The sequence below is a fragment of the Podarcis pityusensis genome (assembly GCF_964106645.2).
Source record: "Podarcis pityusensis genome assembly, chromosome: 7".
Lineage (NCBI taxonomy): Eukaryota > Metazoa > Chordata > Lepidosauria > Squamata > Lacertidae > Podarcis > Podarcis pityusensis.
The window spans coordinates 56,661,773-56,723,812 of NC_138031.1; the positions used below are offsets into that span (position 1 = coordinate 56,661,773).

Genomic DNA, 62,040 nt, shown 5'->3' on the forward strand with positions numbered 1-62,040 from the left:
AATATGATAGTTTCTCATTATGATGATAAGAATATTTAGCAGGTATGTAGTGTTCCTCTTACAAATAGGTCCTTCCAGAGGGCCAGAGAAGCCGAGGCAATTTCCAGCTTTTGAAGCCTCTAGTCATAATAAAAATAGAAAATGATAACACACAAATCCGAACTAAGATAGCAATCCTATGCACAAGAAGCTGGCCTAAAGTGCACCAGTGTAAATTAAGTCGGCATCAAGTTGCACCAGATCCAAACCCCATTCAGCAGCAAATTTGCTGCTGGCTGAACCAGCCTAAGCCTGGCAGAGGGAAAGCAAGCCATTAAAATGATGTTCTATTCTGGGTTGCCAGGTCATGTGACCAAGCTCAATGGACTTAGGCTCCAGCCCAAGGGAAGGCACTCTTGTGGGCTTCCTATAATGCTCGGATGCAGGCCTTAAAGGCAGCTTTTATGCAATAGCTTCTCTTCCAGACTGCATGATTATGTTCAGGAGGAGTCAATTTCCCTGAGAAATATGCAAAGGCTTGAGGGCAGGCCTGTGGGTGTCATCCGCAGATACAAAATGGCTCAAATAGTTACATTAGAGGCACCTGCCGCCATGATGAACTGAATCTGTGTTGATAGCATGGGACAGCACTGGTGCCTCTGATAAGTCTCATTTTAACTGATTGAAAGCATGTTGTACACTGGAATGGTTTGTGGACTTTCAAAAGGTCTGTCAAGGGAACTGAAAGACCAGAATAGTTCTTGACATACTGATGGTAATAATTGGAAAACCCTGAAAACCATTGCATGTCTTTCCACATTCTTGGTGCTTGCCAGTCTAATAGGGCCTAGACCTTGGACAGCTCCATCTGGATATCTTAGGAAGAAACTGTGTGTCCCAACAACTCTGCAGTGTTCAGGTCAAAAGCACATTTTTTTCTAGCTTGACACACAAATGATGTCCTTGGAGCCATGCTGAGATGATTAGGAATATATCACAATATCATTCAAGTAAATAACTACAAATCAGTCTAATATAACACATTCACAAAAGTGTGGAGAGATGCTTGGAGCAATGCAGAGTCCAGAAGGGCATAACAGTTTAGTCACAAGGTGAAATGCTATATGTCCATTCTTTGTTTTGAAGTCCTTCTTCCAATCACCCCCCTCTTTGATGGATACTGCGCTCCCACAGAAAATTGGTAGAAATTGTGACCACCATTCAAAGATTGGGACAGTGGATATCAATTCCAGTTGGTAATAGCACCTGAGGCTTGATAATAGCTACACAAGCACAATTCCCTACATTTTTATTTACAAATAGCATGTGTGTGGCAGCTGGATGGCTGAATAAAACCACAGCTGAGAAGTTTCTCAATGAAGTTCTAGAGTACAGGCTGAGACAAAGAATATAGGTACCCTGCAGGTATCTTGGCCCCTGCAGGTATCTTGGCAGGTATCTTAGCTCCAGTAAATTACAATCAATGTCAACATCAGTCAGATGAGTCAAAAGCCAAGCTGTGGGCTCACCAGAAGATTTTACCTCAGGGGAAGACCGCCATGAGTGTCTAGGCTTTGATTCTGGTTATCTAAGAGATTTTTCTTCTGGAGGCTTCTGTCTGCCAGTGTCGGTCAACATGGTTCCCTGAATGCTGTCTCTGATCCAGCCCTTTAGCTGATGTCTCTAAAGCTTCCAATTCTGTATCTGGATTGCTGTTGGATTTGTTGGTCATGACATAAATTCATCTGGCTATTGATGGAACTACTTTTGGTATAGTTCAGAGAGTTTTTGAACCAGTTCAGTGAACTTTGTTCAACTCCACTAGTTCATCCAAAGCAGTGGTTAGGAGTCACCGAAGTGGTTCCAGTAGGTATTTGGGATAGAAAGGAAAGAATATAAATACAGTGGTACCTCGGGTTACATACGCTTCAGGTTACAGATGCTTCAGGTTACAGACTCCACTAGCCCAGAAATATTTCCGTCGGGTTGAGAACTTTGCTTCAGAATGAGAACAAAAATCACGCAGCAGCGGGAGGCTCCATTAGCTAAAGTGGTGCTTCAGGTTAAGAACAGTTTCAGGTTAAGAACGGACCTCCGGAACTAATTAAGTTCTTAACCTGAGGTACCACTGCATGTTCTAGGTGTGTGAGCCTCTTAAATTTCATAGGACATGCTGAGTTACTCATGCTGTTTAGCAATGTGCAGTCATTCTTTCTAGTGTGCTAGTCTGCTAGCAACTTTAGCATCACTCAGAATTCCCCAGCTTTTGCCAAACAGAAACCTTTCAATTGTGCCCCAAAATTCACTTTAGGTGAAATGTAGGGGGCATGCTTAATCCAGTTAAACAGTTCGGCGACTATTGTTTTTACCTCAGTTAACAAACCACTAACCCCATGTTCAGTAATCATCAATACTTCTTTTGAAGCAATGCTGCAAAGTTCTGAAATATTATATGTGAAGGGACTTCTAGACCATATATTGGTGAAGAGACCTGAGTGTATTTGTGCCCCCCTTGCTCATTTTAAATGTGGGTCGTCATGCTAAGCATTTCTATATGTATGCATCACATCTTTCAATTCTTTAATAAAGTTTGACAATTTGTGACAGGACAGAAAAGGAATTCATTATATTTAGTAATAGAAAACCCATTTCTCATTTTTCCAGAGCCCAACAGCTGCAATGAAATTGCCTCAACCACTATATCACAATTCTCCACCTTTGTGCCTCTTAAGGTCACCCTCAAGGGTCTTCAATTTCCTTATGTTCATAGCTTGGCACCTGGTAATTTGCAGACCTAGGAAATAAGGAAGCTACATTTTCTTCTAAGAAGGATTTTTTTAAAAAAAAAACTTGGGAAGAAATAAATCTGTCAGGAGGGGAAAATATTAAAATTAAGAAGCATGACTAATAATCAGAAGGTGCCATGACCAATTTGGTTCAGCAATCGTCACGGGGAAAAGTTGGCACACTTAGACAGAAACTCTCTGTTGTGCCCAAGAAAATTGTCAGTGTGAAAGAAATGGAAGTTTTATTTGAATAATATGTATGGTTAAGGTCTTTTCTTTTCTTTTTTTGGTAATATAGCCTAATGGGAAGCAAAATTTCCCTTCCTTAAGAAGTTATTTAGCATGCTGTCTGTTTCCAACTTCAGTGGACATTCAGTAGATACACTCAAGGTATATTAGGACTATTGCAATATATAATAAATGATCACAATCCACATACTACTGCAATGTTAGGCAAAATTCTGGGCTTCAGTAGTAGACTTTCAAATACTGTTAATGAGTATTGTATATGCATTAGACACATGGAAGAGCCTGTGATGTCTGCCTGTGTGGCCCCAACCTCACTGCAATCCTGACTAACAGTGATAAAAGCAGTGCCCGTGTCGGAAGGGCAGCTCCTCATTGCTGCCCTACTGTACCGAATTTGCAAGACAGCTAGAATGCAGGGTTCTTTGTGGGAAGTGCCATAGGATGTCTGTCACAGAAAAATGGCAGTTGAGTAATACATGCCCATAGAAAAGAAGCAGCAAATATTGTGTGCGTTGGTACATGCTTTCTGTTGGGCAGGAGGCAACAGAAGCAAGATGGGGGTATATATGAAAGAAACAAGATAGATAGCTATGGCAGGGATGGGGAAACTGACCTGCCGGATGTTGCTGAACTCCAACTCTTGTTGGCTCCAGTCAACATGGGCAATGGTTAGGGATGATGGGAGCTATAGCACAACGTCACCCGGTGTGCCAAAGGTTCAGGCTATGAACCTGGACGGATATGGTCTATCTCCAGAATTTGAGGCAGTACCCTGGAAACCACAGAAGGGGAGAGGGCTGTTGCACTAAAATCTTGCCTGTGGCGTCTGGTTGGCACTGTGAGAAAGGATGCTGGACCAGATAGACCACTGGACTGCTCCAGGGGACTCTAATAATAATAATAATAATAAAAATAATATTAATCAGTGTTTTTTTTTCTTTAAAAAATGTTTAGGGGTACTCTCATTTTCCTACTTATATTGAAATACTGCCCCTCAATGAGGCCAAACTCAGATTCACAAAATGTTTAGGGGTATGTGTACCCCTGCATACCCCCCCAAGCACTACTACTACTACTACTACTACTACTACTACTACTAATTTAGTATTTATACCCCACCCATCTTGCTGTGTTTATCCAAGCCACTCTGGGTGGCTCCAAATAGAATTAAAAACATGATAAAAACATCAAACATTAAAAACTTCCCTAAACAGGGTTGCCTTCAGATGTCTTCTAAAAGTCAGATAGTAATTTATTCCCTTGACATCTGATGGGAGGGCATTCCACAGGGCAGGCGCCACTACCAAGAAGGCCCTCAACCTAGTTCCCTGCAACCTCACTTCACGCAGTGAGGGAACCGCCAGAAGGCCCTCGGAGCTGGACCTCAGTGTAGTTATGTAGTTTTTATTTATTATATTTATATGTTTACAGTATTTCTATACCACTTTTCAAGCAGACCTCACAAAATGGTTTACATAAGATTATTACAATGAAAGAATGGAGATGACAACTAGGTGTTGTTGGTTTTTTACAGTGGAATCGTGAATAGGTTTTCAGTGGACTATCTTATCCCTTGACAAAAGTATTTTGTCTTTTTTTTAATGTAATTTCAGAGTTTTTATTTTGTTACAAAAAGGCAAAAAATAAAATATATAACAATGAAGTTATTTAACAAGATTTCTAAAGCTGATTTTTTGTGTGTAAAATAAGGTATCTTGCAACTTGTTAAATATATTTATTCAGACATTGGATGTTGTATTTTTATGTATTTTTAAAAAAATATTAAAATTGGGGAGAAAAAGTCTAAGTTAGGTTCACTCTTTCAATAAAATATACCTGTCACTTAAAATCATATACAGGTGGCTTCATGTACCATACCTGTATGTGAAGTGGTTTTGTCTGTTCAATCTTCCACAGTGTAAAACTATAATCTGGCATCTGGATTAAACTCTATCCTGTCTTGGGGGGGCGGGGAAGGAAAAATTGTTACTGCTATTTTTCTCCTCTCAGGGCAAGATGGTCCTTCAGATGTCCCTGTGGAGAGTGTTTGGAGGAGAGGAGCTCACTGTGGGAGCTGGCTGGAGACAGTTCTTGCACCTTCTTTCTTCTCCTCTCTCCTCAGGGTGAGATGGTCTTCCAGATACCCTTATGGTGGCAGTTGGGATTATGCTCTTACCTCCTCCTAGGCTATAGGATGTGTGCAGACTGAATTTAGGGAAGCTAGAACTGGGGAACCAGATGGTAGTATAGTTTTTATGAGCAAGGAGGCTCAGAGTCAGCGGGGGGATGGAATAGTGCTTCATGCAGAGCAGAAGTCAATGTATTTGTGACTTCTATATGGGGAGAGAAAGGTAAGGGATGAATGGCTTTGACTATGAATGAAGAAGAAATTCTGCTTAGAGAAAGAGATTAAGATAATATAAAATGGCTCCAGAAGAGATTTCCAGATTCAAGTGGTGAACAGAGGGACTGGAAATATAATTGGATAGAATTCTGCAAATTATTTAGCAAGCTGTCTCTTCTACGGTACTCTCAATTCTTCCTTTTTCATCTGAATCAGAGTTTAGGAATGATCTCCACCCCATTTAATACTCTGGTGTGGTCTTCACTAACCTGGTGCCCTCCAGATACATTTGTCTACATGTCCTATCAGCCCCAACCAGCCTAGCTCAGTTGGTGGGGATGATGGGAGTTGTAGTTCAGCAACATCTGGCGAGTGCAACATCTAGGACATCTGCTGTAGTGGCATGCACAGCCACAAAAGGGTTAAGGCTGTAAATATACATCTGATCGCTAGATGTCGTCCTCCTCCAACATTTGTTCCTATTGTGCCTTTTTAACAAAAAAAGGGGCTATACTTGGCAGGCTGCTGTAATCCTTGCTCTGTCTCACTGGTCTCAAGAAGAGATCCTTTTATACAATGGTGGGGAATCTGCAATATTGGGGCATTTCATAAAGCAATTCCTTAATGGCTTCAGTGTTCTGATCTGTACAAAAAAGTTCATATAGATAAAAACAATTGATTCACTGCAGAGACACCTTTTCAAAAGAATTTTTTTGGGGGGCTTATGGGATTGAGGAGAATGCATAATCATGCACATGAAGCATTGGGTAGCAGTTGTTAGAAGGGCATCTGGGATAGCCTATGCTATTTGCCACCATTCTGGCTGGCAATTACTTCTTACCACAGGTGACCAATGGAGTAGCAATCTGCATCTCTTATATAATACGACCTCAAGTGGAATGGAACATACTCTGTGGGTAGACATAAATATTTTTGTCTATAAACATGTCATCCATACAAATACACAGGCCTCAACCGTGCTATCAGATCTTTGCCTGCTGCCCCCATCCATACTATCAAGGTCAACACCTGAAACCCACAGTATTGTTTTCCTCCCAGTGATGAGGATTATCTAGGTTGTTACCTTTCTCCAGCATCCAGTTATAGTTTAACATGCACACATAGGAGACAAGTTAGAACAGTTTTCACGGGCGTTTCACCCCAAACACAAAGCTAAATAATGTCAATTATACAACCAGAAAAGTTTTTAGTATGTATTAAGAAAGGAAAGCACTGAGATGGAGAAATCCATTGATTCTCTCTCTCTCTCTCTCTCTCTCTCTCTCTCTCTCTCTCTCTCTGTATGCTGCATCTGTGGGTTCCTGTGGGGTATATGTGTGGCGTATCTGTGTGAATGTCTGTGCATGTACCCCTCAGAGAACTGTCCAACCATCTATGTGGCCCTAATCACCCCAACCTAATCACTTCTATGGAGTTAATTGATTAACTGAAGCTATTTCACTTTCAGCTGATTTCAGTGTGTCTCCTGCATGCAAATCATTTAGAATGTTTTTTTCCCCCCAGTTAGCAAGTTAACAATTTTAGTGCTCAAAATTATATATACACATATATTCATTTTAGTTGATTCTCAGTAATTGATCATAGCTACTAGATTATTTAATAAATGTGATTATTGACTAACTTTCAGGTTGATAACTAATTAACTGAAATTTATTGATTACTTGTATTTTTCACTCCATAAGACGCACCAGACCACAAGACGCAACTAGTTTTTGGTGGAGGAAAATAAGAAAAAAAATATTCTGAATCTCAGAAGCCAGAACAGCAAAAGGGATCGCTGCGCAGTGAAAGCAGCAATCCCTCTTGGTGTTCTGGCTTCTGTGATAGCTGTGCAGCCTGCATTCGCTCCATAAGATGCAGAAACATTTCCCCTTACTTTTTAGGAGGGAAAAAGTGAGTGTTATAGAGCAAAAATTACGGTAATTAATTATTGTAAGCTGCCCAGAGAAGCTGGGGAAACCCAGCCAGATGGGCAGGGTATAAATAATGATGATAATGATGATGATGATGATGATAAATTATTTATTATTATTATTATTATTATTATTATTATTATTATTAATGTATTTGACTTCATGAGAATGATAATGATCTGAAATTAAATGGGCATTGAAATATAATAACTGCTGGGAAGAATTTGAGAACATTATGTGACAGGGAAGAACAATTTTCAGGAGGCTCACATCCGAAGACCCTTAATGGCAATGATAGATACTTTGATAGATAGATACTTGTGTGAAAGGATTCACACAAGGAATCCTTTCCAGTTTCCACTGAACTTTCTACTCCCTATAGCCCCATGCTGGACCACTAGGCATAGACAAATGTGTCATTTCAGTTTTCCAGTTTCTCAGTTTTCTACTCTTAAGCTCATTTTCCCACTTTTCCAAATCAGTTTGAGATTTCTGTGAAAGAGCAGCATCTGCAAGAGGTAGACAGTGGCAGCAGAGCAGTATGGTTGCTGAGGAACTGCCCTGCCTGTTCCTCTGTGGCTATCTGGGTCCACAGCTTGCACCACTTGCTTGCTGCTTGTCTGCACCACCTGCAAACTACACTACAAACCACACACCTGTCATCCTCCAAGGGGAGTACAGGACAAGCCAGTAGCTTAGTAGAGATTCTGCCTTTCTGCCTACTTTATACTCCCTAGATTTCTGGACCTGGTGGTGTCTATCTGATGGGCAAGTTTCATTGGTCACAACAGACAGGCATGATGGGCAGAGTGGATTAACATTCCAGAATAACAGGTGTGAAAGGATGCTGCCCAACCACATGTAACTGGCAGCTCGATTGTGGGCAGAGGCAGATTTAGGGGAGCGCAACTGGTTTGCCCACACTGGGCACCAAGCCGAGATAGTGCCACACGAACCACGAACAACTGAAGGTGAGAGGCAGGGGGCAGTGATTTTGGCATCACACAGGGTGTTGCTGAAATTTTAAAGCCCAAAGTGTACCACTGTTGTGGCGGTGGAGAGAGGAGCATTCTTTGGTGCCTGGAAGCATCATCCTGCTGAACACATTGGCAAGAGGAGGGCAAGAGCAATTGGGTAGTGCATCGGATCACTTCCAAGTGAATTGGTAAGATAAGGCAACGAGCAGTTCATTTCCTGATCCAGGTTGGTTTCGCCCACTGGGGAGGCAGGCTCCTCTCTGTCTCCCCCAGTTAGACTGGCTGCCTGGGTTGAGTTAGTCAATCCTGTTTCACTGAAGATCCTTGTGTGTTGATAGTAAATTGAGCTGGGACTCTTAACCGCATCTATGGTTTCGTGTCTTCCTTCATGGGTGTGGGGAGGAATGGAATGAGAATATAGACCCATCCCTGCAATGAAAGCAGAAACTGGATAGCCCCCTTTCAGTGCTGCAGTCTCAGTCCAGATCACAGCCCCCACAGATGCTTTTTTCTGAAGCAAGGCATGTGGTCGGCTCCAAACATGTCACTTCCTTATTATATTAACATAACCTATCACATGGTTCTCACACTGCCAGAGGCATGACAAACTGCCTGCAACTGTTCTTGGCCAAGAAATGGGCAGTAGAATTTGCACTAGCTAGAGTTTTTAGGTCTTCCTCTGGCACACCTGATAATACTATAATTTTTTTCTTTGAAATCGGGCTTGGTGAGTGGGAATTTTGCTGTTTTCAGACTCTTGGCAAATTGCTCAGTTCTGACTTGAGCAGAGAGGAGTCAAGCCATCACTACTGTTATATACAAACAGAACTTCATAATCCTCTATTATAGCTAGCAAATGCTAATCATAGAATGGTAGAATTGGAAGGGATCCTGAGCATCATTTAGTTCAACCCCCTGCAATGCAGAAATGTGCAGTTGTCCCATATGGGGATCAAACCTGCAACCTTGGCATTATCAGCACAATGCTGTAACAGCTGAGCTAATCAGCTCCTGAAAGGCTAACCTGGCAGAAGTCAGCATTTGTGTTTAACGCTGGGAGCAACCAGAACATGTGGTTTGGAGGAACCTCCTTTCCTTTGCATTCCTTTCCCTATTCTTGCTCTCCCTTGGCCTACCTGCATCCCTAAAAGCTCTCTGCCATTACATCACAGGGGCTGCCAACTGTGTGGGTTTGTGATGCTCAATCAATGGTCGGATCAGGGAATAATCCATTTAAGCTGGTGCAAGAGATGAACCTGTTACAATATTGTAGCCAGAGGAATATGATCTGAAATCTGTTGCATGGCTATTTGAATCATTGTGTGTGTGTGTGTGTGTGTGTGCGCGCGCGCGCGCGCACATAGAAGATTCATGGTGGAGCAACCACCAGACCCAAAGCTCTGCCATCTAGGTATGATGGGGCCAGGAAGTGTGTGTGGGGGGGGTGGATTTCCCTATTTTCCTGCTTCCTTGCTTTTCTTTCCTCCTTTCCCATTGACCACAACAGCAGAATATAAAGCGTGTTCTCCATCACGGAGAGCACGTGTTGCGGCTGGGGATTCCAAGACACCTTGCTGTTTCTGGGCAGATGGTTTGGCCAACTCGTAAGCAGGAGTGGGCTGTTACTGGGGAAAATTACATGTTGCCATTTAGTGATTGACAGCCCTATTTGTTAAATACAAGGCACGCAGCAACGGACGTCCTCTTTCGCTGCATGCTTCGGATCACCCACCCTCCCTTCCCTAATGTTAGGCTGTTTGCTTGACCTTGCTATTGCCTGTCATGGGGTCGTCTGCTTTGGGGCAGGGGCCCGGTAGGAATTTTGCCATTTGGCTGATTAGTGTGTGCTTCTTGGTTTTCGCCTACCGCGTAGCAAATCGTCACAACTTGTAAGGTTTGCGGTTAGGCGTTGGTCTGGAATTGGTTGCTGGGGGGGGTATGGATTCGGCTGTGCCTGCTCCCCCCAATGCTGCTGCTGGTGGAGGGGTATGGATTCGGCTGTGCCTGCCCCTCCAAAATGCTGCTGCTGCTGCTGAAGGGTTTTACCGTTAAAGGAACCCAGGGGCTCCCCCATGCTTTTGTCCGAAACCCCCTGGCAAGGGGCTAGGGCCACGCAAGCCCCTGGGAGCATGCTGGGGAGAGGTGAGGCATGGTTCCCAGTCCCATCTCTCTCCCCAGGTGACCTACCCTTCCTGACTTCGCGGGGGGTGCGAATGTCAGAGCTGTCCCCATACGGGGGCAGTTAGTGCTACCAATGCCTAAGCAACCACTCACATTGCTGTATTTGAATAAAGTTATTGCCAAAATTATGCCAAAAAATTTAAACAAAAATTAAGTGTCAATTGTGTTTTCCTTTGGGGTGTATTGGGGACCTCGACACGCAACTGCACCAGGTTCAACAGTGTCATTCCTGAGCCTGTTTGGGGATATGTTGGTCCATTTCACCTACTAACAGCCCTCTTGACATGACCCCTCTCTTAGTCTCCACCACCATTGGATATTTGTGCCCACAGAAGGTCTCTGGAGATACAAGCACTGTCCCATTGGTGGGTCTCCCTCTCTCAGCTGGTGGAATGGGGGGGATGGCCATGGCTCAGTGGTAGAGGATCTGCATTACCTGTATAAGGGACCTAGGTTCAATCTCTGGTATCTCCAGGGAGGGTTGAGGAGAGATGCCTTCCTAAAATCTTGGAGAGCTGCTGCCAGCAGTGTCAACAGTCCTGAACTAGATGGACCAGTGGTCAGATTCACTTTAAGGCAGCTTCCCAATGCTGTTTCTGAGATAGCAGTCTTAAACCACGAAAGGAAGATGACAAAAGTCCCTTCATTTGCTTCTCTCCCATCTAGAATTCAGCAATATATTCCACTCTTTCCCATATGAAACCACATAGGATTATTTCCTTAGAAACAGCATGGGTAAAAATTTTATTTTTGGAGGAAAAGTTTTCTTCCCTTCCTTTCTTTCCTTCTTAAAAAAAATCTGCCTAGGCAATAATAGGGTTGGTGTGGGTGGGATAAGATCTACTAGGAAAACGCTTTTTAACCTTTATTCTTAGCATAAATCACAAGGCTCATTTTTCACAGTCTCCTTTCTATAGAATTCAATTAAAGGTCAGATTTCTAATGGGGATCCTAATTATTAATGTATTACCACTTTTAAATTATTAATGAGTTGACATATTTGCATAATGGGTAAAGAAAATGCCCAAGAACAACTTTCGTATCATATGAGGAACCTTCAAAATGTTTAATCAACGTCTTTTTTAAAATGTTCTGAGGCAATCTGCCCTTAATCATTCAGTCAATTCTTGGAAAAATCCATGTAAAACATTTTACCCTTAAAATCTGCACCGTTATTAATCACTGGGGAAATATTAATCTTTGCGATGGAACGGCGTATGATTTTGCTTCTTGGTTTTTGATTGGGTACAGCTTTATGAATGGAGAAAATGCACTTCAAAGTTTGGACTTGGAGATTTATGAAAGGCATTTTTAATTCCTGTCATTTCCCAGATTTGTAAAAAAAAAAAAAAGTATCTTTGAAAAAATACATATTATAAACTTCCTTCCTGTTTAAATATGACGGTCACTTGCTATGGTTTTATTGATGGAAGCTTGTAATGCAAAACAAATCTGACTGGAACACACTTTTGACCAAATTCTAGCATTTATAAGGCCAGTTCCTACAAATAGCTTTAGAGACCATCAGTGTCCTCAAAGACTAGCCTCCGTTTCAACAGAGGCTTGCTGTTCTGCATGGGTGGCTGATACTCAAGAAACACAAGCTCAAAGCTTTCCTGAGCATGCAGAGTTAATCATGTGTTTCTTTGACATCATATTAGGGTTTTGATATGGCTTACTGGGGAGCAGGATTTAATCTGCTGAACTCTGACATACATCTGTTATGATGTTACCAAAGGCTATGTTATGTCAATTTTATGCTTTAAGTGCTGGGGGACTATGGGTTGTGCCTGGCTAAGTCTACTCAGAGAAGAACCATCAAAATAATTGGACTTAAGTAAGCCTTGCCCATTCATTTCAATAGGTCTGCTCCAAATATGACAGCCATGATGCAACCTTGTGACTAGAGTTGACTATAAGCACATTGCAGTCTTAGGCATGTCTAGGAAGAACTCTTGTCCTAGGGAAGTCAGTGGGACTTACTCCCAGGGAAGTGTGTATAAGATGACAGCCTCAATGTAGTTAATAGAGAATAAGAAAAGTGGGGAGACTTTGTATAATATTTTCTTTTGGGCTACCTAACTCCAAAAGAGATAAATAATCACACAACCTTCCATAGGCAGCCCTGTATCAGGAATTTTTTAATGTGTGATGTTATGTTGTGTTTTTGTACAGAGTGGCTGTTGCAATGGAGGCAGATGGGCAGGGTACAAATTATTATTATTATTATTATTATTATTATTATTATTATTAACTTTTCATACATACAGGCAAGCAGTGGGGTTGATAATGGTTAAAGTGGGAAATATGCACCTTAGTAATTTACTTATGAAGCTTACTTTTTAAAAGTGACTGGTCAGTAGGTTTGGGGAACAGAATTCTGCATTAGTAACTTTATGCCTGTTTTGCATAACCAAGCAACCGTGGCTCCAGTGTGTCATTTTATCAGCTTATTCTTACTTATTTCACACCAACAAACACAAAATGTGTGGCTCCCCCCTCTCCCCTGCATGCCACAGCCCATATCTTTTATCAGTCCATTCCAACCATTAGCTAGTGAGTAACACTCTGGCTGGAAGCCACTGGGAAGATCCTGTTTTGCGGTTATTGCTACCACAAACCACAGCATGACTAAATGCCAAGGTCTAGTTATAGGTCAAGGTCAGGCCAGGAGGACCTATTGTTTGACAAAGAAGGTAAACGGCAGGGAGCTTGTTCTATAAGGAGGATTTGAATCTATGGTAAATAAAATCAGGGAAAATGTACAGCAACGCCACAAAAAAACCTGCAGCTTTCTATTTGATTTGCTAAAGTTCAATAGGCAACTTCCATGAAATTTCTATTTTGTTTACAGTATGCTTTCAACACAGACAGTCAGCCACGTACTCAGGTACCCTTAACACTTACACACATATCATCATAAGGAGTTAGGATCCACCTGCCTGCTATGTTATCCCCTACAGACACAGTATGTGTCTTTCCCACAATGGCTCTCTTTGGGTATGTGATTGGACCTGCCAACATGGTTACAGTCTTCACACACAACTTCTGCAGCTGTGTGTGACAGCCAGACCTTGTAAGATCACCATGCAGTACCCTCAGATAACTACTGAAATACTAGGACTCCATTAGGGCTCATCAGGCACTTTGTCCCCCAACCCCTTACTTGTTCCTTCCAGACTGCTCCCATCTTTGTTTTCAACAATACCCTGGAGCAACCGACATGGCAGCAGACATGTTTCTGTGTCAGAGGTCATGGTTTCCCCTCCACAAAATTCAACTTCACAGGATGTTGTGAAGTAAACAACATGGCCACTGCCAGGAGCTGCCAGCATGATGAAGGGAAGCTCTCCAGCCACCCCACAAAACTTAGGAAGGACCAGCCCACCAAATGTAGGAGGGTGCGGGATCTGGTGATGGCACCATGGGGCATTGTCCTCCATTTGAGAAGCTGTCTAGTTCAACTTATGGTCTAAAGAACCATAAGAAGAAGAGCAGGGAACTTGAAGTGGCTTGGAGACACACAGGGCACCTGGCCAGTCTTCCCTACTGTAGTCTTTATTTCTAAATTTGCATCTATACATATAAATTAGCATATGAATATATTAATTGTGCCCTCTTCTGGCATCTTTTTTTGGTGGCGCCTCTCATATGACTGTCTGTCTCCTGAGAAATCTCTGTCTCCTGAGAAATCTCTATGTGGGACAAGATGCTACAGTTGGAACTGGATATGGAACAACTGATTGGTTCAAAATTGGGAAAGGAGTACGACAAGGCTTTATATTGGCTCCCTGCTTATTTAACTTATATGCAGAATTCATCATGCGAAAGGCTGGGCTAGATGAATCCGTAACCGGAATTAAGATTGCCAGAAGAAATATCAACAACCTCAGATATGCAGATGACACAACCTTGATGGCAGAAAGTGAGGAGGAATTAAAGAACCTTTTAATGAGGGTGAAAGAGGAGAGCACAAAATATGGTCTGAAGCTCAACATCAAAAAAACAAAGATCATGGCCACTGGTCCCATCACCTCCTGGGAAATAGAAGGGGAAGAAATGGAGGCAGTGAGAGATTTTACTTTCTTGGGCTCCATGATCACTGCAGATGGTGACAGCAGCCACGAAATTAAAAGACACCTGCTTCTTGGGAGAAAAGCAATGACAAACCTAAACAGCATCTTAAAAAGCAGAGACATCACCTTGCCAACAAAGGTCCGTATAGTAAAAGCTATGGTTTTCCCAGTAGCGATGTATGGAAGTGAGAGTTGGACAATAAAGAAGGCTGATCGCCGAAGAATTGATGCTTTTGAATTATGGTGCTGGAGGAGACTCTTGAGAGTCCCATGGACTGCAAGAAGATCAAATTTCTCCATTCTGAAGGAAATCAGCCCTGAGCGCTCACTGGAAGGACAGATTGTGAAGCTGAGGCTACAATACTTTGGCCACCTGATGAGAAGAGAAGACTCCCTGGAAAAGACCCTGATGTTGGGAAAGATGGAGGGCACAAGGAGAAGGGGACGACAGAGGACGAGATGGTTGGACAGTGTTCTTGAAGCTACCAGCATGAATTTGACCAAAGTGCAGGAGGCAGCGGAAGACAGGAGTGCCTGGCGTGCTCTGGTCCATGGGGTCACGAAGAGTCAGACACGACTAAATGACTAAACAACAACAACAACTCATATGACTAGATAGGGGAAGTGGAAAATCAGATGTTGGCACCTAAAAATCTGATTTTTTTGTTAACAGACGGCCAAATAAATCTAACCATCTTTTGTTTCCATAAAGACTCTTAGGCTTCAAACACACTATTCTTTCAAAGCAAATTCTTTCCCTCAAAGAATTCTGGGCACTGTAGTTCACCCCTCACTGTTACACTGTAGTTTGGGTTGCTGGGAATTATACTGCTGGGAATTATAACTCAGGGGTGAACTGCAGTGCCCAGAATTCTTTGGGAGAAAGAGTGTGCTTTGAATATATAGTTTGTATGCTGCCCCATTTAGAGGCCAATAGAAGGAGATGTTATTTCAAAATGAATTTTTTTTTGAAGACAGTTTTCCTTCATGTGTAACAGGATCGCTATGATGAAAATGTTCTCAAATTATGAATAGTCTAAAGCCAGTGATATTGTTGAGCCTATAAATTAAGAGTTGCTCAATTTAAAACTATGAATGAATAATCATGACACAAAGGACAGGCTTTAATTAAAATTTGGTCAGCTACCTGGAAGCCCAGATGTACATGATATGATCTCTGTGTGGAACATTATAGAACCTTGTTAAAATGGTCCAATAAACATACTCCACCTGAAAGAGAAGTTCCGACGAAGCCTGTTTATTTTACATAACTGATAAAGATTTTTTTTTTAAAAAAAGAAAGGAAAATAAAACTTGGTCAAGAGCAAACACGATTCAAGATTATTGAACACCAAGCTGGGCCATCTTAATTTACAAATGCTGCTCATCAACAGCAAGTGAATAATCTTAAAATAATCAGATTAATCTTTTTTTTGGGGGGGGGAGGGGAGCCTAACTTGCTACCAGTGTAAAAATGAGGAGGGAGGGAAGAACTGAGAAAACATATGGAAGTGCTGAGAAATTATTTATTTAATTTAAACCTGACCTTGTTTGGTGGTAGAACAAACATTGGCAGAGGAAGACAAACAGGCTTTCTCCTCTGTGGCACGATTCCATAACACAGCCCTGTCCTATAAATGTCTGTGGAACCACAGAAACTTAAGCTGGGGGGAGTAGCACTCACAGAGTGGCTATCAGTAAGTGACTTGTTGAAAATTTAATTCTCTGAATGCATCATGTGGTTTCAAAGGACAACAATTCTAGAGCATCCATCCTTCTTTGTGTCATTTCTTTTGGAAGACGGCCGTTAAAGCTCTGTGTCTTTATTTACTAGGAGGGTTGGTGTGTCTAGGGTTACTGCGCTTTAGCGGCCAAAGGGACCGAGCTCGATGGCGTGAGGAGGAGGAGTGCACAGAGAAGCAGAGCAATTGCAGCATGAGTGGCAGGTGCTTTTAAACTGGGAAAGATGAAGAGCCGGCTTGCTCCAAACTTCTGAAAAGCAGGTGCTGTTTATGTGAGGCATACGTGGTGCATTCAGGGCCAAGTTGTACATTACGTAAATAGCTGCTACTGGTGATGGCTTTGGTGTCAACACAAACAACAGATTTAAGGGGGAAGTATATGTGGTTGCAGGGACGCGGGTGGCACTGTGGGTAAAACCTCAGCGCCTAGGACTTGCCGATCGCATGGTCGGCGGTTCGAATCCCCGTGGCGGGGTGAGCTCCCGTCATTCGGTCCCAGCTCCTGCCCACCTAGCAGTTCGAAAGCACCCTTAAGTGCAAGTAGATAAATAGGTACCGCTTTATAGCGGGAAGGTAAACGGCGTTCCGTGTGCTGCTCTGGTGCCGGTTCGCCAGAGCAGCTTCGTCATGCTGGCCACGTGACCCGGAAGTGTCTGCGGACAGTGCTGGCTCCCGGCCTCTAGAGTGAGATGAGCGCACAACCCTAGAGTCTGTCAAGACTGGCTCGTACGGGCAGGGGTACCTTTACCTATATGTGGTTGCACACTCCCATACGTATATATCATTCTCCTGGAGCAAAAGTCTTGTAGTCCCTTCAGATCTGGTGAGGTGGAGGGGGGCTTGGGAGGAGGGAAGAAGGCTAGGACTTCACCACTCCCCTTTTCACCCACCCCAAGGCCTTTCCCAGTTATGCTATAAAGTGCTCAAGGGATCATTTGGGTTGGGCTGCCTGGACATTTTATTACTATATGAGGAGGGAGCAGTTCTGAAGAGCAGGATACACTGTCTTTTCCAGCCCCCTGCCTGTAAAGTGTCGGAATGGGGATTATTTTTAAATGCACAACACACATCCCTCTAACTCCAATTTCTCCAGCACTACCACCCAGTCCTACTCCAGGATACTTACCATAAAGTATCAGGGGATTGAGTAGGCCAGTTCCCTCTTTCTCTTGGGGAGCCTTGTTTTAAGAATGGAATTCCTGCCTACTGCAGTAAGAAACTGGGGCGGGGGGGGAAAGAGTTTATCTGCACGTAATTGCAAGTTACGTCTTTGAATAAATTGCCATTTGATGAGATCCTCCTACAGTTGTCACTGTGGTTCTCTCATTGCTCAGTGGATGGCAGTGTTGACTTCTCTAACAATATTAGGCTAACTCATGGTTTGCTCTATTAGTTTTACAGATGACTCTACATTTTCAGAATATTCAGAAGTTTTGAAGGACAGAAGGAGCTCATTTTTAGATGAAGAACAGCCTTTGTTGTTGAATGCTTCTTTCTTAGTGGCAGCAGTACTTATCAGAGCAGGAAAAAGTAATGGTAAGAACTAATATACAAGAAGGGTTGATTGTATTAGCAGACTAAAGTGGCATTTGATTAACAATGCTTTGGGGTATTTACATATCTCTCTCTCTCTCTCTCTCTCTCTCTCTCTCTCTCTCTCACACACACACACACACACACACAATTAGAGTAGCAATAGTGTACAGTGGTACCTTGGGTTATGAACTTAATTCGTTCCAGAGGTCCGTTCTTAACCCGAAACTGTTCTTAACCTGAGGCATGCTTTCGCTGATGGGGCCTCCTGCCGCCGCCGTGCGATTTCCATTCTCATCCTGAAGCAAAGTTCGTAACCCGAGGTACTACTTCCAGGTTAGCGGAGTTTGTAACCCAAAGCGTTTATAACCCGAGGTACCACTGTATTTTCCTATCAGAAGCCTGGTATTTCACATCTACGCTGATCCACAATTGTTGGTGCTGACAGCAGACTGGGCTCACATGAGGATGGTATAGCCACAAAGTACTTAATAATGTCACTAAGAACAAAGTTAGTGCAGTCATGGCATTTGATTCCTGTGACGTGATCATATAGCAAAATCTTATTTGCTTTGTGAGAACATCACTGTTACTAGGAAGGAGGGGTATTATTCTAACAAATAATATATCAGTTCTGTGAGTGATCAGGGTTTTGAAACCCACAAACTGGGGCAAAGTTTTGGGTGTCTGTTGGGAAACATTTTGAGGTTCTAGAAAGTCCATTTTTGCAAAAAACAACAACATAATTGTTAGCGAACATCTAGCTCATCCCTGAATTAGTTAGATACACCTAGGACACCAGTCCCTTCTCTGCTTACCTTGTGCCATTTTGATCTGTCTTTGATCAGTCCCCACTGGGGGATGAGCACTCATTTTCTCCATTTTGTCCAGCACTCAGATTCACATGTACAGGTGTGCTGCCCTCAACTGCAGCAAAGCTGTCCTCTCAAGAGAAGAGCTAACCCATGCCATTCCTTACAGCGGGTATCATTATCATGCAAAAGAACATTCCCTCAAGCACCTGTGAGCGACCTGAGGCCCACTTGGCTCTGAAGCCACTACATTTGTCCATTCTATTACAGCCCCTTTCCTAGAGATTGGGCACATCACTAAACCCTGACACATCACCCCTGGAGGAATGTGGTCCTTGGTCGCAACACCATACACTTAAAGCACTTGGCTTCCTGAAAAGAATCCTGGGAATTGTGGTGAATCCCTGACATAGCTATACAGTGGTACCTTGGGTTAAGAACTTAATTTGTTCCGGAGGTCCGTTCTTAACCTGAAACTGTTCTTAACCTGAAGCACCACTTTAGCTAATGGGGCCTCCTGCTGCCACCACGCTGCCGGAGCCCGATTTCTGTTCTTATCCTGAAGCAAAGTTCTTAACCTGAAGCACTATTTCTGGGTTAGCGGAGTGTGTAACCTGAAGCGTATGTAACCTGAAGCGTATGTAACTCGAGGTACCACTGTAGTTCTCAGAGTTTTTTTGGAGAAGCCTGGTGTTTTAAATATACAGTATGGTATGGATGTGACTGTGGACAAAAATTGGTTACCTTCTCCTGCTGTAAACTCTAACTGAACACTTGTAGTATAGTTACATTTAACAGTAAAATAACTTTATTGTTTCCAAATATGAAGTTCTCAGCTTTCAACTCAGTAAAGCTACATCTTGCATTTATATGCTGTCATTCCCAGAGCATCTTTGAAATGTTACCATTGCCACTTTAATGGGGAAAATACAACAGCACAACAACTTTCTGAATAAACAAGCCCAGGCCTAGGCTGTAATCAGTCAGAAAATAATTCATCCAAGCTACTGAACTTTTGTATCTCATTCTTTTCCTATGATATAGAATTGTCAGGTTGTGCTTTCACAGCAGGTATAAAGAGGAGGAATAATAGTAGCTACCTCAATGCTCTCTTCATTTTCACAGTGGTAGTTAACGACCCCTCGATTTTCACAAATATTTTCACAACAATAATGTTCCAGGGAGAACACATATTATAAATATATATATTTAACTCAGGTATGAAAGGTGCCTGTTGTCACCTGCCATCAGACAGGGAAAAAGAAAGTATAGTCAAAACACATTGGGTGCAATGACAGGTGGGATTGCCAAAGTTCCTTTTACCAGATGCCTGCTCCTTTCTGCCCCCTTTTATTTATATTTGCCAAACGCTAAAGCTGAATGCACGCAAGTTACATGCATGTAAGCTGCAAGTGTACTGTAAATAAATAGGTAAATAATTTTTGAGGTGCAGGACAGATTCTACACCTCAGTCTTCTATTCCAGGTTTGCTTTGTGTGTGGGAAGAACAGGAAAGACAGGCAGAAGGCAGTCTCTGGAAATATTACATTTCACTTTATATTATCTGGTACACATTGCTCCCCTACCAAATCAAATCAAATCCGTTTATTGTGAGGACCATGCCTGTACACAAACATCAACACAACAATAGTTAAAAAATATTAAAATTCATTACATACTACGCCAACAAAACCTTCATCCCACAAAATAAAAAGAGAGGGAAAACAAGCAACGAGTTAAACAGACGATGAAGGGGTCTTTACATTGTCATCCATAAATCTTTCCCTGGCTTTCATGGCCTTCATCACAAAAACCGCTACCACATGGGTAATACGTGGGTTTGCATCGACTAACAAAAATTTTACTCTATCTTCAGGATTGGTTATAGAGTTGGGTATAATTTGCAGCAATGCGTCTCTAAAGCCCGAGTAGATGGGGCAATAGAGGAGGTAATGTGTAAGATCCTCTTTAATTTTCATAAGGCAAGGGCATAAACGATGTTCTACTGGGGTTTTTGTGAATCTACCGGTCAGATATGCAGTTGGCAGTGTTTGAAACCGTGCCATAGTAAAAGCTCTCCGAAGGGTGGGATCAGTGATCTCCACCAAGTAGTTGGCACAGATTTTGACTGCTTTTACTCGGGGAAACCAGTAGGAAAACCCAGAGTTTTTTATCTTTGTGGAGTCCAAAAAGGCGTCTTTTTCAAAGATCCATTCCCGAACTTTATCAGGGCTCCACAATTTGAGGGTATTAAACTCAGGTAGATTGTATCTGGATAGGATATCTAGTAGGTTTTTATGCCAAGTAGTATTATTTTGTAATGATACAAAGGCTTGTTTAGCCAATAAGGTGTTCGGGGCATCTGTGAGGTTGGTGAAAAAACGCAGGAATCTTAAGTGGGCCCTGGCAGACACAGAAGGTAATCCTACTTCCACTCTTAGGAGAGCTGCCGGAGTACTCTGAGGGAGGCCTAGAATTCTTCTGAGGTAAAAATTTTGAAAGATTTCAAGCCGTTCTAACAGCTTCTGATTCCATCCCCAGAGTTCTACTCCATATAGCATCTGGGGAATCACTTTTCCAACAAAAGCTTTTAGTGCCGGGATCACCAGTTGCCCTCCCCTCGAATAAAAAAAGCTGAGCAGAGCACCGATTGTCCTACGTGTTAGAAGGGCTACAGTCTTGAAGTGGGCAAGCCAGCTAGATGTAGCTTGGAAAGTGATACCAAGATATTTTAAAAAAAAGACACTGTTCAATTTTGTGTTCATCTAAAGACCATCTAAATGTGTGGCGAGCTCTAGTAAATACCACAATTTTTGTTTTGTCATAATTCATCTTTAGAGAGTTTTGGGAACAATAAGCTGCGAGCCCCTCCAGCATGCTATGTAGGCCCCTTCGAGTAAGTGCCATGACAGCCATGACATCAGCATATAGTAATATATTCAGGTGTTTGCCTTCCAGGGCAGGAGCTGATGACTTATACTTTGCCATATGTTGAACAATGTCATTTATATAGAAATTAAAGAGGAACGGCGCTAACAAACAGCCCTGTTTAACCCCTTTCCCCAGTGGCAGTGGGTCAGTATAGTTGCCTGACATCCCAGTTCTGATTTTAACTGTGGTGTCTGAATGTAACTCTCTAAGTATTTTGAGAAGTCGTCTATCAATATCTGTTTCATATAGTTTTTGCCATAATTTGTCCCTACAGATTGAATCAAAAGCGGATGTGAGATCTACAAAAGCCACAAAAAGTTTGCTCTTATGTACCTTTGTATACTTATCTATCATTGTCTGTAGTACCAAACAATGGCCTGTTGTACTATGGCCCTTTCTAAACCCTGCCTGTTCCGGATTAAGCAGGTTAGAGTGGTCAGCCCAGTCAACCAGTTTATTTAGCAGGTAGCGAGTATAAAGTTTATACACAATGTCCAGGAGACTTATGGGGCGATAGTTTGAGGGGTCTTGGGGGTCTCCCTTCTTATAGATGGGGGCTACCAGGCTCAGTTTCCAGTTTTCTGGGATTTTGCATATATCATTTATTACCGTAAAAAGTTGGGCCAAAATAGCAGCCCACCACTGGGCATTTAGTTTAAACACCTCAGGAGGAATCATATCCTCACCGGGAGCTTTGGCTCCCCTACCAAATAAAAAGGAAATTGATTACCAGAAAAGAGGACATGGTTCTGCATAAAATCTGCATGTCTTAATTTATATTTATAGATGCACATTTAGAAATTATTGCTACAATTTAAACAGACATACAATGCATCTCCCTCTAGTAGTGACCTGCGTGCCTCCTGAGGCTGTTCTGCAGGTACTTATTGGTGATGGTCATCTTCAAGGATCTTGCTCTGCCTTGTTATAGTTCCCCCAACCCTTTAACTAGACAGAGCAGCCGTTCAATTTAAGGGCTCCTTCAAATAGGGAACTGTCCTTTGACAATCCTTCAAACAAAGGACTATCAATCAGGACACATAGCCAACCTAATACACACTGTTTTTCAACAGATTTCTTAATTTCAGATTTTGAAAAATTTTCGTAAGGGAAAAGACTATTGTTATCTCTGAAACCTGGATGAAGGTATAACCTCATTTTGGGGATGAGCAAGGAGGTCTGGGCTAGGGCTGTAAGTATTCATCAGACAGCTTTCGGGAAGTTCTGGCAGTGAATTTCTTTTCCCCTTCCTCTAAGATTTGATATTAAAATGAATTGTTTGCAATGCCTACCTGTTAGCAAGCACAAAACGCCATTCAGAAAATGCCTATTGTTACTGTGCTTTGCAGTGACTTTAGACGCGTCTCTGGGGGTCTGTTTTGTATTCTTTTTACTGTTTACTCGACTTTCCTCAAGCCCCGCCAAGCAGGATGAAAAGGCTGGTGTAGAAGGTACCTTGTGAAATGAACGAGCCTGGTCTGCCAGCCAGTTTTCCCAACCTCTCAGAGCTCTAATTAAAATCCAGTGAACACATGAGCAATGTTGGCACGGGACTTTGGAAGTGTTTGTTACAACAGTGTCAAAGAGTAGATAAGGTTTTTAGGGGATTAGTGTTGGGTGTTTTGTTTCAGGTGGATTATTTCTAGTGAATGGGCCTTCGGTTGTTGGGTTTTTTTTATCTGCTTAGCCAAAGAGGCAGGTGGGTCTCAAAACCATCCTGATATTTTATTTAAACCAGGTGGTGGAGGTTCTAAGGAGCATTGCTTATTAAAAAAGAAGAAGAAGAAGAAGAATGTGAAAGCTGCCGAGCCTGGTGGAATTAATGACATGCTAGATTCAAGGCCACTTCACACTTTTTGTGACAGCTGTGTTTTCCAGTACCCAGCGCTGCTTTGGTGACAAACATTGCAATGTTTGAAGCGAGAGATGCGTGTCTCACAATGTGACATGCGATGAGCTTATGCTGCAGGACTTTAATAGGTTGCAGCTTGTTAAGACACATGCTATATGTGTTTACTGATGCACACCTCACTTTCACAGGCACTCTCAGGTTCCTGGTATAGATAAGATCTGATTTATGGGTGCAAAAGACAGGGGCAGGGCTGTCACTGTGGTGGCTCCATGGCTTTTAGAACCCTTTTCTCACAGAGATCCTGCACTGCAAAAACTTTGAAGGGATGTGCCAATTAGGTAGGCTGATGATGATAACTTTGTTGGAAGTAAATAGTTCACAACTATAGGACTCCTTAGGGAAGCGGGTGACACTGTGGGTTAAACCACAGAGCCTAGGACTTGCTGATCAGAAGGTCGGCGGTTCGAATCCCCACGACGGGGTGAGCTCCCTGCTCCTGCTAACCTAGCAGTTTGAAAGGACGTCAAAGTGCAAGTAGATAAATAGGTACCGCTCCAGCGGGAAGGTAAACGGCGTTTCCGTGTGCTGTTCTGGTTCGCCAGAAGCGGCTTAGTCATGCTGGCCACATGACCTGGAAGCTGTCTGCGGACAAACACCGGCTCCCTCGGCCTATAGAGCGAGATGAGTGCGCAACCCCAGAGTCAGTCACGACTGGACCTAATGGTCAGGGGTCCCTTTACCTTATAGGACTCCTTATGCTTATCTATTCAACAATGCTGTCCTATACAAGTCTACTCAGAAGCAAGTCCCATTGAGTTTAGTGAGACACACTCCCAGGGTATACAGTATATAGTGCTGCAGTCTAAATGCTTCTTTTACTCAAATAATAATATACAAAGAATTATCCTCTAAATGATTCCATATCTATCAAGAGGCCTGCAGTTATAACAGTCCATGGAATTTTACAAATGTTCAAAATGCTTTTTTTTTTATAAAAAAAAAAGATCTTACTTATAGAAACCATTCTATGCTTGAAATATTTGCTTACATTTTACGAAGATTTGTTTTCAGTATCAAAAACTGAACACAAAGCTACTATTTCCTTGTGACAACCTGTTTCACTGAGTACGAGCCACCTGCAGAAGAAAGTGCCACTACTTGAATGCATTTTTTAAATAAATAAATAAATTCAAGCATTCTTTAATGGAATGAAAGAGAGGGAGGGAGGGAGAAGTGAAAACTTTGCTTCGGTTACACAATAGCACGTTGGAGGCACAGCCACGAGATCCAGAGAAACCTTATATATACGCTAGCAAATAGAGAAGATCCTGGGTGCTCATTCACTGTGTAACTCAATTCACATTATCCATTATGTGAATGAGATGTGAAAAATAATTTCCTGTATCTCTAAGGCATCGCTGTGCTAAGTGGATCTCTGGCTCTGACCCATGGAAAATAATAAAGCGGTGTGCCCTCACACTGTCTTTCAGTAGGGATACCTCTGCTTCATTGTAATCCATGCTCACAGGAAACTTAGTACTTGAATATTAGCAAAGCTACGGCTCTGTCTCAGGGAAAGCATTTAACAAGGCTTTCTTGTGGGCTACATTGGAAGCTGGTACTTTCAGCATTTCCAGAGGCATGCGGAGTACTTTAGAACCATGTGATCAGTCCGGTTCCCTTTGAGCAATAAAGTGCAGCGTGTGAAGTTCATGCAACCATGAACATTTCATCCTCCAAAATGGCTCTTATAAAAACAGTAATAGTCAGGATGTCATTAGAGCATATTGGCAATTAATCCTCCACATGATCAATGGAGAGAATGTCCTTTCCCCTCTATCTCTGGTTTATTTATGTGTTCCCATTAATTATGCCTAATTTTCAGTTGGCACTTCTCCTCTTAATGTAATTCAATTTAAGCATATCTTTCCAGAGACTTATTAATAGGTAGGGTCATTTATATTGTGTAGCACAAATATTTTATAATCCACTAATCTTGACAAAAAGGCAATGCCTGGCTAATAAAAAATGTATGAGGAGTAATGGTTCCCTATTAATAACTTATTAGGTCAGATCACACAGTTTGAAGTGTCTATTACACTTTAATTTTATCAGATTTCTTTCTTTGGAACCTGCAACTCTTTCTTTATCTTTTTATTGACATCACTTTTAATACAGCCCCTTGGATCATTGACCAAAAAAAGGAAAAAGGGGGGGGGACCAATTTGCTGTGTATCTTTGCCTTTTTGTGCTTGGCCCCCAAATGGCTTTCTGGAAAGTGTAGGAGTTACTTGGATATCAATGAAGACTAATGTTTAGAGTTCACTTTCTTTTGTAATAATTGCATCATAGTTCCTACAGTAGTAAATCAAATATTTCCTTGCTTGGCTGAAGTCAGAGGACTTTGAAACAAATTTATTTTGTCACGCAAACACTACTGCAAGTAGTAGCTTTGAGTGGTGACAAGAAATGAAATTATGGCTAATTGAGAAATTTAAAATGCACAGACCACTAGGTCAAGATGGTGCACACCAGGGCTTTATTTCAGCTGGCACTTGCCAGAACTCAGTTCCAGCACCTTTCAGGCGAGTGCCATTGCCATTATAAGATGCTGTGGTGAGGCTGTAGTCGCCATCCTCTTCATTTCCCATAATATGTTTGGATTCTATTACAACAAGGGGGGATGAAGCTGTCAGCAGTTACTGCCATCACCTTCTATGGTGTTTCTGTTCACAGTGGCAGGCTGAGTGTCATTGACCATTCCCACAGGTGCCTACTGTCTTGGTGATTCTGGTGGTACTGGGGCATAGAGGGCCCTTTGCCAAAAGTGGTGGTCTCAGACCTGACCCTGTTGTTAATTGTCTCTTGGCTAACCATAAATTGTCCCAATGGCTGTCCTCTCTCTCTCTCTTGTTTGTGTGTGGGAGGGAGGCTTTAGTTACCATTTGCTTGTATTTCTATTCTTTTTAATACAGAAATTTTGTTATTTAAAAAAAAAATAAGGAAAAAATGAGAGGAAAATGGCAATTAAAGACTGATATTAACAATTAAGAGAATCTATTCATGAGGCAAATAAGAGGTTATTCACGACTAATCCCTCAGTTGGGATCAACAGGAATCAATAAGAGAAGCTCAGCCTGCAAGCAATAAACTTTTAATTGAAGTTTGCTGGCTGGTAGTTACTTGTGAGTAAACATGGTAGTAGGATCTTGCCCATGTGCTCTATTAATATTGAATTACACTGTGTGCTTGCATGAACCCTCCATTTTGATTCTGCTTCCAGGTATTTCTTAAAGCAAACTTATTTTGACAATACCTGGTTTTTGCTTTTCTGTTTATCTTTCATGCATCATATTGGTTTTGGTTTATTAAGCTTAGAATAGTTCTGTTCAGAGCAAGTTGAATTTAGATCAGGAAGACCTGGGTTCAAAACTTAGCATAGTCATGGATTCCTTTGACGACATTGGGCAGCTCAGCTTATTACATCTCTGTCATCATAAGGTTCCTCAGATGTAACATGGGAATGATTGCAGCCTTTAAGTTATATATTTCGATGTGAGGATTACTGGTAGGAAGAACTGTTAGTTACACATCAGGAACAGGGTGCCAAATATTGGGGAAAATATCACAATACTAGTTCAAGGTGGAAATTGGCATGCTATGTAGAATGTTCTCTCAGGGCAAGCATTTCAGCTTGGTAAATGGAACAATCCACCCCACAATGTCCTGGGGGTCCTATTGACTCCCCAAGTCCATTTCAGTGCACGCAGGGGGAGGAGGGGGTAAACCCCCATTGCAGAAGTGGAAGTCCTCTTGCATGACTTCTGCTGACAGGAGTCATTAGTTGAATCCTGTCCTCTGCATTCTTAAAGGGTTCCCCTCTCGTGGTAGATACTATCCCAGTGGTTAGGTTCTTCTTCATCCCTCTGTGTTTCCCTACAATATTCTTTCTCCCCTACTCCTCTTTTTTGCATTAATTGTCTCACTGCTTGCCTTTCCACAACCCATCACCCACTTCATCCCTTCGGGAGACTGAAGCCTTCTTTCTCCAAAGTAGTTTCCACAGCCGATACGCTCCCATGAGAGAAGTTCCCTATAGGGTTTGGGCTGCCATTGTGCAATATTAGGCCTGCTACAGCACTCCTTGAAATAAATAGGACTCGTCTTGCCCTCAGTATGTTTCATTGTGTGCCACATTGTATGCTAGAACAACAATTTATTATTGTAGCGTACCCCAGAACTGGTAAATTAGTTCTATTCAATACCGAGTGCTGAACATAAAATATACATCAGGATGTCAGCCTCTTTGCGAGTTTGGTCAGACACCTGTGTCTTTGCTATTGAAAGATCATTCTTACTTATGGCCATTTAAGAAAACATAACAGACTAGAATTTGCTGTATATTGTGGGCAAAGATAGCTTCTGTCAGCAATTGTTCAGAGCAATCGTTATTCAGGCAACATTCTCACTGAAGTTAATGAGAGTTTTTGAGGGTGGATATCTTTTTCCAAGAATGTTGCTGGGATGTAGCTTTCATTAAAGAGAATGGAACTTGGTGTTCCAAAGGTTTTGAAATCTTTTAAAATGGAATCACCTAAAGGGAGGCAGTGACCCAGAGGCAAGGACCATAAAATACAATTCTCTCTAGGTGCACTCTTATTTTACGTTAAAAATTCATTTCTCCAGTTAAGAATGTGCCTCTCTTTTCTAATAAAGACGAATCAACACTGAGCAGCAAAACACCCATAATAATAAAACCATAACATCATTAAATGCAAACCTACCTAATTTTCATATTCCTTCAAAGTTTTTCAGTGCAGTTCTCCAACCAAAAAAATGCTTTCAAAAAGCATATGCTAGCATGCATAAATGCACATATTACTGAAAATTATATACAAAAATGCATTCTGTAAGGGGAGATCGTATCTGAACTTTTAAAAACCAACCAACCTCTAAACTGATGTGGAAATGTAAAGAACTGAATTTAAGACTGGAAAAATTAGAAACGAAGAAAAAAGAAAATTGACAAGATTTGGCTATCTCTAATTGTGGCTCTCCAGATGTTGTTGGACTCCAATTTCCATCAACCCTAGGCAGGATTCCCATCAATTCTCATTAATTTCCATCAACCTCAATAGCCAGGGATAATTGGAGATGTAACTCAACATTTAGAGGGCCATAGTCCACCCCCCCAACAGTCCTTACAATATTCAAAACAGCCTGATAAAGACTGAGATTGCTCAGTGGCCTCCAAAAACACTAAATGATGAGGGCAGGAACTTCAGCTGGAGATAGGTAGACAAATAGACAGACAGACAGATATGGGTTGGACTTGCCTGCTCAAGCAGGCAAGGTAGAGGATTAGGATCTTGGCAGGGGGTAGGGAGTCTAGCGTTGTCTGTCTCTTCATAGTGCTACCTTCCTGCCCTTTTGATACAGCAATAAAGTGCTCAGGAGAGCCCTTAAATGCTATTTACCACAGTTTTAGATGCCTCTGGGAAGGTGCCTCTGGGAATGAAGCATATTATTCTTTCTCCTTTCCCCCTCTCTGTCCTGACTCCTCTCCCATAAATGTCAAAACGGCTCTACAAGACTCCTGTTCCTGGCTGGCTGGAGTCCCAAACAAACATATTATTGAGCATCTTCCATTGCTCCTTCTTAATACTGAATATGTTGGTCTGTATCTATCAGCAAAAGACCAGGTCATGTTTCCACATACTTGAGGGACTCCCCAGGCAAGCAGAACAGTAAACCTTTGTACTTTTAAAAAGACAAGAAAAAAGCCTCCAAAAGCAGCTTGAAGTGTCATATCAGACACAAAAGTAAAATACAGGAAGGGTAGGCTGTGGCCCCACAGATATTGTTGGATTCAAACTCCCATCATTCCTGACCATTAGAGATGGTGGCTGAGGATAATGGAGGTTGGAGACCAAGGGCCACAGGGTTCCCATCCGTGATCAGATAATACTGTGTTTTTAGTCTGTTTATTGTCTTGCAATATTTTATATGAAAATGCATTGTCCAACATGGCTACCTGTCTGAATCTAGAATTGTGTGTGCATAATCATTAGATGTGTCCTAGGGACGCGGGTGCACTGTGGGTTAAAACACAGAGCCTAGGGCTTGCTGATCAGAAGGTCAGCGGTTCGAATCCCCGCAATGGGGTGTGCTCTTGTTGCTCGGTCCCTGCTCCTGCCAACCTAGCAGTTCGAAAGCACGTCCAAGTGCAAGTAGATAAATAGGTACCGCTCTGGCAGGAAGGTAAACAGCATTTCCGTGTGCTGCTCTGGTTCGCCAGAAGTGGCTTAGTCATGCTGGCCACATGACCAAGAAGCTGTACGCTGGCTCCCTCAGCCAATAAAGCAAGATGAGCGCCGCAACCCCAGAGTCGGCCATGACTGGACCTAATGGTAAGGGGTCCCCTTTACCTTTAACCATTAGATGTTAGCTGACCTTGGCGAGACTCCCATGAAAAAAATATGTGAGGCCCAAAATGTGGTGCTTGACACGTTTCAATAAAAGCTATCCATTTGTCCTAGCTTACAATGATCTCCAAACATTACAGAAAAGATGTATCAGAGATGCGGGAACCTGCCTTTAGCATGCAAAGTGGTCCTTAAAGCTCCCATTTGTAACTTTCTGTGGTTTGCCCTGGGCACAAATTAAGAATATTTTAAAAGGTCAGGCACCAGTTTAAGGTCTCCATTAAGCTGAAGGTGGATCACGGCTTTATTTTTTTGAGGGGTGGTGAGAATTGATTTCTTTAACACGAATCTCCTCTTCTTTGAAGTATCTATGTAGAAAATATGCCAAAAACCCCTCAATGATGCTAATGAGAGCCACTCCTACTAGAATGTAGGTGGAATAATAGACTTTTGGGGTGTTTGCAACATCAGCAGCTGCCTGCTGATGTATTTGCTTTTCTGTTAAATGGAAACAGTGGTGTAAAAATAGATGCTGGCATTTATTGGAAGCCTAAGCACACTGAAGTTTTACAGATTTAGAAAGTTCACTAATCACTATCAATTAAAAAACTTGCCTCCCTAGCTTATAAATTAATCAGGATGATGCACACCGCAGCAGGGTCTGCTAGGAATATTTCTTTTGAACAAAAGCAGCCAGAGATGTTTTTAAAAAAAATCATTTGGAGATCCAAACCCTTTAGATTATATTTTGGAAGTAACGTTTCCAGCAGTCTTTACTGATAGTGAATTCATTAGCCAAATGGCAATCCTGATAGTGGCAAAATGGCAGCTTCTATTAGCAGGCTTGGGGATATTTCCAGAAGTACAAAAATAAAGCTCAGTAAAGGATGGTAAGGACTGGACTTGTTTAGCAACCATAGAAAGATGGCTGAGTGTCCGGGGGGTGTATGGTAAGCAGGGCTGGGGAGGGAGAAAGGGAATGGAAAAGAGTACTCTATGCTGCAATGTTTTAGTTTTGTTAGTGACTGCCGATACTCTGGGACATAATCTAATCTTATTAGTAATGGCAAGCTTAGCTTTAATATTGGAATATTAGCTGGAAGTTAATGATTCCAATTTAAAGGGATTATGAATACATACAGTGATAACGTGCATAGTAATTTTGATTATAGTTAACCGTTGGGAACATGTTGCCTTGCCTTTCCCTGAGCTTAGCATTAAATAGAAGCAGCGTGTTTACCTACGAGTGTTTCATAGAGAAGTGCGAGTTGTATGTCATCACCATTTGTAGTGCTCGGGCGCCACCCACAATATTCCCAAAGGTCATTTCAAAGAAGAGTGTTACTTTGCTGTAGCTACTGAAGCAAACCCGGCGATGTTTAAGCTGTTTCAGGAAAGGCACAGTTGGTAGCATTCTGCTTAGATAACTTGGTTAAAGTACTCCCTCGAGGAAAAGACCTGAAGAGCATTATGAGGACAATATGGCAGAAAGAGAGCATATGGCTTAGAACAGGAAAATTTCAGATGTTGAGATTTCCTTCACTTTCCTATAAACAAGCATGACCTGTCCAAAACGGCTTTTTAAAAAATATTGGAAAATATTCCTTAGTTATTGTTGTTGTTGTTGCTGCTATTTAGCATGCTCACTTTATTATGTACATAGTAATATTATCAAAGAATTATGGAAGGTTAGGAGACTGTTTATATCAGTTCTACCTTCCATTAGCAAACCCTTCGCAATACAAGTAGCAGATTATTTTGATCCATTGAACTCAATCCTGACAAGTACAATTCTTGAATGGAGAGCTTTGGAGGGCTATCTATATTTAATTCATGCTTCCTGGAACACTTTGCATGAGATAGGCCAGCCATGACCATTCATCAGCCCTGAGATGAATGCGTAAATTCATCTCATAAAACTGACACCGCCCATCTGTAAGTGGTGGGGCGAGAGGTGCTTTTCGCCAATGCCATCTGGTGATAAAACTATCAATTTGTCTCTACTATTCAAAATTAACAACTGCCCCCCATGCTTTCATAATCTGGAAAAAGTATTTTACAATGATGCAGGGTAGCAATGTCACCGAACCCTTCAGCGGTGACGGATTCAGCAGATCACCCGCTGCCCTCACAGGCAAAGGCACAGGGACATGGGAAGCTGCAAGTTCGGGTGTGGACCCTGCTCCATCCAACTCAGTTTGGTTTACACTGACTGGCAGTAGCTCTCGAGGTGTCAAGCATGGGGCTTTCCCATTACTACTTAGACTACATCCTGGAGACTGAAGCTGGGACCTAAGGGAATATTATTGTTATTAGTAGTAACTTCATTATAAGTAGTTGGAAAAGACCAATGCCTAGTTATAGGCTGGAATCTTTGTTTGATTAGGTTTTACGCAATCCTACCAGGTTTTAGGGTTTCTCCTGCCTTCCTCCCCGATCTTAGGTTTAATGAAACAATACTGAAAATAACAATGATGATGATATTTTCAGGAGACAGACAAAATACTGAATTGGTAATATTTCCTTACCTTCTCCCACCCACTCAGTATGCTAATCTTTGTCTTCCTTCTACAATAAGGTGTTTATAACCATATGGCTTCTGTTCAATTTGGTCATCTTGATCACACCACAGTATCGCTAGGGACATTATCGCAGTGACTGAAAGCGCTTCAGTCTGAAAAGCTGAAAGTGCGTCCTTAACCTGCTGTTTCATCTCTTGCCTGCCATTTGGTGGCAGCCTTGCATCAGTTTCAAAGTGTTCAAAGAGTGTTCTTTGAGAGGGTTTTCCCCAAGAGTGGGTTGAATAGATGAAGGCGTTTTAAGAGCATTCTTTTTAAAGACCAAGTATACACACAGACCTAAAGCTGAATGATCAAATTAACTGGGAAAATATAGGCAAAAATCTCCCCGTTGTACAGCTAAAAGCCAAGCATACCTACAGTTGCAAAAGGAAGAAAAACGCCACACAGCTACATACTGCAGGTGTTTGTTCCAAGGTGTCTTTTTACTATTGCACCAGCCATAGCTTGTTTAACTGTCTTACTAGCTGATCCAGGTGAGCATCTTCAGCTTTCTCATAGGTCTCCTAGTCTTCTGAATGACAGATTGTTACTTTGGCCTCTGGGGTACAGATTGATACATGAGATCATGATTTTTGAAACTATGTTGGCTTTATTCTGTACTCTGTGTTTTTATCTGGTCTTTTTATGCTTCATCTGTGGATGCAGGGCAGTATACAAATTTAATAAACAAACAAACAAACAAATAAATAAATTCTACACACGTCTTCTGGGAGATCAGTAGGACACTCCCAATAACATGCAATCCTGTGGACACTTGCTTACAAGTATGCCCCAGTGAGCTCCAAAGGGGTAAAAAAAGCATAGATTTGGATAACACATACTGCTATCTCTGCATTGTGAACAATGCCAACTATGCAGCACAAAGCCGATAGTTCAGCTGAAAACTGAGAACTATGTTTACAACTTTCAAACATGAATGGATTAGCTACTGGGCATGCCAGGAACAGAACCATTTTTATTTTGTTGTTATTTCTTATATATGCAAGGTCAATAATAATAACCAGTGCTTGGGCGTTAAAAAAAAATGAAGTTCTGGTAAAGGTATTGTGGATGCCACCAGAACAAATGGCTAGCACAAAATGGCTGCCATGGGCAGCAGAAAAAGATGTGACAGTACTCCATATTGGTGAGTACTGTTGCAAAAAAAATACTAATAAGAATCCTTTATTACACTAGGTTATTGTCTTGTGATAAATATCTAATTGTGTGTGATAATATTTATAAATACACTGTCCATAGCTGTGTATTTCCAATGGGGAAGCAAAAGAGAGACACATAAAAAAATAGCTCTCCAGATCTGAAGTACCAGCACTATAACGCTATTGGTCATGTTTCTGATAAAACACTGCTAGTGCTGAGTTGAAAGAGCTCTGTCTACTTTGCCACTACTTTGTTTACAAGCTACGACATGTGTGCATGTGTATGTGGAATTTTAGTGATCTGGAGCTGGGTACAAACAGGGGTGAAAATATCAGTGCAAGCTGTTGGTAGGTGCCATTGTTCACTCATAAGGCTCTAAAGTGGGGGAATAAAGCGTGCTCTCACTCTAATTCTGTATATGGCGTGTTCTGAAGATAAATCAGAGTGAGAGGATTGCTTCCTGCCCTCGCTCAGGAGTCTTTTTGTGCAAGTCCAGTTCTGGTCGGAATCTGGGTAAGCTATTTGAGTAGGTGCACCTTTCTTCTGTGAAAGAAAGATGGGATATAAATGCATCGAAATAAATAAATAAAATGCTTACACAAATAGAGACATAAATCACTCTACGATAAAAGCAAAAAGTGAGTTGTTTGTGTGTGGTGAATAAGTATACAGTTACCAACACACCCACCCCAGCCACAATATACCATTTGACTAAGCAATCAGGACAACTAATATAGAAGAGTTCCATTGTACACTAACATAACAATCTTGTCTGCACAGAAGAAACTCATCGGGGCTTACTCCCAGATAAGTGTACTTAGGACTGCAGCCAAATTCAGTGATCCTTAGCCAGGAATCCTACATTAACTAGGGAATCAAGCTTATTGGATTCAGTGGGATTTACTTTCAAGCAAACATTAAACTGTAAGGATGCTTAGTTAAAAGTGAGCATGATGTCAGCGGATATGGAGCCAGGTCACATCCACAGGTGGTGTTTATTTTCTCCATCTGATCCATTCCTTTTGACATAGACATACGAAGAGGGCTGGGGACCTACAGTGGGTGTACCAGCTGCTGATACTGTAAAAGCTACAACCCTTTCGGGGACTGCTGATAAAATGGGTCTTCCATTGATAAGTGGCTGGTTCACACATGAGCTGCAATTCCATATGCATGCACCTAGGAATAAGAGCCATCCACTTCAGTGGAATTGAATTCTGAGTAGGCACACAATAGGGCTGCACTATAAAGTTAATTCATGGACTTGTGAAGTCCATAATCTCTCTGGGAACTGCTGGTTGTAAACAGAGCTCAGCTTCCAGGTTGGGACGCACAAGGAATTCAATCTTTGAGAATTCCTTTATGAACTGCCCTGTTCCACATAACCTGGTTTAATGTATACCTTACAGGAAGAACCAAATGTCATGCGCTTCAGTTGACAATTGAAGACTAATCTGTTCTAACAGACTTTCAGTGACTCCAAAAATGTTTGTAAAATGTGCTGCTGTTTTCTCCTTTCCGGGGTTTTAATAATTTGTGGATGAGAAATACTTTGAATTTCATACTTCTTTGGATTATCTAATGTTGATCTGCCTCAAATAACATATTGAAATAATATTAAAATGTGTATTTTCAGATAAAATGCATTTAGAAATGCAAATTTTGTGAGGAATTATGTTCAAAGCATGTATTTAAATACAGAATGGACTTAAGAATGAACACACAAGAAGGTAGCATGGACTCAAAATTGACCGATCTGGTGGTCCCTACTTCCAGGTAAATATTTATAGATCAAGGTGTCACTTTCCTTTGCTCTGATCGTGAATAGGCAGGGTCAGAGGGTTTGAAGGAGAGAATATTTAAGATGCTGAATTTTAGTAGATATGTTCATTACTTCCAACTAGAGCTATCAAATTGGTTATCTCAATTTCTATTTTTTCCAATCCTAAATTCAGTTCTCAACATATTTGCAGCAACTGCTAATTTTTGATAAAGACTCTCCTCCCTGAAAGAGAGGGGAGTGGTTGTGGGCGGGAGCCCAAACACCGCTCCTAGCAGGGGGCGTTGCCCCCTGCCTCCAGCTCACCTGGCTGGCACTCACGCCCCCCCCGGTGGCCGCCCAACCAGGTGCCATGGGGGGGGCGTGTCCAGCAGCCTTTATGCTGCAGTGCCTGCAATTTGCCAGAGTTTTCGTGTAAATGTCTTCTAATAAACACTTGTATGCAATTTTTCCTAATATGCACATTTTTGCTAAGAATTTTCCCCAATGCATTTGTGTGTGTGCTATTTTCATGATTTCATGCACATAAATACTTTAGCATGTCTTTCCATTGATCTATGTCCTTTTGGACACATTTCTTGGCTGGATAACTGCATTGCAAAATTCAGAGAAGTGAGAATTTCAAAGGTTTTGCTTCTGTTTGCATATAGTTTTGGAAAGTGTGAATTTGCTAGGTTTAAATGCAAAGTTGATCTAATTTTTCTCCTACCCCTTCTTCCAAAGTACTAAAAGAATTCCATAAATATCTCAGATTTGTCAATTTGGGCTGCAATGGATAAAATCATAATTGAAAGATGATGGCATAATTTCAAATCAATATTTGTGCAGCAGTATTTATTTATGTGTCTGTCTGTCCCGTCTCTTCTCTCAAATGAGCCTAGGGTGCCAATATACTGGTATGTAGCAGAAGTGGGTATAAATGGAGAATTGGACAAATCCCTATAAAATCTGAAAAAGACAACATTAATTCCTATGGTATCCACCCTCTATATGTCCTTTATCTGCGACCTTGATGTGTTGTTGTTGTTTAGTCATTTAGTCGTGTCCGACTTTTCGTGAACCCATGGACCAGAGCACGCCAGGCACTTCTGTCTTCCACTGCCTCCCGCAGTTTGGTCAGACTCATGTTTGTAGCTTCGAGAACACTGTCCAACCATCTCGTCCTCTGTCATCCCCTTCTCCTTGTGCCCTCCATCTTTCCCAACATCAGGGTGTAGTATTGTTTAATTGTTCCTTGCTATTACTAGCATTTTATTTTTATCTTACATTGCTCTAAAGTGTGAAATTTCATGCTGGAAATTTCTGCAGCGGGAATTGTTATGTGTTCACACATTTGCCTGAAGTAGACAGTTAATCCCCTTAAACCATAGTCACACCTGCCTTGCGAACATCTTCTATACCTTCTGCCTGCCTGCCTTCCACATGGCTTTCCCTCTTTTAAATATAGGACAAGCTATAACCAGTGCTCCTAACATTGTGCTTGTTAGTCCCAATGTGCAGTTCCTTCAAAATGGACTAAGATTGTCAGATAAAGGCTGATTCACGTACGTCCATGGCCCCTCACCCCATGCTGAATGCTTTCTTAGCTGTCTAATTATGAGTTCAACCACAACTGGTTCTGTCATGCAGAAGTGTGTTGTAGGCTGCATTCATACAGAACTTTATTTCATTTCCCCAACATTTCCTTACCTGATAATTTTGGTGTTTTATGTGATCTTTCACATGACATAAAAGCCACTTCTGGGAATTGAGCAGAATCTAATGGAAGTTTAGCACTCCTTTCCGTGTTAATTGCTTCCACACAAAAATAAAAAATAGATAAAATCCATTTGCAACCCTGTTAACCCAGAAAATCAGAGGAATACACTGATAAATTTGGGGTGGCTCTTTCCTGCCCCTTTCATGAGCGAAAGGAGAACAGGTGCACCCATGGGCATAAATGGTGCAAGATGTCAATATGTTTGCTGGTGTCTACTGTAATGTGCTTGTGTCACCACCATTTTAGAACATTGAGTTCTAAAATGCCCTAAAAATCAAACATCTCTATTACACAAATTGGCAGGAGAATGAGGGTGGGGTGTGTGACACTTGGGAGCATATTTTGAAGTGAATCAATAAGAGGTATAATCCCATTCATCTCAGGTGATGAATTGAGACAATAGGTTGAGCTAGAATCCTATAATATTGAGATTTATATTACAGTAGACCTAGTCGATTGGGATTTTTTAATGGAACAATCAACCCTTCAAAACCGTATGTGCAAGCATTAGGGAACTTTTGTTTAAAGTTATACAGAAATGGTACCTTATTCCTAGAAAATCATTACACACCCACCCACCCACCCACACCCTAAGCCTTCCCCCATCAGTTGGAGGAGGTACCACTCAATTGACACACACCACACATGATAGTCTGCAGCTGAATGCAGGCTTTCTTGGAGACAGTTGTTTCAAGGACTCAGCTTTATCTCAGGGCAGTGGTGCACTCGTTTCTGCAGTTGATCTTATTAAGCCTGTTTGTTGGCTCTCATTTTGCTCTGAAATGAAACTGCTTAGCCATTTGTTGTCAGTGCCCAGTGTTATTATTGCCTGCAACTGGAAAAACTTCGCAGGGGTAGATTCAGAGTAGAGCCAAACCCTGCTTTCAGGGCTGAATTCAAACTCTGTTGCCAAAATACAATTAGGAGTGCGCCATGCACATCTGACTGTTCCTTGCTAACAGGAAATACATTCAGTTCTGTCTAAATTCAGCCCTGAATGCAAGCCCTGGCAGGCTCATATCCATCTGGCATCTTATGACATCAGATGATTGCTAAAAGTGGTCAGTAGAGGGGTGACCACTGTTTGATCTGGCTTGCTGGACATAAGTGGCTCCCCAGCCCTGTAGTGATGGCTATTGTACTCACATTTTGCTTGCAAGTTTCTCATAGGCATCTTGTCCACTTCTAATAATGATACATATTTACCTACGGTGGAAGTCAATGTCCACCTTGCCAGATGCAACAATACACCCTCTCCCCACATGCTATTCTGTGGATTCTTCTTACCTCCTAGATTCAATTTCAGGGGCAAGAGGGGAGGATAGGGAAGAAGGTCCTGTTACACAAGTGGAAGTGCTGGTGCAGTGGAAGTGCTTCCACTGACAGAGTTGGTGAGGTGAACTTCATCCATAATGCTTTGCAAAGTGTGGGAGGACATGCCTCTACCCCAAAGGGTTACAATCCAAACAAACAGACACACGGAAACAACAGAAGAAGAAGAAGAAGAGGAGGAGGTGGAGGAGGAGGAGGAGGAGGAGGAGGAGGAAGGAAATGAAGGAGGAAGGCTGGAGGAAATATGGGAAGGACATGTGATCATTTAAGCTATATGTACCTTGGCTTAGTTGCAATAGGGCATGAGGACAAGTAAACAGTTTCATGAGAAGTTGAGGAGTTGTGGTTCCATCAGCGTATGAAAACTCGCATCCTATCTTGGTCCAAGTAACGTGATATGATATGAACTCTGGTCCTCAAACAACCTACTCCAGAACAGCCCACTGAATTTGAAGAATGTGGCCGTGATGGGATATAAACCAAACAGCTGACTGATATACTGTGGGCTCTTTCCAAGCCCTTCATGGTTTTGAAGGATTTACATCATCTTTTCATTGGGCAAATCAAAGCTGGCAGGTTGGAGTATTACCCCTTTGTTTTATAACTAAGTAGTATCTGGCAATTTCCACTGTTCCCCTGAACAATACATTAAAAGGCAACACAGTTATGGGGGTCAGCTGGAGCAACAAAGTTTTATGAATGGTTTGCTAGAAACTGCATTAAACTGGCAAGATGGGCCCAAATGTGACCTTTTTGCAGAGTTTCTTTCCCTTTTAAAAACACCTCTGAATCCTTGGCTCTTCTTGCTTTTCATGGCTATCATTTTATGCAATGCCGTTAGCCTGCAAAAAAAAAAAAAGGAAGACTTCTGTTCTTTCCAGTGGCATCCCTGCTTTCCCTCTCACATCTACAGGGATGATAAATGTACAAAGATAGCAGAAAGAATGAAACTACAACAGATGATGTTGGCTTGCAAATAAAATGAAATGACATACAGTTCAGATGCTCTTCATTCTAGGGATCTTTCCTTCTTTCCTTGATTTTTACCTAATCAGGCTGAAGTGCTTTCAAATTCCAATATTTGTTTCTATGGCAGGTTTTCTTTTTTCCTTTTTAGAAGAATAACATAAATACTTCAGATGAATCCTATTTAAAGCCAATCCAGTTTATAAGATAAATTGGCAAAGTGTCCATTCCTTCTGTCGGGAAGCATCTTCCACATCTTAGTGTTGCCAGGTTTTCTCAAAATTCCTTAGAATGTGTTCATTACTTCCCATTCAAGGGGATCCTGTCCTCCACACATTTCTGTTTTCTTCTTTACCTGGTAGCAGTGCCCTTCTGCTGCCATTGTAAAGGATGTTGTAGTGGACATTAATTTTATGCATTTCACAAAATGTATATACTGCTTTGAGTGCAAGAAAACCTCTAAGTGGTTTACAGAAATATAAGATAAGTCATTAAAACTGCCAGTCAAAAACAGTTAGAAACTGTTATTTAAAATATTCAGAAGATTATTAAAATCAACAGTTGCTTAAAAAAGAAAAGGAAACCCATACATGCAACTTCTGCATGTCTGGATGGGCTTCCCCAGTGCGTTTTTTTCATTAAAAGTGTTTAGGGGTACTCTCATTTTCCTACTCATATTGAAATACTGCCCCTCAATGAGGCCAAACTTAGACTCACAAAATGTTTAGGGGTATGTGTCCCCCTGCATCCCTCCCGAAAAAAGCACTGGGTTCCCTAAACAAAAATGTTTTAAGCAGGCACCAAAAAGTGAGTACAGCAAAAGCACCTGCCTGACACCAATAATATAGATGCTGCCACACTCAAAGATCAATTTATTACAACAGTGGGGCAAGAATTATGTGGCATCTTTAACAGTGCTAATTCCATATATCAATGTGGTCAAAAATGCATATATGGGGTAAGGCAAACCCACAAGGAAACTTGTCCCGAGCTGCTAAGGTCTTTATATGCTATTAGTGTATTATTTCCTCCAAAGGCAAATGAACAACCAGTGTTGCTCTGGGTCATTGTGGGAAAGTTAAAATGGCAGCTTATCATTGCCTACTACCCAGGAAGGGGACCCAGGACAGGTACAGTGTATAACAGGGGTGCCAGATCCTGGAGGACAATCCCTTTAGGGGGCCCCTATTGGGGGGGGGTAGGGGCTGCCTCCATGTCCAAAAAGCACAGAGGCGAAATGTGGAAGTGAATGTGGCATGGTTTCTCCTCCTGCTGCCATGGAGGGGGAAGGAGAGTTGAAGCAGCCTCCTACTAGTGGTGGCACCAAGAGTAGGCGGAAGAGGAGCCGCTGTCCATTGCAGCCACACGACTGCTGTGATTGGCTCCACCCCTGGCTCCTCCCAACATACTGATGTCAGGATGTCATACACAGAGTGTTGGCCCCCACAATCACTTGCACAAGCTGGTGCCTCTGTGAAAACCTTAGAATTTTCCTTTTCTGCTGAGAGGCTGAGATCCAATTGTTTGGGTACTGCAGGATTTGCTGTATCCAATGTTGTGTGTGCAGTGGGACTTCCCTTTCGCTTCCTCTCCATGCAGGCCCTCAAAATCTGCTCTGGAGAGCCCTTCAAAGCACAGTGTCCTTGTGACAGTGTCCTTTGGAGAAGGTGGCATAGATATCAAATACAGCCCAAATCTATTTTGCATGAACGAGCAACCAGAATAAACAAAATTCACCTTAGCACCTATCAGCTCTGGATCATTTTCTCGCTTGTCTTGTAGAAATAAAGCATATGATGTGCATCATTGTTGGGAAGCGTTAATTTTGCACAGTGCACCGAAAAAAATATTGATGGCTCAGGCTTGTTCCTTACTCCTGTGATGCCCCAGGAGAGAAGGGATGTCATGAGGCGTCTGTGTATAGCAGACTGTACAACAGAACCATGCATGCAACTCCTATAGATCAGAGAAGAGGCGATAAGCACTCGCTGGTGTCTGAGCTGGGGGAAAGCCAGTAAATTCATACTTACAAAAAGGGCTTGTCCATTTTCACACATGAATAAAACCTTGCCTGCATTTGTGCTCTCACTTTGCTTCAGCTTCAAACATGGTGGCTTGTGGGTCTGAGCCTGCAAGTCATTTCTGCAGTTCAGTGTGTGTCGTTGCTGAGAATATTTCAGTAGAGCAAATACATATGTTGCTTTTTAGGAGAGACCTTTTCTAAAATAACAGGTGTGTGTGTGTTAGTAGAGAGGGACAGAATGAAATGATTCTGGATTATACAACCTATCTGTATGCAAAGATTTTGAGTGTTAGATGGTGTATAAGGCTTCTGTATTAGGCTGGCTAGCATTACCACCACTTTTTCTTTGGTTTATAGCATGAGATCTAGATAAGGGGTTTAATTGGCATTTTAAGCTATTGTTTTATAGGCATGGCATTATATTATATATAGAGAGAGGGGAGAACGCGTTTATGCATGTGTGTACCTATATGTCTTCTGGATTTTGAAGATACACATATACATATATACATAAATACACACAAACACACAAACAACTGAGACATTTAAGAAATTATATAATACAATTATTTCTGGCTATAAAACTAGGATGTGGTTTCAAGAAAAGGATTCTTATCAGACACTGTTTTAGTTGCTTCCACTGGTAATTGTTCTGCAAGAGCTTTCTAATAGCCTTACATTTCAGTTTGACTTCAGATCTTTTGAACTGCCTAGTTTATATTGTTTGCTACATTCCTGATTATATTTGTCTGCTGTTGGTAGAATGTTTGCAGCTACTAGGAGCATGTCACTGTAAACTGCATGCAGCTTTAGAAATAGCAACCCTGGATTCTCAGAGGAGAGTGGGCACTAGGTGTTTAGAGGGGCTGTTTATAGATACACTTCTTCCCTTGCTATGCAGGATTCCAGGAGTTATGGTCCCCAAATTGGGTGAAACAATCACCTCTCTTCTGGCCACCATGGACCCAATAGCAACATCCTGCCCAGCCGATAAGAGAGTGCCAATGGAATCTAGATCACTCCTATGTCCCTTATTTTGGTTTTAAATAGACTTGAAGCAAGGTAGAAAATGGGGAACAGAGAAACAACACGATCTGTGCCTGAAGATGCAGGATTTACCCCATAAATATCAATAGCAAAATGGCTATTGGTTTTACGTGGGGTGGGACTGGGACTGCACAACCCCACTGAATTCTGAATTTATTCTGCAAGTCAGAAAACAACCCCATCCCTCCAATATATTTGCACTTCTCAATCAGAAATAGATTTCAGGACAGTATTCTTGAAAGAAACCAATTACAGTGTTTGCACAAGATGCCGAAACCATAACTCACCTTCATTGTTGCATTCCGAAGAAGAATGGGATGAGATTTAGAAGAACAAGCCATTGTGTTTAAAGGTATTAAAAAACACACCACAGTGTTTTAAGGTGACAACTTGGAAGGGCCAGGATATGTGCTGGTCATAACATTAGCCCTATATAAAAAAGCATCATAACCTCAGAGACTAATTTCTAATTGTGCAGATTTGTGAATAGTTTGCTTTGGGATTGCTGAATGCTAATCAATATTAAAAATATACCCCATCACTATTCTATTTTATAGGTTTTGGGGAAACCTATAGAATATCTAGTAAAATTAAATATTGATGTCAGAGGATTTTACAAGGTGCATGAGAATATTCTATACAACACAGCATTTTCAGCTAAAAATTCTGCCACCGCTACTTTTTATTTAAAGACTCCTTAGGATATTCTTAAATTCTCTTAGAATTCTGTTGTTTATTGTCAGTCAGTTCCTGATCTTTAGAATACATTGGCCTGATAAGGTTTTTCATTTTCTTTAGGACCTATTTGGTACTTTCTACAAATAAAGTATTGTGTTTTAAACTTCTTCTTCTTTTGCCGAGATAGAATGAATCTGAATAGTATTTACTGGGAAATGCTTTGATGCAGCAATCCTAACCAACTAAACCAGGTGGGCAACATGTGCTTGAAAGTTAGCCATAGCCTACCAAGGCTTTCCTCGTGTGTCCAAGCCCTATGCTGCTAGCAGCTTAGAATTTGCTGATTTCCACCCTCCTCCCCTGACCCAACTGAAAAGATACAGTGGTACCACGGGTTACATACGCTTCAGGTTACATACGCTTCAGGTTACAGACTCCGCTAACCCAGAAATAGTACCTCGGGTTAAGAACTTTGCTGCAGGATGAGAACAGAAATTGTGCTGCTGCGGCATGGCGGCAGCGGGAGGCCCCATTAGCTAATGTGGTGCTTCAGGTTAAGAACAGTTTCAGGTTAAGAACGGACCTACGGAACGAATTAAGTACTTAACCCGAGATACCACTGTACAGATAATTGGCCTTAGGTTTCCTGTCTGCAGACGAGACACACAACCACCAATTTGACTGTGGCTTTAGGGCATTTGGACCCTAAGAACATAAGAAGAGCCTACTAGATCAGACCAATGCTCCATCTAGCCTAGCATCCTGTTCTCACAGTGGCCACTCAAATGCCTACGGGGGAACCTACAAGCAGGACCCAAGCATAAGATCACTCTATCCTCTGATGGTTTCCAGCAACCACAGAAGAGAGCATAACCCTCAAGACTAGTAACTAGGAATTTATCCAATCTTCTTTTAAAGGCATCTAGGTTGCTGACCAGCACTGTCTCCTGTGGGCGTGAAGTCCACAGTTTAACTATGTGACCAGGGAGCTCCGGGTTTAAATCCCCACTCAGCCACAGAGCTCACTGGGTGAATGTAGGCCAACCATCATCTCTCTACCTAAGCTACCAAACTGGGGTGAGAGAAAGAGAATAATGAATACTACTTTGAGCTTCTTGAAGGAATGGTGGGATGAAAAAGGGAGTGGTTTAATTAATGAATTAATGTTTCATGCCAGATACTGTGGGTGATATTGCGGTCTACTGGGTGTGGTCACCCTTTTGAGTCTATGACTGCTTTTTTCTCATTAAGCCTGTATTGTACATCCAGAAAGAAGAAAACACCATGCGGTTTACTCTCAAACCTGACTGTATGGCTTGATTAATCAAAAATGCATTGATTTATAGTTTTTATGAGTCTTTGGAAATTTGCTAAAAGCATTGTATGATCCCTTGTATAACTTAGGATTTATGAAGTCTTTCATTCACTATATTAAAGAGTACCTGTTATTGATAGCTTGCTAGCATCAAACACTGTTACCTGCCCTTCCATCCAATATTAAAAGCTACACATCTACTAAGTGCAAAAAGGGGTGGGGAAGCCGGCGTGTGCCTAATTTATATGTCCCACAAAATGGTAGTAAATATTTATATTTCAATATTTTTCACTGGGGAAATACATGTTTGTTGCCACAGTAAATGAGAAAGTAGGCACCTAGCCCACTTCCTCCCTGTCACTGCATGAGACGAAAAGGGGACAAGCACCAGCAGATCTGATTAACTTTAGTGAATGATGTCTACTTGGGATATATGTGCTCAGAAATGATGCCATTTTAAAAAAAAATCCAAAACGTTAGGTACCTTGGAGTTGTTTTTCCTACAGCAGCAGTCCTGTGCAATTGGCACAAGTCCCTCTGAACTCTTAGGGAACCTCCATACGATCACTGTTTCTGAAGGAGGAACTTTAGTTTTGCACAGTTAAAGTGGATCAGAGTGCTCTGTCACTCTAGTGCAGGCATGCCGAACTCCCAAGAGACTGATCTACTCCCAGTATATATATATATAAAACTGGCAGTGATCTACTCATTGTCATTGTCATTGGAGTAACATGTGTGGGATGGGTGGATTGCCCAGAGTTGTTGTTGAGCGTTTTGGGGGGAGGATTGCACAGAGTTTTTTAGCTTCCCCCCGTAACTTTTTGTACATGATAAGGATCCCACAATCTACCAGGATCAGCTGGGGATCTACTGGTAGATCATGATCTACTGGTTGGACATCCCTGCTCTAGTGCAACAAATCCACTTAAGAAACCCACACTGTTCTGTGGTTATGAAAGTGATGAACTAATGATTAAAGTAGGAAGAAATGTTAATGTCTACTTACCCCACAAGCAGATCAGGATGAATACTTGTTGTTATATGACTGTCCTGTGAACAACTCAGAATGAATGTTCAACAAAGACCAGACATAGTCTAACTGCTGTGTAAACTTTGTGCAAGCAAAGGAAGATGAATGCCAAATAAGCAAGATGTCTGGATGAGCCCTTATTCAGGCTGCATACCCATTGGACTTTAATATTAGAATAGCGATGGGGGACCTGTGGCCCCTCCAGATGTTGTTGAACACCAACTTCTATCATCCTTGACCACTGGCTGCACTGGCTGAAACAGATGGGTGATGGAGTCCAACAACACACCCAAAACCAGCATTAGATATTACCTGATATGCATGGCAGAAGTAGTCTGCGCTTGCTCTTTCACTATGCAAGAAGAATCACAGCCTCTGTAATTGTATGTCGGCTGTAGTGAAGGCCAGGTAATGGATGTGGTGCCTTCCAAGTGTTCCTAGACTATAGTTTCCATCATCCCTGGCCATAAGCCATGCTAGCAGGGGCTGATGGGAGTTTTAGTCTTGGAACATCTGGGTGAAACCATGTTGGCGACGCCTGTCATTAGGTTATGATAAGAACTGTTGTCATATTTGTGATATTGTGACAGTGGGTAGCTGGGTTATAACAAATTTCTTTGTGATTTAAGGTATCGAAAGATAAGAGACGTGTGGGGTCCTAGGAAACTTTAACACACAGAGTCTTCCTGTCCTCCACACATTGGCAAAGCAGCCCTTATGATGTATTTATTTCTGCAATAAACTTTTTGGCCATTCATAATGGCATGCTTATAAAATTAAGTTCAATGCATTTCAGTGCGAACAGGCTGCGGTCCAAACAAGCCACGATGTGTCACAATTGTCCATCTGTAGATGGGCTATTTTCATCACAAGGCACATGTTTCCTTTGTTCAAATAAACTGCGGAGGAAAACCTTTACAAAAAAAGGCACAAATGCCTTCAGAAGGATACCTTGAGAATCTTTCATCAAACAGCACCGAAAGAGGGTAGGGATAAAGAAATAAAAAGGGGAGGGGAAAAACCAGCACTGCAAGATTTTTGTCCTTCCAGCAGCATGAGAGATAAGTTTTTAAGCAGTGTTGCCTTGAACATTCTGAGTGAATAAAGTGGTCTTGAGAGAAACTTTCCAGTTATGGATTACCTATAAAAGAATAAAAGAGATGAACATTGAAGGTTTTTCATGGTTGTAAACAAATAATTTGTGAGCTCTCTGCACTTCAGGACACAAATAGACCCAAGAATTAGAAGTGCCCCTAGCTGACCGGTATATACATATATCATTGGTCTGGTGTAATGAAGATTACCTGATAAAGATCACAATATGACACTTTTCCTTTTGCATTGGCTGCTGAACAGCCAGAAACTGTTTTCTGCGGCCGGCCAACTATTGATCCAGCTCCCTCCTGTCAGTGATGCAGTTAATGGGAATTCCACAGGCAAATAAAAGCTACATTTTGTCTTCATTTTCATCTGAAATATGAGCTGGTCCTTTGTACTCTAGACAGTCATTTATTACTCATTTTCCTTTATTGATGTTTATGAGCTGAAGCATAAAATGATTCTCAAATGTAGTTTAATTGAGGCAGCAGTTGACACTGTGACCATGATTACAGCTGCACCATCAACTACATTAAGGTTTGCTTTTCATTGGGCTTTGAGGCAGCATGAGGGGGGAAGTATCCTTAAAATGCAACTCTGCTGTAGCTGAAGAAATATGTCGATTTGTCTTCATAGGTACTGAGGGGGGAAAAAGGCCCGAAGTCCTTAACAAACAGCAACAGAGCAGTAAAGTGTTTCTTATTACTTCACGTTCAGAGGCATTCTTCCCCTTCCCAACTCCACGGGTCTTAAAAGTTATTTTTTAAAACAGTCTTTCTAACATGTTGTGTGTGTGTGTTTGTGTGTTTGTGTGTAAAACACACACACAAATATACATACGCGGAATTATTTCCTCTGAATGAGTAGGAGGAAGATCTGCCATACACACAGCAAGAGGGAAGGCTGAGGCACTCAATTCATTTATAAAATGGTAAGGACAATCAATATGGTGGGCAAGTATTTTTATATGCAGTTATTAACTCATAAGCTACAGTATATCTCATCTCATTTCAGCAACAGCTGAGGTCTCCATTTCCCCCGGAGGCCCCTGCAGGTCCCATTATGAGAATCATAAATAATATGTGCTAATGAGATATGAATTGATTATGTTGGAAAAGCTGACATTTTCATCCATCATTCTAAATGATGTTTAACAATGGATTACCAGCCAGTAATTCCTCTGATATGAGATTAAATAAAATAGCAGGCTGCTTCAGCAGGCTAGCTCAAGGAGATGGCAATAAATCTGCTCAATTACTGTATTACCAATCCGTTTTTCACTGCTAAGGATATTATTATTTCATTTAGACTTGTTCATGCATCATAGATTATTTTATTTCAGTCAGTCAATGGGAGAAACTGCAGTATTTTATTCACTGAGCTGCAAAGAGCCGGGCTTTGATAGAGTACAGTAAAAGCAGCTCAGGAGGCCCCAAGCACATTCTGCAAAGGGTACGGAGCTCCTGGAGGACTGGAAAGGCATGGCAGAAGCCCCTGTTGGAAAGAATGAGAGAGAGAAAGGGAGAGAGAAAGCGAGAGAGAGAGCAAGCAAGCAAGCGTGCACACAGTGTTTTCTTTGGAACCTAATTTACTTCACTTATCTGCAAAGTCTTCACCGAAGGATACCATCTACGGAATTGATCAATTGAAACAAAATTATTGGATCCTCTAAGATGATTTGTACTTCACCTGAGTCCTGTAGTATATTGAGAATTAGATCACTGCAGCTATCCCTTGGCTTGGCAAATTAGATTGCAAATAACTGTAATACAAATGGTCTTGCTTTCCCCCTCCATCCTTTTACCTTTGTGATGAAGGGGGGGAGGGACACCCAAAGTTGGCCAACAACAGCATCAGTTTTCCTTTCCATCTTTGATTGATTGCATCCCAATTCCTAGCTTTTCTGCTACTGCAGCTGGGAGTGCAATAGTTGTATAATGTGGAAAGGGAATTGGCTATAGCAGGAGTGGTGAATTCCCTGCCCAGGGGCAAAATATATAGCCATACCGGCTCCTCTGCCCAGCCCTCTAGATTACCCCCTGGCCGGTCCTGCCTCTCCAGGCCACACACCTCCTTGAGGGTTTTTTTTGTACTCTCCCTATATTCAGTAGCAGTTGTGAGAACCTACTACATCTGGGTAGCCTTGAACAAGCCACTATTTCTTGTCTCAGTTCCCATCTGTAAAATGGGAACACAACAGACTTTTCTTTCCTCTCTTTTATCTACTACTACGTTTGCCAGAAAAACAACAATGTTCATCATTGTTTTCTGGAACCACTTCAACATCTTTTGCAGGAACGGTTGGCCCATCATTTCAGCTTCTATCCACCATTTCTTTATCCTAAAAAATTAAAATATTGCCCAGTAGCACCTTAGAGACCAACTAAGTCTGTTATCATAGTTAGGCCTGCCACTTCCAGTGATTGAGGACTGGTCTATACTTGCATCTGTAACATAGGTAATCTATGGAATTGCTCCCCCAGGAGGTGGTGATGGCCACCACCTTGGATGGCTTTAAGAGAGGAGTATCCATTCCCCCCCATTCATTTTATTAGTATCCTGCTTTTCCAAAAAACAAACATGCTCAAAGCGCCTTACAGCAAAGAAAACAAGCATTTCAAAACCTAACAACTCAAAAACAATGTCATCATAACATAGCGAAACAATACAATGGCAAATATAATAACGTCCAAAAGCATTTCAGCAGTATGCATTAACAACATTTAGCAAAAGAGCAAAAAGAACCCTCTCGCAATGTTGCTCACAGTCCCTCTTCTGCAGCAGCTTCACAGAAAGCTTCCAATGGTGTAGCGGAAAGCACCCCTCCCATGATGTTGCTCACAAGATTAGACCAATTCTTGGTGGATAAGGCTCTCAATGGATGAGAGCCACCATGGCTATACTTTGCCTCCAGGGTCAGAGCCATATTTGCTCCCCAGATCATCTGTTCTGATAGGGCTGATGAGCAACAATATAATTTGTTTGTGTGTGTGGTGGAACAGTAAAGATGGAACAGCAAAGTATACAAGTATGTCCTCCTTGGCCAGGCATTGTTTCTGGTATAATAGTGAACTGGCTACATATGATTACAAATATGGGGGAAGACCCCAGCTGTTGAGTATTTGTAAGAGAGACACTATACGTTGTGTTAATTTATGAAACTGGCAGCTGGGATCTAATGCGGGTCTGAACTTCTTTCATAAGTAATACCACAAGGCAAGTCTGAAGTTGGCAAAACGTGATTCATCATTATTGTGTCACCATGATATACTGTTCCACATATCCCCCAAAATAAAAATAAAATGGCTTTTTAATACAGACTGGCCATATTTCTGAGAATATGCCAGGAAATAATACAGTCAAAAATTGCCATGAAGTTGCCCAAAGCTTGATATAAGAAGTGTGTTAGACCAAAATGATGACAGTGTTATGGGAGATTAAAAGAATAAACTCAATAATTCTGTTGTAATAAAGTAAAAGGGCTTGGATAAAATATTTTAGATTAGAAATCCTAATCCAGATCAATTTACAGTATTTCTGGATCATAAGTTATCTGACAATGCTATTCATGTCAGATGTGAGTCCTACCAAGTTCAGTGGGGCTTACTCCCAGGCAAATGAAAATAGGATTACAGCTATAGATATAACATTCTCATTTCCTCCCCTCCCCAGCACATCAACCATGTGGGAAAAATTGCATTTATTTAATTTAGCTGCATAACAAGGTAGGAGCAAATGTTCCTATCAGCATCAAGAACTCTCTTCCAAATGGATTTTGATAGGTCTCCAAGGCAAGAGATCTATTAAGAATGCTATGAATGGAGGAGTCTGCCATGCTTGGTTTCACATTTTCCTAGTCTTAGATTCATATTTCCACATCAGTTTCCTTAAAGAGAAGGAGAAGTTCTCAGGAAAATTCATTTTAGTGAGCGTTTCCCTCAGATAACAAACTTTCATAGGCAATTTTGCCTGATACGGACATTCTACAAGCATTTCTGCATAATAGAATGCACTTGATGCTCGGGTTTGAACCTGGAACCTTTTGCATGCAAAGCATGTACTCTACCATTTTTGCTACATTCCTTGCCTAAATAAGTTCTACTTAAATGGAGCTTCTCTTAAAATTCATAGTAGAGGATTGGGGCAAGTTGGCATGTCCATTTCTCCCACCTGCATTGCATAGCAGTTTCTGTTTTGTCTCACTGTTACAAGTTTCCAGAATCTAATGCTGCAAAAAGAAAAGGAGACTAATTTAAGATCAAATCCACCCTAAAAAGTTTTTTTCTTAAAAAAAAAAATCAATCTCCTTCTTCACACCAGGAGCCCAAGGGAATAAAATGCTGGACATCATGGGTATTTTGCTACTACTTTTTGACGTATGTTCTGATGAAAAAGATCAATGGTTTTTCTCTCGGGGATGAAAGATTGCGAGGTCCAAATAGCCAGAAGTTTGTATGTCTATTATCTAATGGCAAACAGCACAGGAGTCAGCAATGAGCACATTTTCCCTGACAAAAAGGGACAAGCAGCCTCCTTGCCAACATATCGCTTTGCTCCTTCAGGTAATTCTTAAAAGGTAGGAGCAGAGTAAAATCACTGAATAAGGTAGCAGCCTTACAACCTGCTTGTTGATGTGCAAATGAGTCCCAGTTCAATGGGACTAACTCCAAGGCAAATGTGCATAGGATTGTAATCCCTAAAACCTATGCTTAGACTCATTTTGCAGGGCCAGGAAGCAGGTCAGTAATGAGAAGTTGATGGGACACTGGATGGGCTCAGTGACAGACCATGCACCAAGGCTGGGAGACCTCTGACCTTCCTGATGACGTTAGACCACAACTCCCATCAGCCTCGACCACTGGCCATGCTGGAAGGGCTGAGGCAATTTGGAGTCCAACAATATCTGGAGGGCTGCCCCTGCTATATAGCCCGTAATGCTGTTGAAAAATGGTCAGTAACAATATTGTCACTGGAAAACCTCTTCCAACAAGCCTTTTAAGCAGAGATATTTCCCAGTCAGCATCTATATTAGAACTGCTTCTAATGTTGTAAAGTTGTTTTAATTGTTTTATCACTTGGTGTGTTTGCCGTCTTGGGGTCTTTTGGGAGGAACAGCATGGTATAAATTTAATAAATACTAATGCTAATAAACCTTGCCAGCAAAGGTCTGTATAGTTAAAGATATGGTTTTCCCAGTAGTGATGTATGGAAGTGAGAGCTAGACCATAAAGAAGGCTGATCGCCGAAGAATTGATGCTTTTGAATTATGGTGCTGGAGGAGACTCTTGAGAGTCCCATGGACTGCAAGAAGATCAAACCTATCCATTCTCAAGGAAATCAGCCCTGAGTGCTCATTGGAAGGACAAATCCTGAAGCTGAGACTCCAATACTTTGGCCACCTCATGAGAAGAGAAGACTCCCTGGAAAAGACCCTGATGTTGGGAAAGATGGAGGGCACAAGGAGAAGGGGATGACAGAGGATGAGATGGCTGGACAGTGTTCTCGAAGCTACCATCATGAGTTTGACCAAACTGCGGAGGCAGTAGAAGACAGGAGTGCCTCGCATGCTCTGGTCCATGGGGTCATGAAGAGTCAGACACAGCTAAACGACAAAACAACAACAACAAATGCTAATAAATACAAGCAGAATATATTTTTTGATCAGAGAAATGTATGTGAGAGAGAAAGAGAGAATTTCCATTCCTTTATAGCAAATGCATCCTGGGATTTGTGGGTTCATTCTGGGGGAACCACAGGTTCCTCATTCCTAGAGCACACTTTGCGCGCACATGGTTTAAGCTTCAGTCCTGAGCATCTGCAGTAAAATGGTTGGCTAGCAAGGGATAGAGAAGACTGCAACCCGAAACCCCAGAGAGCTGCTGCTAGTCGGAGGAAAACATACTGGACTGGTAAGTAGACCAGAAATGTGCTGAGTCATGTGTTAATGAGTGGATAGTTTTGCAATCCAATGATCTCAAAATCTGGAGTTAGGTTTTTAAGTCCCCTGTTGCTATGGTGTTTGGAGCACATGGTTAAACTGAGACACTATGATGGCTACAAGTCATGATGGCTAGATTACTTCCAGTATTCAGAGGCAGGTTACGTCCAAATACCAGTTGGGGGCAGGGTGCTGTTTTGCTCATTTCCTACTTATGGGCTTCCTGTAGACCTCTGGATGGTCACTATGAAGTCGGAAAACGGGACTGGATAGGCCTTTGGTTTTATCCAGCTGGGCTTTTCTTATGACCCTAAATTTCATGTTGCACAGCAGTGGGTATTGCTGCATTAGTATGTGGTGAAATGTAACCAAAGGGATTCCAGCATTATGTTTTCACAGTAGTCAGCCAGATGCCTATGCCAAGTTCAATCAAAGCCAGAATGAGCTACCACAAGATGTAGCAATGATGACCAACGTGGATGGCATTAAAAGTGAGTTAGACAAATTCATGTTCATGGACAATAAGGCTATCAACAGCTACTAGGCATGATGGCTGTGTACTGTCTCAGAGGTGGTGTGCCTATGCAAGGGGTCAGGCATGTGCAACCATCATACAAACACACATTGTTTATGTAATTATTGTGAGTGCCTTAAAAGCAGGGAATTGAGGAATATATATTCTTCTGTTTTCTTCCATAAGCATGGAATAATGGGCTCAGGCATGAAGCAAGTGTGTTACCTTGCCTTTATTGAATTTATTTTGAGTGTACACCATGCTCACTTTATCTCTCTGTGGCAATAAAAAATCCCATTAAAAATAAACAACCACCCCACCAAATACAATTACTTGCGACATAGATACTGGGCCCCATGCACACCTTTATTGAATAAGCTTGCAGACAAGAGCCAGGAGGGAACACTGTTTGGCGAGTCAAACTTCCATCCTGCTAAATCTGGAAAATGCAGGAGCCCATAAGGAGTGAAATTCTCATTATCATTTCCGGTAAGATAATGTGCTCGTTGGGGACTCATGAATGGACTTATACATGTGTGTGTGTTATCCAGTTAAAATGTGAGAGCTGAGCTGTTGGCCCATGCCTGAACCCTGCTGAGCAAAGAAAAGAAAGTAATAACAAGTAATACGTCGCCTCTTTTGTTTGTTTCTTTTCCATCCCAGTCATAAACACACTGTAAAAAGCAAAAAGTGGACTTTTTGGTTCTATGGGCCAGATCCTTTTCAGGGTTTATTGCTGAGGGACAGAATTGGCTACTGGACAGGGCATTACAAGTGACTGGGTGCTTTAAAGCCCTGAAGTCAGGACAGCAAAACACCACAAACGGCTGATCCAGCAGGTTTTGACTTAATTGATGGGCAGTAGCAGCAAAGACTGCTTTCCCTTGACAATGCACAAGTGGGAACAACATTTTAAGGCTTCTGATTGGACCTTGGCAGCCATCTCTCTTTCTCTTTCCCACACCTGATGTTGTGCATGACATCAAGGGTTGGACAGGGGGCTGCAGTTAAGAGAAACAAATTTGAACCCCTGTTAGGTGAGGTTTAACCCACAGAGGGTCCCCACCCTGGTATATAGTGATACATCTGCGCTGCGGTCTGCCACAGGCCAAAGTTGTGTGTCCATACAAAAGATGTCATCTGCTGAGGCAGATCAGCCAGCTAAGCATGAGACTTGCTAGCACATTACACTGAACACAGGTGCATGCGTCCTCCCTGCAAGTGTTTGTGGGAAACAGTGGCGTAGCGTGGGGGGTGCCAGGGGTGCCGGCCGCACCGGGCGCAACATTTGGGGGGGCGCGTTTGGCCGGCCCTCCTGGAGGAAGCAGGAACCCCACTGTCCTCCGACCTCCTCCGAAGGCTGGCGGTGGGGCGGAGAGACCTCCTCCCCGCGCCAGCCTTCGGAAGGCTGCTCCGAAGCCTGGCGGTGAGGCGGAGAGACCTTCTCCCCGCGCCAGCCTTCGGAAGGCTGCTCCGAAGCCTGGCGGTGGGGTGGAGAGACCTCCTCCCGCCGCCAGGCTTCGGAAGGCTGCTCCGAAGGCTGGGGGCGGGAGGAGGGCTCTCCGCCCCACCGCCAGCCTTCGGAAGGCTGCTCCGAAGCCTGGCGGTGGGGCGGAGAGACCTTCTCCCCGCGCCAGCCTTCGGATGGCTGCTCCGAAGCCTGGCGGTGGGGCGGAGAGACCTTCTCCCCGCGCCAGCCTTCGGAAGGCTGCTCCGAAGCCTGGCGGTGGGGCGGAGAGACCTTCTCCCCGCGCCAGCCTTCGGAAGGCTGCTCCGAAGCCTGGCGGTGGGGCGGAGAGACCTTCTCCCCGCGCCAGCCTTCGGAAGGCTGCTCCGAAGCCTGGCGGTCGGGCGGAGAGACCTTCTCCCCGCGCCAGCCTTCGGATGGCTGTCCTGAAGACTTGTGGTGGGAGCAGTGGCGTAGCGTGGGGGGTGCAGGGGGGCCTGCTGCACCTGGCGCAACATCTGGAGGGGGTGCGGAAGAGACTCGAGTGCTAAAATCCACGGGTTAGGGGGCGCAAATTACGTGCCTTGCCCCGGGTTAGGGGGCGCAAATTACTTGCCTTGCCCCGGGTGCTGAGAACCCACGCTACGCCACTGGTGGGAAAGAGTGCCCCCTTGTTGATTTGTTGTTATTGTTTAGTCGTTTAGTCGTGTCCGACTCTTCGTAACAACATGGTCCAGAGCACGCCAGGCACTTCTGTCTTCCACTGCCTCCCGCAGTTTAGTCAAACTCATGCTGGTAGCTTCGAGAACACTATCCAACCATCTCATCCTCTGTCGTCCCCTTCTCCTTGTGCCCTCAATCTTTCCCAACATCAGGGTCTTTTCCAGGGAGTCTTCTCTTCTCATGAGGTGGCCAAAGTATTAGAGCCTCAGCTTCACGATCTGTCCTTCCAGTGAGCACTCAGGGCTGATTTCCTTAAGAATGGATAGGTTTGATCTTCTTGCAGTCCATGGGACTCTCAAGAGTCTCCTCCAGCACCATAATTCAAAAGCATCAATTCTTCGGCGATCAGCCTTCTTTATGGTCCAGCTCTCACTGTTGATTTATACAGCTGCACTATTTTGTATGTAAGGGTTGTTTACATACTACAATGAAAGAGTGTACAAGCTGTGTCCCTGCATCTATAATAGTTGAGCTGCACAAATTGTACAGTCTTTCACACAAACATTGTACATGTGTAAAGACAGATTGTACCACTGTTCAGTGCAATGTGTGAATAAGCCTATAGGCAGAGGCACCAGTTAGGAGGGCAAAGGGCCTCTGCCCCCCCCTGAAATTTTCAAGGAGGGGACCAGGTCCCCTCAATATGCCACAGTGATTTGTTCACACTGTGCACATCTGCTGTGTGGTGTGCTCATGCCACACGTGCATGCAAGCCATGCATCACACATGCAACACGTCAGCACATTGTGCGGCATGCACACATGATGTGAGGCCATCGCATGGCAATGGCCCCCTCAATTACTTGGGCAAGCTGGTGCACCTGCCTGCCCACTCACTGAATGTTACACGTGAGTCTACAGCCCAGCTATCTGCCTAAACCAGGCATGGCCAAACTTGGCCCTCCAGGTGTTTTGTGACTACAATTCCCATCATCCCTGACCACTGGTCCTGTTAGCTAGGGATGATGGGAGTTGTAGTCCCAAAAAATCTGGACGGCCAAGTTTGGTCATGCCTGGCCTAAACAGATTACACATTCATGAAACGTAGTATGGGAGTAGCCCTAGTGCCGACACTAGCTGTCAGCAATTCTCCAGGGTTTTAGATGGCAGACCTTCCTAACCATACCTGGACCCTGAGCCTGGGACCTTCTGCATGCAAGGTCTCTGCTCTGCCACTGAGCTATGGCCCCTGTAGCAATGTGTATCATTGCCACTTTCCCCACAGCTGGATGACATACTGTACTGCCTGAAAGGACCACCAGGATAGTGTGTATACTTCCCATGCCAATGCCCTCTGTCAAGGCAGCTGACATGATTGACAGCCTCACATCATTCATCAACTCCTATGCTTGCTCCGTGATGCGAGATCCATTTCGAAGGGTGCACCAACAAAACACAAGAACCGACGTCTTTTTCTTATTGTGACCAGCATAAGCTAGTGATGGTGGTTGCTAATATGGCATGTGAGAGAAAAGGCAACCTGCTAATGGTGGTCCATATTTACAGGCAACAAACCTTCCTTCTGCGGAACTGAAAGCTACCGAATTAAGTAGACCAGGTAGCTGTAGTTAGCTCTGTTTACGGCCGATTGCCTCTCTTGATCTCGGCAGAGATAAAGCTGCCTATGGGCTCCATTGTACCTTTTATTTCCCTCTTACAGAGGTGGAAGTGAACCTCAGTAAAGGTCAAGCTCAAGGTCAAGATGGAGGTCACTGGTCAAGCTGTGAGTCGTCCAGTCCCCTTTCCAGCACCACTTAATCTTGCTAGCCTGTGGATAAATAGAGTTCTTCAGTTTCTACCCTTAACCACCCTCTTCCCTTCACAATCAACAGACAAGCACAAGCAATTTACTGCTGTGATCACTTCAGAGATATGTTCCAAAAGGCTCAACGTAAGTATGGTGTGGAACGGGGGGTGGGGTGGGGGATAAAATTTGGCTACTGAGACCTTCAGTGCTTTTGAAAGAAAAGTGTTGTACCAAATCAGCAGTTACCCATTAAAAGATCATTTATTTAAGAGGTATACAGGAAACCTACTGGTTTTATAGCCTGCCTTTTTAAAAAAAGTAATAGTAAACACAAACATTTCCTTCCTACCTTAAACAATAGGTTATCGAGGCATTTAATTTAGTTTAATGTTAGATATGATCAGCATTGTGTTCAAGTATTCTACCTTCGGTGAGCCAGGGGCCAATTCTTTCTGTTCCCCCTTCCTCATTCAGATTGATGGAGAACCTCCTGCCAATTTCAATAAAGACAGGTTTTGATCCTAAACACAAATGGAAATTTCTCAGTTGTCCTCAATGCACTATAAAAATACAAATCATACAACAACTGCCATAAAAACCATCCGCTGTGTCAGGTTATGTAAGTATATAATCAAAGTCGAGAGTTTTGGGCAATAAAACCGTCAAGCTGTTTTGCTTAAAGGAAATGCAAGTGGGGGGAAGGAACAAAGTAACTTACGTTGAAAATAATAATATGATCTCAAGTAAGTCAGTTTCCCATCGCCTTTCTTAACCGTATGAAATTAAAAGCCATGGCAAATAATGCCTGTTGCCTTTAAACAAGCCTCTTAACCACACCAATCATGATGATGCTATTGTTCAGCGTTAAATCCAAGCGTTGCTGCAGAGTTTTCTTTAAGTGGATTTAATCATTGTAATGCTGCCCAAGACTGCCCTATAATTCAGGTTCCATAGACATTTGGACATTTAGAACATGGCTGCTCTATAACTATATTCAGAGGAAACTACTGAAATACTTTCAACTTACATCCTGTCTTTTCGGTCCCCCAAGCACCATTTGCTGCTATCCATAAAGGTAAAAAAGGTAAAGGACCCCTGATGGTTAAGTCCAGTCACAGATGACTCTGGGGTTGCGGCGCTCAACTTGTTTTACAGGCCAAGGAAGCTGGTGTTTGTCTGCAGACAGTTTTTCCGGGTCATGTGGCCAGCATGACTAAGCCGCTTCTGGTGCAACGGAACACAGAAACCAGAGCAGCACTCGAAAATGCTGCTTACCTTCCTGCCGGAATGGTACCTATTTATCTACGTGCACTTTTGGGCGTGCTTTCGAAGTGCTAGGTTGGCAGGAGCTGGGACTGAGTAATGGGAGATCACCACGTCACAGGGATTCGAACCACCGACCTTCTGATCAGCAAGCCCAAGAGGCTCAGTGGTTTAGACCACAATGCCACCCGTGTCCATAGCTAGTCTCAATGCAGCTTCCACAGCAGGGGTGGATACTTGGATCTGGCCTTTATCAACGACTTGGATGATGGACTCAAGGGCATCCTGATCAAATTTGCAGATGACACCAAACTGGGAGGGGTGGCTAACACCCCAGAGGGCAGGATCACACTTCAGAACGACCTTGACAGATTAGAGAACTGGGCCAAAACAAACAAGATGAATTTTAACAGGGAGAAATGTAAAGTATTGCACTTGGGCAAAAAAAATGAGAGGCACAAATACAAGATGGGTGACACCTGGCTTGAGAGCAGTACATGTGAAAAGGATCTAGGAGTCTTGGTTGACCACAAACTTGACATGAGCCAACAGTGTGACGCGGCAGCTAAAAAAGCCAATGCAATTCTGGGCTGCATCAATAGGAGTATAGCATCTAGATCAAGGGAATTCTGCTCTGGTCAGACCTCACCTGGAGTACTGTGTCCAGTTCTGGGCACCACAGTTCAAGAAGGACACTGACAAACTGGAACGTGTCCAGAGGAGGGCAACCAAAATGGTCAAAGGCCTGGAAACGATGCCTTATGAGGAACGGCTAAGGGAGCTGGGCATGTTTAGCCTGGAGAAGAGGAGGTTAAGGGGTGATATGATAGCCATGTTCAAATATATAAAAGGATGTCACATAGAGGAGGGAGAAAGGTTGTTTTCTGCTGCTCCAGAGAAGCGGACACGGAGCAATGGATCCAAACTACAAGAAAGAAGATTCCACCTAAACATTAGGAAGAACTTCCTGACAGTAAGAGCTGTTCGACAGTGGAATTTGCTGCCAAGGAGTGTGGTGGAGTCTCCTTCTTTGGAGGTCTTTAAGCAGAGGCTTGACAACCATATGTCAGGAGTGCTCTGATGGTGTTTCCTGCTTGGCAGGGGGTTGGACTCGATGGCCCTTGTGGTCTCTTCCAACTCTATGATTCTATGATTCTATGATTCTATGGCCTGCTCCTTGGATCATTATCTCCCCTCAATCCATGCAGGCCAAATTTATTTTATTTTATTTCTATACCACCCTATACCCGAAGGTCTCAAGGCGGTTCACATAAAGGATCACATTCATAAAGTTTGACTGGTACATGGGCCTGCCCACCTGTCAAGTACCTGATGTCAAGTAGCACAATGCTTTGGAGCCCCAATGATCAGCTGATTGTCAGGACTTCAAAGCACTGCACAGGGTTCCCTGAAAGCACCAATGCCATGAACTGGCAGGACAGTAGGGAAGTGTCATGGTCTTGTGCTGCCAGCCACTGCAGAGCTCAGTGGAGGGAGAAGCCAGCCAGCCAGCCGAGAGTCAGGGGGGTACTAGCCTGGAGGCAGAGTCCATAAGCAAGGTTCAGTCCAGTCCTAAGGTCAGGAGTATCTCAGTTCACATAGACAATCCGGGGCGTCAAGAAAGCCGAGGGTCCAAGGTCATGAGAAGCAAGAAGCAGCAAGATCTGGCCAGGAATGACAAATGTTGTTTCCAGCAGCTGATTGAGGCTGGAAATCCTGCTTAAGGAAGCTGGAGCCAGCTGGTTCTCATCAGGAGCAAGAAGGCTGATCAGCAGGAGGTGGAGACACTTCGCCTTCTGCTCCTTCAGGCTGCTGATCAGCAGGTGAAGCTGACTCCTGGCCCACGACAACCGGGGTGTAGCCATGACTGGGACACATTGGGGCAAGCAGGGGATGGGGGAGGAAGTACACACAGGGTGATGGAGGATGATGAGGGAATGGGGGTCAGTGCCCAGTGCCCAGACCAGTAGCACCCATCACCAGAGCCGGAGGGGCTCCTGTCTCCCTGAATGTGGCAGACTCTGGGGCGTAAGGAGCAGCATGAGGTATGCTCTTGGAGGCTGAGGTAGCCAAGGACCCCCAGCTCAGCTCACTAGTTGGTCAGGTGGGGCTCGCTAGCTCTGGGAGGAGGTGTGTGATTTGTCAGCAGGAGTCGGCTGAGGACAGGTGAGGGGCACATGCCTCGTCAAGCCCAGATGCTGCAATTAGCAAGCAAAGTATCAAAGGGAAACAGAGCTGAGGTGCTATGTGTTCCTGTGTTGGTTAGACCATAGCTTAGATGTTCCAGGGAGCTCTTCAGGACTGCTTGTATGGGATTGACCTCCAGGTGTCCTGACTCCTGGATCAGCTGCAGAGACAGGAACCTGGCTTAACTGGACTTTGGGCCTGTTAGTCTGCTAGACTATGTGCTAACATCTGCCATGGGATCGTGTACACGAGTGGGACTTACTGCTAGATACCCCTTGGTTCAGGACAACCGACAATCAGGTGAGTCTATAATTCTGGGATTTTAAAGCAGTTTTTGAGCATCAACATTGATTGTCATTGTCATAAGAAACACAATCCCATGCAAGCTTCTACTGATACTGTTAAGCACCGTACTGCATTGATGAGGTGAATACATTGTTCTTTGTAATTGTTTAACTTTCTTCTGAACAGTTTTCCTTCAAAAGTAATGAATGGGTAGCCATGTAAGAGTGTGAAAAACAGGAAACTGATTGTTGTTGTTGTTGTTTTAGGTGTTGGTGCGGTCATCAAATGATCTGCATGCAAATGTGAAGTAGCCTAGAGTCCCCTGCCTCAGTCATTCCAGAATAGTAGCTGCTTCTCTTGCCAATTGGGTCAGGAGGCAGGGAGCTGAGAAATGGGGCACTAGCTGTGAAGATGAAGGTTGATTGCTCGTTGTTTTGGCCTTGAATTAAAACAGACCTGATCCAGGGGCTTCAGGTGGAAGCCAGTCTGGTATAATGGGTGGAGTACAACTCTTGATTTTGAAATTCAGTTGTTTTATGTTGAGCCAGGCACTTGCAGCCGAACCTGCAACCCTCAGAATGTAACCCCAGCTTAAGTTGAGAGTAACCCGGATATAAATAAAACAAATTTCCTGACATTTTAAATTGGCACCGTACTGCTATTAAATTCAGCTGGTATTTGAAGGGATGTACATGGTTGTCATCTAGGGTCACATGCATGAAATAAGATATGATGTATGCGGAAAGGTTTATTATGTACATCAGAATATTAAAAATATGGTGATGTGTCTAAAACATAAATTATTGCTTCAGGTTAATGGGAAACCCCATATACTCTTTGTGTGGAAATAGCTGGAATTTTTTTTTTTGTTCCTTTCCATGACTTTTTCTCTCTCCAAGGGTTTTATAGCTTGCATAGGAACGATTATTATTAAAAGAGACACTTATAATTAACACTTTATGACGGCTTGATTTAAGAAAATAATATTCATTGTAGCTAAGCAGCTGTGAAAACAAATAAAATGACAATGCTAATTAATTTATTACATTAAATCAATTAATGAGAAATCAAATAGCTGAAAGAAAATGATACGCTACTTGTTAATAACCCACTTCTCAATGAACCAGCAGACATTTTTAGCTTTCAAAACTGTAATCGTCCTAACAGCACTAAAGATATTTAAAAAAACAGAAAACAAGAAAGTGTTCTATTGATGCACATTTTCCACGTTCATTATAATATAGAGCAATCTGGCTAAAAAAAATAAAAATACTTTAGGTTAACCTTTTGACCCTTAATCAGTGCACAGAAATCTTTACGGATAGCAAATACATTCTGCAAGGCTAAAATAAATATGTTTGTTCTA

General features: G+C 42.6%; 1 long non-coding RNA gene across 1 annotated transcript; it reads left to right on the top strand.

Annotated features, from left to right (window-relative positions):
• Nucleotides 1-16,432: 16,432 nt before the first annotated feature.
• LOC308481708 lies at nt 16,433-46,249 on the top strand. Its single transcript, XR_013988833.1, has 3 exons — nt 16,433-16,529; nt 17,662-17,804; nt 46,103-46,249. It is a non-coding gene; the product is annotated as an uncharacterized lncRNA (long non-coding RNA).
• The last annotated feature ends 15,791 nt before the right edge of the window (nt 46,250-62,040 follow it).